General features: G+C 45.1%; 1 protein-coding gene and 1 long non-coding RNA gene across 5 annotated transcripts; both read right to left on the bottom strand.

Moving 5' to 3' along the window:
• Nucleotides 1-13,167: 13,167 nt before the first annotated feature.
• Nucleotides 13,168-14,852, bottom strand: LOC120987134. Its single transcript, XR_005775929.1, has 2 exons — nucleotides 14,673-14,852; nucleotides 13,168-13,445 (listed from the first exon to the last, which is right to left on the bottom strand). It is a non-coding gene; the product is annotated as an uncharacterized LOC120987134 (long non-coding RNA).
• Nucleotides 14,853-18,209: 3,357 nt separating this feature from the next.
• Nucleotides 18,210-61,410, bottom strand: LOC120985401. 4 transcript variants are annotated; one of them, XM_040413510.1, is made up of 3 exons: nucleotides 61,334-61,410; nucleotides 21,638-22,169; nucleotides 18,210-18,591 (listed from the first exon to the last, which is right to left on the bottom strand). In XM_040413510.1, exons 2-3 carry the CDS (start codon nucleotides 22,119-22,121, stop codon nucleotides 18,227-18,229), a joined length of 849 nt encoding a protein of 282 aa, XP_040269444.1. In that variant the 5' UTR covers nucleotides 22,122-22,169; nucleotides 61,334-61,410; the 3' UTR covers nucleotides 18,210-18,226. The 4 variants fall into 4 exon arrangements, with proteins under 4 accessions (XP_040269444.1, XP_040269441.1, XP_040269442.1 ...); XM_040413507.1 differs by lacking the exon at nucleotides 61,334-61,410 and adding an exon at nucleotides 61,186-61,319; XM_040413508.1 differs by lacking the exon at nucleotides 61,334-61,410 and adding an exon at nucleotides 61,196-61,319 and having other exon boundaries at nucleotides 21,638-22,170.
• Nucleotides 61,411-72,089: the final 10,679 nt, after the last annotated feature.

Genomic DNA, 72,089 nt, shown 5'->3' with positions numbered 1-72,089 from the left:
GCCTTACAGGGGCATGATCAATGACTGTGGTGATCACCCCATATAGACTCCCTTATCACCCCCCTGTCATTGATTACCCCCCTGTCATTGATTACCCCCCTGTAAAGCTCCATTCAGATGTCCGCATGATTTTTACGGATGCACTGATAGATGGATCGGATCCGCAAAACGCATCCGGACGTCTGAATGAAGCCTTACAGGGGCATGATCAATGACTGTGGTGATCACCCCATATAGACTCCCTGATCACCCCCCTGTCATTGATTACCCCCCTGTCATTGATTACCCCCCTGTAAAGCTCCATTCAGATGTCCGCATGATTTTTACGGATGCACTGATAGATGGATCGGATCCGCAAAACGCATCCGGACGTCTGAATGAAGCCTTACAGGGGCATGATCAATGACTGTGGTGATCACCCCATATAGACTCCCTGATCACCCCCCTGTAAAGCTCCATTCAGATGTCCGCATGATTTTTACGGATGCATTGATACATGGATCGGATCCGCAAAACGCATCCGGTCGTCTGAATGAAGCCTTACAGGGGCATGATCAATGACTGTGGTGATCACCCCCCTGTCATTGATTACCCCCCTGTAAAGCTCCATTCAGATGTCCGCATGATTTTTACGGATGCACTGATAGATGGATCCGATCCGCAAAACGCATCCGGACGTCTGAATGAAGCCTTACAGGGGCATGATCAATGACTGTGGTGATCACCCCATATAGACTCCCTGATCACCCCCCTGTCATTGATCACCCCCCTGTCATTGATTACCCCCCTGTAAAGCTCCATTCAGATGTCCGCATGATTTTTACGGATGCACTGATAGATGGATCGGATCCGCAAAACGCATCCGGACGTCTGAATGAAGCCTTACACGGGCGTGATCAATGACTGTGGTTATCACCCCATATAGACTCCCTGATCACCCCCCTGTCATTGATCACCCCCCTGTCATTGATCACCCCCCTGTCATTGATCACCCCCCCTGTCATTGATCACCCCTCTGTAAGGCTCCATTCAGATATTTTTTTGGCCCAAGTTAGCAGAATTTTTTTTTTTTTTTTCTTACAAAGTCTCATATTCCACTAACTTGTGTCAAAAAATAAAATCTCACATGAACTCACCATACCCCTCACGGAATCCAAATGCGTAAAATTTTTTAGACATTTATATTCCAGACTTCTTCTCACGCTTTAGGGCCCCTAGAATGCCAGGGCAGTATAAATACCCCACATGTGACCCCATTTCGGAAAGAAGACACCCCCAGGTATTCCGTGAGGGGCATATTGAGTCCATGAAAGATTGAAATTTTTGTCCCAAGTTAGCGGAACGGGAGACTTTGTGAGAAAAAAATTAAAAATATCAATTTCCGCTAACTTGTGCCAAAAAAAAAAAATTTCTATGAACTCGCCATGCCCCTCATTGAATACCTTGGGGTGTCTTCTTTCCAAAATGGGGTCACATGTGGGGTATTTATACTGCCCTGGCATTCTAGGGGCCCCAAAGCGTGAGAAGAAGTCTGGTATCCAAATGTCTAAAAATGCCCTCCTAAAAGGAATTTGGGCACCTTTGCGCATCTAGGCTGCAAAAAAGTGTCACACATCTGGTATCGCCGTACTCAGGAGAAGTTGGGGAATGTGTTTTGGGGTGTCATTTTACATATACCCATGCTGGGTGAGAGAAATATCTTGGTCAAATGCCAACTTTGTATAAAAAAATGGGAAAAGTTGTCTTTTGCCAAGATATTTCTCTCACCCAGCATGGGTATATGTAAAATGACACCCCAAAACACATTCCCCAACTTCTCCTGAATACGGCGATACCACATGTGTGACACTTTTTTGCAGCCTAGGTGGGCAAAGGGGCCCATATTCCAAAGAGCACCTTTAGGATTTCACAGGTCATTTACCTACTTACCACACATTAGGGCCCCTGGAAAATGCCAGGGCAGTATAACTACCCCACAAGTGACCCCATTTTGGAAAGAAGACACCCCAAGGTATTCCGTGAGGGGCATGGCGAGTTCCTAGAATTTTTTATTTTTTGTCACAAGTTAGTGGAAAATGCTTATTTTTTTTTTTTTTTTTTTTTCATACAAAGTCTCATATTCCACTAACTTGTGACAAAAAATAAAAACTTCCATGAACTCACTTTGCCCATCAGCGAATACCTTGGGGTCTCTTCTTTCCAAAATGGGGTCACTTGTGGGGTAGTTATACTGCCCTGGCATTCTAGGGGCCCAAATGTGTGGTAAGGAGTTTGAAATCAAATTCTGTAAAAAATGACCTGTGAAATCCGAAAGGTGCTCTTTTGAATATGGGCCCCTTTGCCCACCTCGGCTGCAAAAAAGTGTCACACATCTGGTATCTCCGTAATCGGGAGAAGTTGGGGAATGTGTTTTGGGGTGTCATTTTACATATACCCATGCTGGGTAAGAGAAATATCTTGGCAAAAGACAACTTTTCCCATTTTTTTATACAAAGTTGGCATTTGACCAAGATATTTATCTCACCCAGCATGGGTATATGTAAAAAGACACCCCAAAACACATTCCTCAACTTCTCCTGAATACAGAGATACCAGATGTGTGACACTTTTTTGCAGCCTAGGTGGGCAAAGGGGCCCACATTCCAAAGAGCACCTTTCGGATTTCACAGGTCATTTACCTACTTACCACACATTTGGGCCCCTAGAATGCCAGGGCAGTATAACTACCCCACAAGTGACCCCATTTTGGAAAGAAGAGACCCCAAGGTATTCGCTGATGGGCATAGTGAGTTCATGGAAGTTTTTATTTTTTGTCACAAGTTTGTGGAATATGAGACTTTGTATGAAAAAAAAAAAAAAAAAAAAAAATCATCATTTTCCACTAACTTGTGACAAAAAATAAAAAATTCTAGGAACTCGCCATGCCCCTCACGGAATACCTTGGGGTGTCTTCTTTCCAAAATGGCGTCACTTGTGGGGTAGTTATACTGCCCTGGTATTCTAGGGGCCCAAATGTGTGGTAAGGAGTTTGAAATCAAATTCAGGAAAAAATGAGGAGTGAAATCCGAAAGGTGCTCTTTGGAATATGGGCCCCTTTGCCCACCTAGGCTGCAAAAAAGTGTCACACATCTGGTATCCCCGTACTCAGGAGAAGTTGAGGAATGTGTTTTGGGGTGTCTTTTTACATATACCCATGCTGGGTGAGATAAATATCTTGGTCAAATGACAACTTTGTATAAAAAAATGGGAAAAGTTGTCTTTTGCCAAGATATTTCTCTCACCCAGCATGGGTATATATAAAATGACACCCCAAAACACATTCCCCACCTTCTCCTGAGTACGGAGATACCAGATGTGTGACACTTTTTTGCAGCCTAGGTGGGCAAAGGGGCCCATATTCCAAAGAGCACCTTTCGGATTTCACAGGTCATTTTTTACAGAATTTGATTTCAAACTCCTTACCACACATTTGGGCCCCTAGAATGCCAGGGCAGTATAACTACCCCACAAGTGACCCCATTTTGGAAAGAAGAGACCCCAAGGTATTCGCTGATGGGTATAGTGAGTTCATAGAAGTTTTTATTTTTTGTCACAAGTTAGTGGAATATGAGACTTTGTAAGGAAAAAAAAAAAAAAAAAAAAAATCATCATTTTCCGCTAACTTGTGACAAAAAATAAAAAGTTCTATGAACTCACTATGCCCATCAGCGAATACCTTAGGGTGTGTACTTTCAGAAATGGGGTCATTTGTGGGGTGTTTGTACTGTCTGGGCATTGTAGAACCTCAGGAAACATGACAGGTGCTCAGAAAGTCAGAGCTGCTTCAAAAAGCGGAAATTCACATTTTTGTACCATAGTTTGTAAACGCTATAACTTTTACCCAAACCATTTTTTTTTTACCCAAACATTTTTTTTTTATCAAAGACATGTAGAACTATAAATTTAGAGCAAAATTTCTATATGGATGTCGTTTTTTTTTGCAAAATTTTACAACTGAAAGTGAAAAATGTCATTTTTTTGCAAAAAAATCGTTAAATTTCGATTAATAACAAAAAAAGTAAAAATGTCAGCAGCAATGAAATACCACCAAATGAAAGCTCTATTAGTGAGAAGAAAAGGAGGTAAAATTCATTTGGGTGGTAAGTTGCATGACCGAGCAATAAACGGTGAAAGTAGTGTAGGTCAGAAGTGTAAAAAGTGGCCTGGTCTTTCAGGGTGTTTAAGCACTGGGGGCTGAGGTGGTTAAAAATGTTCAGCTGATTTTGACAGAGAAGGGTTAAAAAAAAAATATCAGTCTGTTTGCAGAATATCACTTCTGAGTCCTGTCAGGTGACGTGTTTAGGAGGTCAGGTGATCAGAAATAAGGCAGAGAAACGACATTCTGCAGACTGATTTTTTTAACCCTTGTCTGTCAAAAACAGCTGAACATTTTTAATAAAAGATAAATAAAAAAAAATTTTTTAGCCTAAAATGAGTAAAATGCAATCATAACAAAAATAAGTAACATTTGGTTGACAACCTCTAATTTATTATACCCAGTGGTTTACCGTTATAGCACATCATACATAGTGGTTTAATGCACTGGTTAATCCGTTGGTTTGATGCGCGAGATCCTCAGCTGAGGCTGTAAGCCATAATCATCTAAATTATAACAAATAAAGGCTTGAAATATCTCGCTTTGCATGTAATGAGTCTCATATGTTAGTTCTGAAATAAATTAACTTTGCACAATATTCAGATTTTTTCGAGTTTCACATGTATGTGTGCTAGATAAGGAACTCCCACAAGGTCCCTGAGCTCCATCGGACCTTGCAGCTCAGGGACCGACATGCTGAGATAGACAACCGACCGGTATTACTTACTCAGACCTCAGATCAGCGTCCATCCATGGCTTCCCGCTGTTATACCTGCTGCCTCTGCCTTCCGTCCAGAGAACTTCTGGATTGGACCACGCAACTCAGAAGTGACATCATACGTCTTCTGCGTGTGTGCACGCCGGCCGCGCTATCAGGGGAGAGGAGGTACTTGCAGCCCGGGAGCAGGCTCTGGATACACCAGAGCGAGTCCTCCCGACACCCCCAGCCTAGCATTAGCACAAGGCCACCGGCGGACTGGGGAGCTCACGTAATGAGCCTAAGGTAAAACAGGAGACCGTTCCTATGGATCCTCCTGAAATAAAAAAAAATAAAAAAAATAATTTTCTCTTCAACTCCTTGACGTACAGGGAGACTCTTCTCTGCACCTGGCCTCAGTAGGGACAGGAAACACTGGGGAGTGGTCGTGGGAGGGGGCAATTTAACCTCTTCTCTGTTCCTGCCCCTACAGAGGTCATGGGTCAATCTCCTTGTGATGCCGTCATGGTGATGATATGGAAAATGATAGTTAATCGTTTCTGAGACGCCCATTAAAAAGTAAGACCCAATAATGCTGCACTTCCTGTTCATTTTGCAAAAATGGTAACCAGAGAAGAATAGAAACAAGAATCGGGTAAATTTGGAGATGAAAACCTTTATTGTGCTTTATCATTTGCCTCTGTATACAAACAGTCTGAGGCCTATCACTGGGCTGCAGAAAACCCGGCCATACAGTTTTTCTTATATACAATAGATAGAATTCCTTGCTGTTCACATTCTCTACTTACAGTGGAGGAATGAGTACCTTCATTGTTTACTTCCAGAGGATGATGATGGTGGAGGCTGAAAACTGATCAGGTCAAGAGGGGTGTCTTCTAATAAGCCGTGCACCCTTGCGTCCATCACATAACCAGGACAGATATTATCCCCTCAAATTAATAGTCAAAAAAAAATCATAAGAAATTGATGCAAATTAGAAAACTGTGTAGATGAACCCAGAATACTGCTTTAATATCTGAAGGGGTTTTACAGCAGGCAGCACTCCGCTAAAATTATCAATCAGGAAGTAAGCACGAGGAAGTCCCAATCAAGCAATACTACTGTAAAAGCGCACTGTCACATTGCACATATAGTCCTATCTGCCAGCAGCAAGCTGGACTGCAGGAGGAGTTGAGCAGACATTATTTTTAATGGAAAATATGGGGGCAGATTTATTGTGCCATCATTCCAGGATTCTGGGTTGACAAAGTTGTAAAATAGTGCTTTTGTGGCTTTTTGCGCGAAAATTTTGCGACTTTTTGCATTTTTACACCACACTCCAATCTTGTTCATTGCTCTGCAGAACTCCAGTCTGTCAGCTCCTGTGCCCAGCATTTGTCTCTTCACTGCCTGCAGCTGCTCTGCAAAGCCTCCAGCCCTGAGTCTGTGCTGCTAAAGGGGTTAATTTTTCCTGAAGAATCCAGTGGGAGGGAGACACAGGGCAGACAGCAGAAGCTCGACAATGCGGGGGCGTGGCCAGCACAGTGGCATCTCGTGTACAGACACAGACTAGGCTTGTGTGCGAGATATCATCAGAGCAGGGAGAGAAGCTGACATCACAGGTCATGTGGACCTCAGTGAAATCTAAGAAAGGAGCCACTGCAGATGAAGGAAGTGCATTGTAAACCCCTTACATTTGATTAGTTAGAAACATACAAAGTACAAAAAAATTAACTCGGACAACCCCTTTAAGGATAACATAAATTTATCAAACAGCATGTGACATTCGATAAATGTGGTATAAAGTACGCAATGCAGACTCAAACAAACCTGACTTAATATAGTCTCCTCATGATAAATCTCTGACATAGACTATGACTTGTACCTGATTGGTTAAAATCTCTATTCACTCTTGCTTTAGGAGTCCAGTGGGCGTTTTAATCAGGGATTGACAGCCACCTCTGTATGCACAATTAGGGCTCATTCACACGAATGTGCGCCGCCTATTCCATGCATTGGGAGCTGCAATTTGCTGTCCCCAATGCACAGGCACCATCCGTGTGGCTGGTGCAGATGGATGCAGACCCATTCAACTTGAATGGGTCCGTGATCCGTCCGGAACACAAAAAAAAAAAATGAAATGAATGGATCAACATCCGTACACTGCAGACCTGCTGTGGGCCACAATATGGGCATCAGCCAACAACAGTCGTGTGCATGAGCCCTTATATAGGGAAGACCATTCACTGACTGTGACCAACCACTGGGCTCCTAAAGGCCAAAATGAGCAGGGATTTCCAGAAATAAATTGCAAATCTTACTAAATCTTTTCACACAAAACTGTATCAATCTGCCCAGCTCCTCCTGTTGCTTAATACTGTATAATGGCTGTAGATTGGATAGCATTTTCATGGGGACGGGTTCCCTTTCAAATTTCTAGGCCAAAAGTATCCCCAGTATTAAACATGCAAAATACTAAGGGGGGCATTTATCATTTGCAGTGGTTTTGGGGTCAGTTTTAAGTCGGTGTTTGCTTTGTGAGGTAGCGCCAAATTTCTGAAATGTTTCCCAGTAATAATATATTTGATGGAAGTGCAATGCACTGTACACCTTTGTCTGTAAAAGTACACCAGGGGCTGCCTGGCATGGAAATGCAACTTATTTGTGACCTTTTAAAATGAGACAGAGGTGCTCTAATCTGAAATCCTGTTCACTGCACTTCTAAAAGTGGCAGGGTTCACCAAATGTCACAAAAATCAGCACAAAATGTCTATTCTAGTAACTACTTCTATTATTATGTTAGGGCTCATGCAGACGAACGTGTGCTGCCGCAAATTGCAGCATGGGCACCATCCATGAGGCTGGCGCAGACGGATGCAGACCCATTCAACTTGAATGGGTCCGTGATCCATCCACATCGCAAAAAAAAATAGAACATCTATTTTCCCTGGCGCCTCCCCAACGGCACTGACAGGAGGGTATCCCCGCCCCCTGGACAGGAAACACTGGCGCTCCAGATTAAAAAGGCCTCCTCTCCTTACCTAAACCAGTGTTGTTTCCTGTCCCCGGATGCTCCGGTCACTCTAAGAAGAATTTGCACGGCCTTACTAATTTCCCCAGCCGGGAGGGCCGCTGCAGAGGTTGGAGGTTCCGGGGATGCTTGGGCGACCTTCTCCGTCCTTTGGCATAAGCCCTTCAGTGGAAGGCAGCCCCGGGCTTCTTACCCTATACCGGATTTTTGATCCGACGCTGTGGGCGTCTAAGCAGGCGGGGCCTTTTCTGCGGGCAGGAGGAAGTCCCGGAGCGTCAGGACGCGGCGACATGACGTCACGCACAACGCGGGGAGGCGCTTTAGAGCGGGAGATTTAAAATTTTTAATGGTGCCTGGCAGCATCGGTGGCGTTCTCCTCCTCCTGCATGATGTTGGCTCCCTAGGATGATGCGGCCCACAAGCCTGTGGATCCAGGAAGTGCCCTCAGCCTGGTAAGCCTCCTCTCCTGCTATGTTATGCATAGGATTGAGTCATTATGTCATCCTCATCAGAACACTATAGGGGTGTTTTGGTGGTGGAGGTAAAAGGCATTGGACAAAGGCCTCAAGCCCTCTACCTTAAGGCTGGGTTCAGACCTGAGCGTCTTTGATATGCGCGTTTAACGCGCGTTTTTGACGAGCGTTTTTTGCAATAGTAAACGCGCGTTTGTGTGATTGACTGCAATGTCCTATGGCCACAAACGCGCGTCAAAACGCCCCAAAGAAGCTCAAGTACTTGTTTGAGCGTAGGGCGTTTTTCAGCGCTGTAAAACGCTCAAGTGAGAACCAGGGCCATAGGGAAGCATTGGTTTTCATGTGTTGAGCGTTTTACAGCGCGTTTGAACGCGCTGTAAAACGCTCAAGTGTGAACCCAGCCTAAGAGTCCAGGTTTCAGCCCTGAGTGTTTTCCTGGATGTAAAACTTGCGGAAAATACTCTAATAAAACAATTTTTTAAAGGTGCAGTAAGAATTTCACCAACTGTTCGTCCAACCATTCCTCCTTGGGATTTAAACCTGGTTCTTACAGTCCTAATGGACTCTCCTTTTGAGCCTATCAAGACCATTCCCATGAAGCTTCTGTCTCTAAAAACCGCCTTTCTTTTGGCAAAAACAACTGCAAAGAGAGTAGGCGAGATTCAGGCCTTTTCTTGTCGTGCACCATTCCTGAGGATTCTGCTGGATGACCGCATAATCCTTAAGCACTGTCCAGCTTTTCTTCCAAAGGTAGTGTCTGAATTCCATTGCAATCTTTTTTTTTTTTTTTTGTTTTTTTAATAATGTTTTATTATTCTTTGATTCCAAAATGTGTTTTATTATTTTTCTTTATTTTTAAGATTTTTTTCATCAAAAAGAACATACAAATGTATCCTGGGGATATTAGAGGAGGAACAGTGGACACATTATCAAAGAGTATTCTTGGGGGAGGCTCTTTTCTTGGCTAGGAAGGCCGTAGCGCTGAGGTGGATGGCGGAAAGACTCCCTACGGTGGGCCAATGGAAGACCTTGATGAATCATGCAATGAATATGGAAAAAGTGGTATATATTCATAGAAAGTGCCCAAAGAAATTTCAGAAAGTGTGGGGGGAGTGGAGCTCTTCAACTCATTCCTTACAATCTATGCATTTGCACTCCGTGTCGGAGGACCCCACTGCGCTGGGTGTCTGAATACTAGAACGTAGATATGCAGTACCTTTTGATGCCAAGTTGTGGAAATTGCCGATAATTACCCGACGCACTATGTACCATGACTGTATTGTGTGGAGCTAGTGGCTCCCCTGCGTGGGCTGCCACTGCTCCAGAATGTGATGAACCATGCTTGTTGTTAAACTTCAATAAAACGAGTTAAAAAAAAAAAAAAAGAACATACAATGGTCAATTGACCAATTGATCAGAGGTAATAGGTATACATTGCAGATGTCACAGGTCATAGACATATCATTCAACAGGTGGAAGACGCGTAAACTCTAGTCCATGTCCATTGACTCGTGTTGCGGGAGAGCCACCATCTTGATGTATCACAATCTTGAAGTAGTCTTACCGTCTTTTTGTGCTTCACCCTCCACAGACCAAGAAAGGGGATTGCATAATCTAGATGTGAGGTGCTGCTTGCTTACTTATCTAGAAAGATCAAAGGACTTCAGGCAGTCGGATCATCTCCTCCTCCAGTTCCAGGGGCCAAGCAGCCAGGAAGCCTACTATTGCTCGGTGGATGAGAGACACCATCTCCTTGTGTTATTCCAGCAAGAACTTAGCATCTCCGCCAGGACTTAAAGCCCACTCAACTAGGGCTGTGTCAACGTCTTGGGCAGAGAACTCCGCTATATCTATGTCACGGCTGAGGATGGGGGAAATCCTCAGCCGTGTGGAGCCCGGTGATGTTACGGCTGCTTGGCCATGAAGACAGGATTAGGGAGCAGGTCACCTCCTAAAGCATCCCTAACCTGACCCTGGCTCCTAGCTACATGAGCCAACCTTGATGGTAGGAGGGCCCATGCTCCGGAACCTAAAAGTCCCTGCTAGCCCTCAAGATGACCCTCACCTAGGAGCTGAGTAAGACAAGCCCACTCCTCCTAGACACGGAGGAGCAGGAGTCTCAACGGCCAAGCTGCAGGAAAAGGGGAGACATAAACAGCTCTATGGATATGGCAGGTGAACAAAGAGTTCCACCTACCTGCCACAGCCTTGCTGACTGGATCCCTGTGTTAGCAGGGTGCAGATCACAAACGCATCCCCACACAGGGACCCAGATCCATAGCTGCACAAAATCACATATAAAACATCACACGGACATCACACATAACTAGAAATAACTTAAAGCGACATTATGGTTATGACCACAGGGGTGGCTCTTACTGGCAGGTAATAAAGACATGAGGCTGCTCTCAGCTAAGCATGGCTAAAGCAACCTGCAGGCCTGCAAAAGCAGTGAGGCTTTATAGGCCAAGAAGCCACACCCCACAGTCGGACACACCCAGTGCACACACACACTAGGAAGGAGATTAACCCTTCCAACACCAGGGAAGGGAAAACACCACTTAAAGGAGACGTGCACACAATAACATAAAAAGGAAGTGCACACATACACACAACTCAAAACCGCATGCACAACGTAGCGAGCTGCAATGGCACAGCTCAGCATGCTACGCTGCCACATACACACTGTTGCCAGCGGCAACCACAGGTGAGGCAAATACCACAGCCCTCACCTGTGATTGAACACCAAAGAAAACCGCTGACAACCGCATGCGGTTCAGGAGTCACGGTCATAGCCATGGCCGTGACAATCTATTGAACAGATTTGCAAAGCAGCTGCCTGTGCCAGCCCTATGACCTTTTCCAAGCATTACAGGCTGGATGTGGCACATAATCAGGACTTGTCCTTTGGGCGTAGAATCCTTTCTACAGTAGTCCCCCCCCTAATATGTAACTATTCTCTGTTATTCCTCCTGTCAGAGCCGTTGGGGAGGCGCCAGGGAAAAGGGTTAATTACTCTTACTAGTAATTGGTTTTTTCCAATAGCCTCCCCAACGGCACTAGGAATTCCCTCCCTTAAATTCTTTTTTGGATTTGGTAAGAATGTTATTACCAGGTTATACTGTACTAAAAGTTGAGTAATAATAATTTTTTCTTGCATCATTCTGTGTCCTCGGTTATTGACTGGTTTAGGTAAGGAGAGGAGGCCTTTTTAATCTGGAGCTCCAGTGTTGTTTCCTGTCCAGGGGGGCGGGGATACCCTCCTGTCAGTGCCGTTGGGGAGGCTATTGGAAAAACCAATTACCGGTAAGAGTAATTAACCCCTTTTTTTTGCAGTTCGGAGGCATGGACTGAAATGCCGGAGAAGCACCCGGTAGTGCTCCTGTGGCCATCCGCTCTGTATCACCCAGATTGCGGAAACATTCAAGTGAATGGGTCCGCATCCGTGATACCATACGTGCATGGCCGATCCCCGCATAGTCCGCCGGCCGCAATACGGAGCCCCAGCCGTCAACGGCCTTGTGCATGAGCCCCAACACCAATTCTGGGGTATCTTTTCATATAACTATGTTGTGCCATTCCTCTACTATTCCTACAAATAAATTGCCAGCAGTCTGCAATAGATCCAGCTGAATGTTACCAGTTGAGGGGGGTCTCCCTCCCCATCGTGACACTATCAAATCATGGGGAATGCAAGTAGTTACTGAAACAGACATGTCAAGGGAGGCCACAGGTCCTCTTTAATACACTAGGCCTTATTTTACAGTGTGCATTATTCCCTGAGTTAATGCAGTTTTTTTTAACAGGAAAAAAATAAAGAATTATATTGCATGCCACGGTTAGTGCCTTAACCTCTTAATGACCAGGTCTGAAAATGATTCAAGGTGTTATCCGGTTATATTTTTGTTCTTCTCATCCACAATTAGGATGACCCTCATTTTTTTATCCTTACTGGGCCGAGCACTGCACTTCAGGTGGAGTTCTGCAGCAAGCATTTCCCGGATCACGTGTCGTAGATTGGGCACACGACTATCCCCATTTGAGAATTACACCGGGAGCGCAGCGCTCATCCGGTAATGATAAAAAAATAAATTATAGACATCCTATTCTTGTTAGACTCACCACTATGGGCAAGATGAGATGAAAAAATATAACTGGATAATAACTGCATGTGGTGGTTTAACTCTCCTAACTTTGATTGACTACTAAAAAAAAAAATGTTTATGTTTTTTTCATGATACACAGGGCTTTTTATTAATATATTTAATGTGATTTTTTTATGTTTAAGAAAAACTGCAAAACATTTTTTTTAAAGTCATTTTTTTCAAACAATAGCTCTTTATTCTTTAAATATACAAAGTGACACAAAAATAAATCAGTTCCCTATTTTTGTAGGTTGTTTTGATATAGAATATGTACAGTTTTCCTGTGACAGTTAGCGTGGGTGCTTTTAGCATTTTATTATTTTTTTAAATATATTTTTGGCACATAATATATTCTGTCCAGTGATAATTCAAAGACCTCTGGGGGGGGGAGACACTGACTTTTTTTTTTTTTTTTGCATCTTTCCATTGTACCTGGGGCATCCAAAAATTGCCCCCTGTTGGGGCATTGTACACAGGCAGAGCTGATCTGGGTCTGCCAAGACTTAGAAGCACTGCTCTGCCCAAGAACACATGGTGATCACATGATTGCCAGGGTCCAATAGAGGCAGGGACATAGGCTATTGTTTTATTCACTGCATACCGCTTATTGAGGAGTCTAGCACCAAGCGTCATGCAGTGCTTGATCGTTTGTCAGGTTAATGACCAGACACTTTTTTGTGATGTAGCGCACACAATGGTTTAACCCCTTAGTGACCACCAATACACCTTTTTACGGCGATTACTAAGGGGCCTTAGGCTGGGTCGCCATGAGAGCCGCACTCCTGCTCTAATAGCCCAGACGGCAGGAGCATCAATATACCCCTTACATGCTGCGAGCAGTGGTGCCTGCCGTATGTAAGCAGTGATAGAGGGAACGGACTCCTTCTGTCTACCATTGGCACCCCGCAAATGCGATTTCAGGGTGCTGATGTGTGTATAGGCTGGCTGGGACCTGGTGTTGGCCCTAAGCCTGCCTTGAGTGTTCCCCAGCAAGCTGGTCAATATCAATATAGCACTGACAATAAAATGCAATGCACTATACACAAGTGTTATTTACCCAAAAATGATACCAATGGAAAGTACAAGTCGTCCTGCAAAGATCAAGCCCTCAAACAACAAAAAAATGGGTCTTGTTGGGATGTGGTGATGCAATTAGATTTTCTTTTTTTTTTTTTTTTGAGTTTTATTGCACAAAAGTAGTAAAATGTAAAAAAATTATATGTATTTGGTATCACTGTAATCGTACTGACCCAGACAATAAAGATATTATGTTATTTATACCAAAAAATAAAGGCCGCAAAACAGCTACATAGATGGAAAAATAAAAAAAAATGTAAACGCTTGGTCAGTAAGTCCTAAAATAGGCTAGTTCCTAGAGGGTTAACAGCTTTAACTGTTTTATATGTTGGGCTGCCAAAGTAATTATTGCTGCAGTTTTTAGACACTTAAGATAATTAATGATTTAGTTTTGTCTGAACGGGTAGCTATGGAGGCGATTTAGATTGGCGTTATTTTTAATTACCTTTAGGGCTCATTCAGACAGCTGTATGTTATTTTGTGGTCCTTGTGCAATCCGCATTTTTGCAGAACCATAGACTTGAATGGGGCCACGGACAAGTATTGGACATGTTCTATCTTTTTTGGGGACATACAGAAGCAGATAGCACACGGTGTGCTATCCGTGGATTTTGCAGACCCATAGAGATGAATGCGTCAAAAGGCACAGAAAATTAAAATACAGTTTACCAGCATTCCCTTCCGTAAATGGGTTTTCACATAAATAAATGTTTAGGGAACTGATGTTTGACCATCTCAGTCAGTCCCATAGACAGCTAATACAGTGTTGGTCAAGCATAGGCCCTACTTACTCAGGGACTAGTTACTAGTCTGACCGCTAGCAATCGTAAATTCATCACCTATCCTGTAGCTACATTTATTGTCTATCCTTGCTGTCACAGAGATCAGAACTCCTTCCAATTACTTCATGGTGAGCATGTGCCAATATCTAGCAGCTAATCTGAACAGGCAGTGCTGCAGTATAAAGCACAAGGGAGGTGCACAGGAAGTAGATTGTACACTAATCTCACATTCCCACTGAACAAACTAGCTGACCCACAGACACTGAGGGTAATATTGGTGGTAACAACAAAAACAACAATGTGAATAAGTTTTCATGTGCTCCAGTACTGACGGAGCACTGGCCAACATAATAGAAGAAACGTGCACAGATAATACACACAACATTCTATAATGTATATAGAATATCCATATTCCTGGTATCTTCCAAGTCTTTTAGGTATTTCTCCATCTTGTCTACTTACTATATTTCCTGAGGTAGATATATATATATATAGATATAGAGATATATATACACACACATACACATACATACACACACACACACACACACACACACACACATACATACAGTGGATATAGAAAGTCTACACACCCCTGTTAAAATGTCAGGTTTCTGTGATGTAAAAAAATGACAAAGATAAATAATTTCAGAACTTTTTCCACCTTTAATGTGACCTATAAACTGCACCACTCAATTGAAAAACAAACTGAAATTTTTAGGTGGAGGGAAGAAAACAAAAAAAACTAAAATAATGTGGTTGCATAAGTGTGCACACCCTCTTATAACTGGGGATGTAGCTGTGTTCAGAATTAAGCAATCACATTCAAAATCCTGTTAAATAGGAGTCAGCATACACCTGCCATCATTTAAAGTGTCTCTGATTAACCCCAAATAAAGTTCAGCTGCTCTAGTTGGTCTTTCCTGAAATTTTCTTAGTCGCATCCCACAGCAAAAGCCATGGTTCACAGAGAGCTTCCAAAGCATCAGAGGGATCTCATTGTTAAAGGGTATCAGTCAGGAGAAGGGTACAAAAGAATTTCCAAGGCATTAGATATACCATGGAACACAGTGAAGACAGTCATCATCAAGTGGAGAAAATATGGCACAACAGTGGCATTACCAAGAACTGGACGTCCCTCCAAAATTGATGAAAAGACGAGAAGAAAACTGGTCTGGGAGGCTACCAAGAGGCCTACAGCAACATTAAAGGAGCTGCAGGAATATCTGGCAAATACTGGCTGTGTGGTACATGTGACAACGATCTCCCGTATTCTTCATATGTCTGGGCTATGGGGTAGAGTGGCAAGACAAAAGCCTTTTCTTACGAAGAAAAACATCCACGCCAGGCTACATTTTGCAAAAACACATCTGAAGTCTCCAAAAAGCATGTGGGAAAAGGTGTTCTGGTCTGATGAAACCAAGGTTGAACTTTTTGGCCATAATTCCAAAAGATATGTTTTGCGCAAAAACAACACTGCACATCACCAAAAGAACACCATAGCCATAGTGAAGCATGGTGGTGGCAGCATCATGCCAAGGGGCTGTTTTTCTTCAGCCGGAACAGGGGCCTTAGTTATGCTAGAGGGAATTATGAACAGTTCCAAATACCAGTCAATATTGGCACAAAACTTTCAGGCTTCTGCTAGAAAGCTGAACATGAAGAGGAACTTCATCTTTCAGCATGACAATGACCCAAAGCATACATGCAAATCAACAAAGGAATGGCTTCACCAGAAGAAGATTAAAGTTTTTTAATGGCCCAGCCAGAGCCCAGACCTGAATCCGATTGAAAATCTGTGGGGTGATCTGAAGAGGGCTGTGCCCAGGAGATGCCCTCGCAATCTGACAGATTTGGAGTGTTTTTGCAAAGAAGAGTGGGCAAATCTTGCCAAGTCAAAATGTGCCATGCTGATAGACTCATACCCAAAAAGACTGAGTGCTGTAATAAAATCAAAAGGTGCTTCAACAAAGTATTAGCTTAGGGGTGTGCACACTTATGCATATAAAAGATTTCAGTTTGTTTTTCAATTGAGTTGTACAGTTTATAGGTCACATTAAATGTGGAAAAAGTTCTGAAATGATTTATCTTTGTCTCTTTTTTTTTTACATCACAGAAACCGGAAATTTTTAACAGGTGTGTGTGTGTGTGTGTGTGTGTGTAATATATATATACACACACACACACACTTTCAAAGAAGAGGCAGCACTCTCCAGGATGAAAAGTGAAATGACCGCTTTATTTCCCCTGTGCAACGTTTCAACTGCTCATTGCAGTCTTTCTCAAGCAAATATATATACACACACACACACACACACACACACACACACGTTCCGCGATCCACATACACACAGTTTTACTCCAGGTTTTCATAACAACCCAGCCATTTTTCTTCACTGCTGTAGGTCAGCTTTAGGCTAGGGCTACACATGTGTCGCACGACAATTTTTATAATGATAGTCTATGGTGTTGCACTACAACATGTGATATGCTGCGACTGCAACGCGACAGTCGCAGAAAAATCCATCTTGGATGGATTTTTTGCAACTGTCGTGTCACAGCATGTCATATGTCGCAGTGCGACACCATTGCCTATCATTATAAAAATTTTGAGACAAAATGTTGCACGACGCATGTCGTCGTGTAGCCCTAGCATTGAAGGGGCGGGCACTGTGGAGGTCACTGTCAAGGGGGCAGGCCGCTGTGGAGGTCAATTTTAAGGGGGCAGGGGCCAGTATTAAAGGGGCAACTGCTGTGGAGGTCACTGTTAAGGCAGCAGGGTACTATGAGGTCACTGTTAAGGGGGCGGGCCCCTGAGTAGGTCACTGTCAAGGGAGTGGGGTGCTGTGAAACTCACTGTTAGGCCTCTTTCACATGACCGTGTGTCCCCCATGGCCGTAGGCCGTATTGTGGCCCGCATACGGCGGGTCCGCAATACACGAGGCACCGGCCATGTGCATTCCGCATTATGGATGCGGACCCATTCACTTGAATGGGTCCACAAATCAAGAGATGCAGTGCGGAGCGGAAACACGGAATGGAAGCACTACGGAGTGCTTCTGTGGGGTTCCATTCTTCCGTCCTGCAAAAAGATAGAACGGACCCCATTTGAACCTTGAGATTCCCCTACCTTCCCGCCCTCTTTCTTGATTCTCCATTTGACAAGTGCTAGGAAATTGGTCTCTGGAATAGGTGCCTTATCCTCTAGGCCTTTGTGGCCCATGGTAAAGTGTCATGCTTTCTTCTTAGCCAGCTAATCGCATCGAGGCCCTAAGGGTAAGACTGCGTGTACACAAGACTATACATCATCATCATCATCATCCAAGTGAATGGGTCGGCGATCCGCAGCACGGGCATGGAGCCCTTATGTTCGTGGGCAAGAGGCCTTAAAGGGGCGGACTGCTGTGAAGGTAAAAAAGTTAAGGGGATGGGCTGCTGCATGTGTCGTTAAAAGATAGACAGTATCCCCCATAACAGTGACCTCTACAGCACCCCGCCCCTTAACACCGACCCCCCCCCCCCCCCCCCCCCCCACAGTGCCCCGCCACTTTAAATGAAATAGATGAAACATACCCATGCACAGCCGGGTCCTTCTGCTAGTGTATAATAAAAGGACGTATTTGTGAGCTCGGTTTGCATATTGAAGGGATCTTTTGGCCTCCTATGGTTTTTCTGAATACATGGCCGTTGCTTTTATTAAGCTTTTAGCTTATGGCTCTGCTCTTGCAATTGCGGGGTACACAATTTGTTGTACACCAAATCAAAAGTGATTGCTTTGAGGATGAAGATGTGGCACGTTGCAAAAGGTGCCCAAGAAGCATCCTGAAAACAATGTGTCATACTTTAGTCTTACACCCACTTTCTTCGAGCCTGCTCTTCACTCCAGTTACAGTTTGCTTTTTGGAACATCGGCCTCGAGACCATTAATGAAATTGTTCAGGATATCTGTGTACTCCTGTGTGTGCCTTCGAAGATGCCCTGCGTGTACCGATTTCTCCCATTTCTTGCCCTGCACCTCGATTCCTTTCTCCTTCCAGTACTGCAGGAGCTTATCCACTGTAATATGATCACTCAGTGGGTCATTTATACAGTAGAAGAACAAGGCAGGACAGGTGACTGGGTTTTCCCAAAAGGCTTCAATTCCATTTTCATAGTAATCTGCAGTATGGGATTTTAGGAGTGAGAAGTAAAGTAGCGTTACACGTACGATCAAGGACTGTAAAAGAGGAACACTGACCATGCGTGCCACACCTGCAAGAACACAAGAGGATAGGTAAGTTTTACACAGAACTGATAATATACAAAAACTGTATGCTCAAAGAACAAGATCTCAAATGCAACACAAGCAGATGGTGGCCACAGCTCTGTGTTTCTTAAGGGTATGTTCAAATGGCATGACAAATATTTTGTGCCTGAATCCATTTCCCATTGTTTTCAATGGGAAATCAGTGCCATAGTTTATACAATACGGCTAAATCTGCAGGTGGATCCAAGGAATGCAAAACTGCAGTCAGGCTCCGATTTCCTCTGCGGGTCCTGAGCCGAATACATGTCAGATTATTCTAGCTTGTATTTTTACCATCTGAACATACTGCAATAATTGAATTCTATTTTGGCCAAATCATTGAAGAGAACAGAGCCCCAAAACACAACTGGACAAGTAATGGTATGTTCACACTGAGTTTTTTTCTGTGTGGATTTTCATGCAGATTCCGCTCATAAAATGCACACAGAAAATGCATGCAATCCACCTCCCGCTGATTTCAATAGGAAAACCGCATGGTAATGTACATGGCGTTTTTTGTTTTTTTTGTTTTTTTTTCAAGCTTGCGGTTTAAAAAAGACACTACCAGGGAAAATTGAATTTTGAAGCGTATTCCGCATCTTTTTCTTCAGTGAACAAAATAAACTCAGTGTGAACGTACCCTAAGCAATCAAGACCCAAGTGATACAGTATTTTCTGGACTGTAAGACGCACTTTTTAGCAAGAAAAAAAAATCTTATAGTCCGCTGTCAGAGTGGTCCAGCAGTGCCAGACCTCCCTGACTGCTTCCTTAAATGATCCAGCAGAGTGCTCATACAGCGCTTTGCCTGATCAGTCAGAGGTGTGTGTCTGCAAGCGTCTCTCTCTCTCTCCCTGCCCAACACTGATCCAGTGCAGGCAAAACAGGAGGCTGAACCATCAATTCCACACATGGAGAGGAAGGTCCTAAGCTGTAGTAAAAGGAGATGAAAACAGATGAATTGCATCTAAATGACCTTAAATGGCGGAGCCAAATCAGGAAGAAGAGAAAGTAGTGGTGAAAAGTAGCATTTACGTAAGGGTTGTGTCTAAACTTGTGTCACAGGGTCATGTGGGGTGCGGCTTGTAGCCAGGTGCGTCTTCTAGTCCAAAAATATGGTAAACGAAAAACAGGGACATTTATCAAGAGTGGCATTCCCATGGCGCCGGTCTTCATCCCTGTGCGCTGGAGTGATAGGAGCCTAATTTATTAAAAGGTGGATGCCTCTTAATAAATTAGGCGCATCTCTGGCAATCCATGTACCAGAAAACGAAGTCTAGACCAGCTAAAGTCTGGCATAGACTTCAGCTATAACGTAGGCCAGTTTCTGGCGTGAGTTATAGAAAACCCGGAGAGCTGTGCAACCGTCCACACCATTTTCTCACCACCTTGGAAAAGTGGCAAGAAGCTTAAACAGTTGCAAATTATAAACACACATATGGTGTGCCCCATAATTTGCAACTTGTTTATGCCACAATAATGATGTAAATAGGTTGATAAATGTCCCTCACTGTATTTTTAGATGATAGGTTTGGACTGATGGGAACGTGTTCCAAAGGTCAGAAAAGTTCAACATTACTGAAACACATTTTTTTCCATTCAATAACCCTTATGTTTGCTACAGCATATTAAAGTCGCCTGTACATAAGTGCGGATGAAAGCACATTAGATCCACACAAATTTCCGTGCGTTTCTGCACCATATCCACAGTGTTTTACATGTGGATTAGATGTGGTTTTGCTACAGACCTCACCCTTCATTGGAAAAGGGTGTAATCCGCAGCTAAAACCGCAAACATAATCGAAATGCTGCAGATTTGGAAATCCGCACGGCAGGTCAATTTCTGCATACAAAAACAAATCTGCAAAGTGTACACGAGATTTGTGTAATCTCATACAATTGCTGGTACTGTAATACGCTGCAGTTTTTCTCCAAGGGAATCTGCGCAGAAAAACCACATGTATTCCGCAATGTGTGCAGGTAGCCTTAGTGAAGATTTTACGCATTTCCAGTTACTTATCAAGGGGCACTTTATCAAGACCTTTGTTACTTACGTGGTGGCATGAGATGCACTCGCCTCTTTAGGCAGGTCCAACACAAACTGAAATCTACGCCCGCCCTGAGCTTTCTGTGTACCTGTTAATTAGGGCTCCCTCACACAACCGTATGTCTTTCAGTGTTTTGCGGGACGTTTTTCCGTTTGTTTTTTTTAGTAGTGTTTCCGGTTCCATTCCGTTTTTTCCGTATGGCATATACAGTAATTACATAGAAAAAATTGGGCTGGGCATAAAATTTTCAATAGATCGTTCCGCAAAAACGGAACGGATACGGAGTACATTCCGTATGTGTTCCATTTTTTTTGCGGACCCATTGACTTGAATGGAGCCATGGAACGTGATTTGCAGGCAATAATAGGACATGTTCTATCTATTCAATGGAACGGAAAAACAGAAATACGGAAACGTAATGCATACGGAGTACATTCCATTTTTTTTTTTGCTGAACCATTGAAATGAATGATACCGTATACGGAACGCAAAAAACAGCCCATATACGGAACGCAAAAAACGTTTGTGCGAACAAGCCCTAACTGTGTATCTAATGCCACCACAAACTAAATCATGACAGGTGGGAGAAATGTCAGCCTTGATAGATTCTCACACTTGCCTTGTAAATGCGCAAAATCTTCACCAAAATATGCCGTACTGAACGCAAGGGTTATTCAGTCTTATTTCTAAATGTCTTAGGTCACGTAGGCCCTGTCCCCTCCTGACTTTATTATTTTTTTTTTTTTAAGCATGGCATAAAACATTTTGGCACCATTATTTTGACATGGGGGCTTAATAAATCTTCTCCCAATGTCAGCAAACAATCATCTGGATCCCATTTTACACAGCACACTGAGGGCCATATTGAAGAAGAAAATCAAAGTAGTATTGTGATTGATAAAAGCACCCATTTTTGCACAGAAACACTAGTTACAAACAGATTCACTTAATTTTAGGCTTATTCACCTGTTGCCATTCTTTCCAAGCTGCCAACCACAAGACTATCAAACACTTGACCATGAATCCGGTCCAGCATTTGCCGCTTCTCCTTGGAAGAGCCCACCAACATCTGTGCAAATGTGTAGCCTCCTATGGACATTGCATGAAGGTAAAGTTTACGGGAGCAAAGATCCTTCTCGTCCATCAGGAGATTAAGCAGACGTCCTGCATGTTCCAGACCTATCTTGGGCCACAAAAAGTGTGATAGTGAGCTCTCTGCCACTAACACATCAAAGCCCAGTTTAAAGTACAGCTGGATATATTTTTCAAAGGATTGAGCATTTGAGCCTAGCCAAGGAAGGAACAGTAACAGTGGACGAGGAGATTGACAGTTTTCAGATGCTGCTGGGTTGGAGTACAGGGAGACAGAGTTGGAATACTTTTTCACATGTTGAGGCGATGAGGTGGCCACAGCTTGTTTCTGAAGGACAGATCCAGAGGTTTCTTTCATAGTAAGGTCACCAGGTAACGTGCTTGCTTGATACTGGAGAAAACGACCCTGTAAAAAAAGTACAACCGCCAACATTAAGAGTTGTCAAGCTTTGTGGACTTTTTTGGCATGTAACAGTAGTGACGTGCTTCTTGGGGAAATGTCACAGCTGAGGCCATTCATTGGCTGCAGTGGCTTATATGTACATGAACATCTGTCCAGAAAGTTACAGGACGGGGACCCAGTGGAAAGTGAGGAACAGGTGAGTATTATTTCTTTTCAATAGGTACAACAAGCTTGAAAGTTAAAGAGGACCTTTCACCACTCCTGACATGCCTGGTTTAATAGCTTCATGCATTTCCCATGTAATAAATATTCTGGAGCATCTGTTCTTATGGCTCTGTGTTGTACCATTCCTTTATTTCTATTAGAAGTTATACAGCAAGTCTGCAGTAAGGGTACAGAGGGGTGGTAACTAGTTGGGGGTGTGTACGTACATAGTCTCACTCTATCCCCCCCCCCCCTAACTGGTTACCACCCCTCTGTACCCTTACTGCAGACTGCTGCCAATGAATTCATAACTTCTAGTAGAAATAATAAAGGAATTTTCTACAGTCATATAGATAGCTATGAAAGCAGGACCCATCCCTCAGTACACAAGCCCTTTCACCTGTCCAGCTGTGTGTAAATCAGACACAATATAGAATTAGGGACGGCCACACAGTCAGCTTTCCTGAGGCAGTTTTCAAAAGCCAAAATCAGGAGTGAATCATGAAAGGAGAGAAAGTATACAGGACAGATAGGACTTCTCCTCCGTTTTGAATTCTCTCCTAGTCATGGCTTCTAAAGCTGCATCAGGAAACCTGACCGTGTGCCGATCCCCTTAGGCCAGATTCAGACCAGAGTAGTATTTTACATAACGTACAGCACACAGACCCACTACTGTCAATGGTTCAAATCACATGTTTGTTTTCAGCACAGACCACTGGTCTCGCAACATGCACTATTGAAAGTCGCACCATGCAACTGAGTACAGTAAAACAGATAGGAACTGACTATCATGGATCTCAATGATGCAGTCAGTTCAAGTCAGGGGAGCTGCGGTCGGTCCGGAAGATGTGGCCATCACACGGCCTATGTTTCCCAGATTGAGCACGGAATTAGCCCTTACTGTATAACCAAATTATGTACAGTCCTGATCAAAAGTTTAAGACCACTTGAAAAATTGCAAAAAATCATATTTAGCATGGCTGGATCTTAACAAGGTTCCAAGTAGAGCTTCAACATGCAACAAGAAGAAATGAGAGTGAGACAAAACATTTTTTGAGCATTCAATTTAATAAAAACAACGAATAAACTGAAACAGGCTGTTTTTCAGCTGATCAAAATTTTAGGACCACATGCCTTTAAAAGGCCAAATCTGTGCAAAGATGTGGATTCATGGTCATTTTCTGTCAGGTAGTCACACGTTGTGATGGCAAAGGCAAAAAAACTCCCTTTTTGAACGTGGTCGGGTTGTTGAACTGCATAAGCAGGGTCTCTCACAGCGCGCCATCGCTGCTGAGGTGGGACGCAGTAAGACAGTCATTTGAAATTTCTTAAATGATCCTGAGGGTTATGGAACAAAAAAGTAAAGTGGAAGACCCAAATAAATTTCCTCAGCACTGAGCCGGAGGATCCAATTGGCTGTCCGTCAAGACACTGGACAATCCTCAACCCAAATTAAGGTCCTTACTGGTGCTGACTGCAGCCCCATAACCATCAGACGGCATCTGAGACTGAAGAGCTTCAAAAACAAAAAACGTCTTCAAAGACCCCGTCTCCTTGAACGCCACAGAACTGCTCGTTTGGACTTTGCAAGAGAGCAGCAAACATGGGACATTCAAAAGTGGAAGAAAGTTTTATTCTCTGATGAGAAAAAATTAAACCTTGATGGTCCTGATGGTTTCCAACGTTACTGTCATGACAAGCAGATCCCACCTGAGATGTTTTCTACGCGCCACAGTGGAGGGGTCGCCATAATGGTCTGGGGTGCTTTTTCCTTCAGTGGAACAATGGAGCTTCAGGAAGTGCAGGGGCGTCAAACGGCCGCTGGCTATGTCCAGATATTGCAGAGAGCATTCCTCATGACTGAGGGCCCTCGTCTGTGTGGTAACGACTTGATTTTTCAACAGGACAACACTACAGTACACAATGCCCGCAGGACAAGGGACGTCTTCCAGGAGAATAACATCACTCTTTCGGCCCATCCTGTGTGTTCCCCTGATCTAAATCCAATTGAGAACCTTTGGGGATGGATGGCAAGGGAAGTTTACAAAAATGGACAACAGTTCCAGACAGTAGATGGCCTTAGTGCGGCTGTCTTCACCACTTGGAGAAATGTTCCCACTCACCTCATGGAAACGCTTGCATCAAGCATGCCGAAACAATATATATATTTTTTTAACAAATCTCTTTTTATTAAGAGAATCATAATATCAGACCATCACATATGAGATATAAGCAGGGATAATACATACATTAGAAGCAAGACAGGAATTATCCGACATTTTTCAGATAACCGAAACATCAGATTGAACATAGATACATGTTTCTGTGTGAACACGGAAATAAAGAAAATAAAGAAAATAAAGAAAAAGGCAGAAAACAAAAAATTCAACGGTTCGGTTGTTTCTATAGGTAATATTGCAGTTATAAGTCTTCATGTGTGTGCCCAGCTCCGGATGCCCTCCTCGTCCAGATATGCGGAATACTGAATATGGATAAAATACTCTCTCTCTACACCAAAGTCTAACATTATTTCGCCCTAAACTCTCTCCAAGGAGCCCACAATTCAAGGAATCTATTATGTGTCTTGTTGGCCCAACCTACCAATTCCTGCATCAAAAATATTTGGTCTATTTTTGTGTACAACTCCTCCAAGGAAGGAGATGTAGGCCGAAGCCAATTTAGTGGGATTAATAGTCTAGCTGGTTGTACTTATAAAATCGGTAGGTCCGATAAAGCTGGTCGCCAGGTGTCGGAAGGCAGCCATAATAACACTGATGTAGGGGATAGCTTAATTGAAGTTTTACATATTACATTCACCTGGCGTTCTACCAGCTCCCAGAATGATTGAATATTTGGGCAAGACCATAGAATATGACCTAAAAGGAATCCCTCGCCCCCCCCCCACATCGCCAACACAGATCATTTATTGAAAGTCCCATTCTGAAAAGCTTGAACGGGTCATTATACCAGCGAGTCATAGTTTTGAATGAGTGTTCCTGTATTGTGATGCATTTAGAAAACCCATGGGATCTTTGGTATATCTGAGTTAGTTCATAGGGGGAGAAAGAGCGGTCTAAGTCAGATTCCCAAGCTCTGATAAAAGCTGGGGTGCTAGCAGGCCTCTTGGTCAATAACCATTTATACAAAAACGAGATACTACGCCTAGGGCAGTTTCTCATTAGACGAGAGTTGTTCAAACCAAGTAGGGACAGGGGGTCCATCATATCTGGCTATTAATTCTTGGCAAGCATTCTTAAGCACATTAAGTGCCAAGAAGTTTTACACTCCCACTAAGTCTGAACAGAACAGGGTTATGTCCCTCTCTGTCTTTAATCTGGCAAGGAGGAATGCCAATAGGGTGTTTTTGAGTATTCTCCAGAATTGTGGAATGATTGGCGTATCAGCTTTTAACAGGAAGGGAATAGCCATAGCTGGTAAATTGTAGGGTGGAGTCGAGAAGAGTTCCATATGACCCATGAGGTTTTTAACTGTTCTAAAAAGGCTCGAGGTTAACCCCATTGGTTTAGCATCCGGTAAATCTAGTCCCCATAGGCCCGCTAATTGTTTTTCTGACAACATCGCAAGCTCAATATCTGCTCCCAAGGGTCTGTAGGCCGGTACACCAAGAAGTATCCATCTCTTTAGTTGTATGGCTTTATGGTAAGAAGCTAAGTCTGGAAGTCCGAACCCTCCATGTGAACGGGGACTGATTAGTCTATCGTAAGCTACCCTGGGTTTCTTACTCCTCCAGAGGAATGCCGTAAACAATTGACGGACACGCCTGAAGAAAGATTGCGGTACACTAATCGGTATCATTTGTAGCAGATAAAGCAATTTTGGAACTATATACGTTTGTAGGACATTCTTGCGACCAATCCAAGAGACCCATGGGAGCGTTAACGAGTGCAGTTGGGTTTGCATTTTCCTGGGTTTGCATGGAGAGCGGCGCCCAGGGATCCCCCTGCACTTACTATTATCCCTGGGCGCCGCTCCGTTCTCTGGTTATAGGCTCCGGTAAAGTCATAGTTAGGCTCCACCCATTTGAGCCTGCCATGGTCTCCTTCTCCTATGCTGTAGCGCTGGCCAATCGCAGCGCTCAGCTCTTAGCCATGCTATAAGCTGAGCGCTGCGATTGGCCAGCGCTACAACATAGGAGAAAGACGCCGGCAGGCTCAAATGGGTGGAGCCTAACTATGACTTTACCGGAGCCTATAACCAGAGAACAGAGCGGCGCCCGGGGATAATAGTAAGTGCAGGGGGATCCCTGGGCGCCGCTCTCCATGTATGTATATTCAGTTTACATACTTGATTCTGATGAAAGGTCCTCTTTAAGAGGGATAAATAGTTAGTGTTATATAGTTTTGAGGGGTCGCTAGTGATTTCCACGCCCAATTAAATGGGTATGACGTTTTGAGAGTCTTCAGCGCGGCAATTGGTAGTGATATTCCCATCGCTACCGATTTAGAGTAATTTATTTTGAAGTTAGATAATTCTCCCAAGGTGGAAAAAAGATCAAGAATCATAGGAAAGGCTTGTCTGGGGTTTGTGACTAGCAGCATTAAGTCGTCAGCAAATGCAGCGCATTTATGTTCAATAGGCCCAACCTGCAGACCTCTAATCAATGAATTGTCGCGGAACGCTTGTAATAGCGTTTCCATAACCATTATGAACAGTGACGGGGACAATGGACAACCTTGACGGGTGCCATTGGTGATAGGGAACTTATTTGACAGCGTGCCATTGACTCGTACTCTGGCACTGGGTGCGCTATAAAGAGACATTATCGCTTGTATGAACTCAGAGGGAACTCCAAACCTTTTCGGCATCAGTACTCAACATCACAAGAGGCTGTGAGTTAAGTTTAGACCACAGGATGGCGTTAATGATACGACAAGATTGGAAGTGACCCTCTCTGCCCATCACGAAGCCAGCCTGCTCTTTATTAATAATCTTAGGTATCAAAGAGGACAACCTGGAGGCTAGAAGTGTGGCCCAAATCTTTATATCCAAATTTAACAGCGATATCGGCCTATAATTACCACACTCTTTTTCGTCTTTACCTTCTTTATGAATGATTGTGATCGCGGCCTCTACAGCCTGGTTAGGGAGAGGTTCACCCCTCGCCAGCACCTGACATCACTTAGTCAACTGGGGCAAAAGCAATGGGAGAAACTTCTTATAGTACCCTATCGGTAGACCATCAGGGCCTGGTGCTTTGCCCACAGGCATTCCCTCCATCACCTTTTTTACTCCCTCTTCTGAAAAAGGTTCCGTCAAACTGAGGCCATCATCCCTGCTTAGGACTGGAAGTTTCAGAGCAGTTAGGAAATTATCTATGCGGTGTAATCTTTCAGCCCCTGAGAGGTTGTTCCTGAAGAGGTCCCAAGATTGTATAGCTTTTTATAAAAAGAGCAAAATTCTGCCGCTATTTCAGAGGTGTTGGAGACATATCCACCTCCTAAGGATTTAATGGAGGAGATTAATTGCGCATCCCTTCTCTGTTTGATTTGGTGGGACATAAGTTTGCCTCCCTTATTTCCGTGTAAGTATTGTTTAAATTTGGCATACTGATACGCTTTTGCACACTTAACGTTAAGCAGTTCTTTCAACTGCCTCCTTAAGGATTTGAGCTCATCTTGAGCATGGGTAAGTCTGGACTGTTTCTGAATAGACTCAATGTTTGCTATTTGGCTTAACAGCGAGTTCAGTTTTTTTTGTCTTTCTTTTTTAACTTTAGCACCTAAGGCAATGAGTTCTCCACGGATAAAGGCTTTATGAGCTTGCCATATAATTGTCTGGGACGTATCGTTTACCGTGTTATCGTGGAAATCGTGGGACAATTTGATGGACAATTCAGAAATGTGAGTGTCCGCATCAAGTAGAGTTTCGTTTAGGCGCCACGACCATTCCCTCACAGGGAGGTTGGCGAATGAAAGTGTAGTCGTAACGGGGGCGTGGTCCGAAACTGTGATGGAATCTATTTGCAACTGGCGTAACATGCCAATGTGTGAATTGGAGAGAAAAATATAGTCAAGTCTTTGAAATGATTTATGTACCGAGGAGTAAAACGTAAAATCCTTATCTAAGGCATGTAAAGCTTTCCATGTGTCTGTCAGTTGCAAGTTTCTCAGTAAACCATTAATACCGCCTAGCGTTTTCTGTGACGCAGTAGAATTGCCTAGGGACGTGTCTAAATTTGAGTACAGGGAAACGTTAATGTCGCCCCCAATAATCCGCATACCTTCAGCAAAGTCCTGGAACTTTAGTAGGGTCTTGCGTAACCATCTATGTTGTCTGGCGTTGGGCGCATAGAGGCCTGCTATTGAGACCAGAAGACCTCCCATTTTACCCTTTACAAATAGAAATCTGCCCTCGGGGTCGTCTTGTATCAGGGTAAGTTCAAATGGGACATTTTTGCTAATGGCAATACTAACTCCCCTAGAGGCTGACGAGTGAGTACAGTGAAACCAAGTAGGGAATTGCGGATTTGAAATAAGGGGAATTTTCCCCTTTTTGATGTGTGTTTCCTGTAATAGACAAATGTCACTACCAAGTTTTTTCAGGAGCGTATAAATCTGGGACCTCTTCTGTGGTGAGTTAAACCCTCTGACATTGAAGGTAGTAACTTTTAGTTCTGCCATTTAATATCGGTAACCAGACCTAGAGCAGATAGCCGACAGTACACCGCATAGACATAGTACATACCAAATGCAGACCCGTCGAGCCAAGTCCCATGCAGGGCGTGCACACAGTGAGGTGACACCTGGGTATCAAATGGGGCGCGTCTGAGGAGGCTTGGAATACAAGACAGGGAAACAAATAAGCTGAGTACATAAAAATTGGGGAACATGCTGAATACGCAATGGCGGGTAAATACGCTGAGTACATAAATAAAAAAGCTGGGTACATAATAATTGGAGATCATGCTGAATACACAATAGCGGGCAAATACGCTGAGTACATGAATAAAGAAGCCGAGTACATAATCAATGGGGAGTATGCCGAGTACACATTAGCGGGCAAATGCGCTGAGTACATGGACAAAGAAGTAGAGTGCACTAGTGCAAGTAGAAAAGCTGGGTACATAATTTTGAGGAACTAAGCTGAGTACATCTGTGTGCATGGGGGAGCCAGTTTCACTTGAGCATGTGGCTATGCTGAATACATAAGTTGGAGGCGAACGCTGAATGCATGTAATGGGACAGGTAGATCAAATATGAAACACCAGGTAAGTATGTTGGCTGCAGTCAGGAGAACAAGTAGTGGGAATACACAATAAGGGCTTTCTGTTAAGGTAAGGAGTGGCAAACTGGCCATCTGGTTATTATTATTACGAAGTCTGGGCACTGACCAAGAAATAGACATGGTAGGTAACTGACAATGAGCATAGTGGACAATCACCGAGGGGGCATCCAGGCTGAGCACACGACCACCTACCGAACCGCAATGAGCACAAATAAAATCATAACAGAAACTACATAAAACCGTAAGCATATGAAAGTAAAAGCATATGGCTGAGGTTATACATCAAGGCTGCAAGGCGGTGGGATAACTGAATGACCGGAGGAACATCCTAACCCAAAACCTCCCTCCCCCACTTCAAAGGGTTAACTGAGACCTTGCCTGGTACACAAGTCCAGGACCGGTGTTAATAACTGGAATGCACAATTTGAGCGTTATAACAATACATAAACTCTGTAAATGGAGATATCTAAATCTCCTGAAGGCATGGTATAGCGATAAACAATCCCAGAGGGGATAACATGGAAGTGCCACTGAAAGCAGCTAGCAGGTGAAGAACTCCCGATTAAATCTACTGGATAAGAAAGTTAGTCACAGGAACTCCATGGGTTAACGTGGGTTCTTCAACCCGGCATCTTTCTGCTGTTAGATGATCTCTGCCGGGACACTGCCGCCCAAGGGTCTGAGGACGGTAATTGAGGCAGACGAGAGGTAGAGATATCAATCAGCAACCAGGAATCTATTTCCAGCGGAGCGATTTCCAGGATTTTCCATGCGGCTCGCAAGTACTGGGGTGACCTAACTGAACATCTTCTGCTGTTTTTTGCAAATGTGATCCCTAAAGGGAATAGCCACTTATACATTACTTTCTGGTTTCTCAGATGATCCGTGAGCGGCTTCAAGACTCTGCGCTTGGCCAATGTAGAGGAGGCTAAGTCTTGGTAAAGAGATATGGGTGAGTCCTTATAGGATAACTTTTTCCTTGCGGCTTGAAGGATCGCAGCTGTGTCCCTGTAGCTTAAGAGGCCACATATGACATCCCTCGGGGGGTCCTCGTTTTTAGGCACAGGGCGTAAGGAGCGATGGATCCCTTCTACAATAATGGCGGATGCCCTTTCATCTCCCAGCAGGCTTGCAAATAGGGCTAAGGCAGTCCCCTCTAAGGTTTCATGTGTCACAGACTCTGGAAGTCCCTTCATACGTATATTCTTTCTCCTGCTTCTATTTTCCTGGTCCTCAATCATGAGGAAAGCATTATTTAGGGTAGTAATTTGCTCTTTTGAGATATCTGATAGAGCTGTGCTGTGAGCTATAACTTGCTCTTGGCGGGACTCTAGCAGCTCAACTTGGGATCCCAGGGCCCGCATGTCATGGTGCAAGTCTCTTACCTCCTGTAACAGAGGAGCCAGGGCCTGTGACAGCGACTCTGTGAGGAAGGACTTAGTGATGTGTTCAGCATCATTCTGTGGATTGTCCTCCGCTGGGCACTCTGCATAGTCCAGATCTTCCTCGGCCTCTCTGTCAGACTCCCGCTCCTTGTGCCTGGGCGCCATCTTGGTTAGGCGTGCAGGAGACTGCATGGATCGTTTATGAACAAATTTGGGGAATCTCTGCCGAATCTCTGCCGATCTTCCCCATTTTGGTTTATCAGCGGGTGTGCAAAAGCTGCAAAGTGGGGTTAATGGAGGAGAGAGCTCTCACTCACAGCTCCGTCCTGCACAGCGGTTAGGCTTCCCCCCCTCCCCGAAACGAATTTTTGAAGTGATAAACAATAACGGTGGAGCTACTCATTACTGAGTTCATGTTTGGAAGTTGGATTCTGTTTTGGGGGGTTTTAGTTTTTTTTTTGGAGGTGTGGTCCTAAACTTTTGATCAGCTGAAAAACAGCCTGTTTCAGTTTATTCGTTGTTTTCATTAAATTGAATGCTCAAAAAATGTTTTGTCTCACTCCCATTTCTTCTTGTTGCATGTTGAAGCTCCACTTAGAACCTTCTTAAAGAGGACCTTTCACTAGATTAAAACATCTAAACTAACTATACAGCCATGTAGAGCGGCGCCCAGGGATCCCCCTGCACTTACTGCCTGAGTCATAGCCTGAGAGAAAAAAAAACCTCTCAGGCTATGAGCTGAGCGCTGCGATTGGCCAGCGCTACAGCCTGGGAGAAAGAGACCCCGGCAGGTTCCCCTGGGTGGAGCCTAACTATGAAGATACCGGAGGCTATACCGGGAGAACGGAGCGGCGCCCAGGTATAACAGTAAGTGCAGGGGGATCCCTGGGCGCCGCTCTCCATGTCTGTATAGTTAGTTTAGATTTATTTTTTCATCTAGTGAAAGGTCCTCTTTAAGATCCAGCCATGCTAAATATGATTTTTGCCATTTTTCAAGTGGTCTTAAACTTTTAATCAGGACTGTATTAGAGGTAACATAGTGGCTTAGCACTGGGGTCCAGGATTCAAATCTGTCCCAGGACCATTACTGTGGTTTCCCTCCAGGTATTACAGTTAAAGGGGATGTGTCACTTCAGCAAATGGCATTTATCATGTGGAGAAAGTTAACCCCTTCACGACTGCAATACGGCTATTTAAGTGGCGGTCGGGACTTTAAAGATAGCGCCCGCTCCTGAGCAGAGTGAATGCCATAGCCGCCAGGTGCCTGCTGCTAATGCCGATCATGGAAAAGTAAATCCTCAGATGCATATAAAATGTTGAAAACCCAGAAGTGCGCGCTTCCAGGTGTGCTCCGGTTCCCCCTGGCGGGGATCGGGTTAGCCAGTGTGTTAGCAGCAGCTCCTGTCCTCCTGTGTGACAGGAGGCTGCTGCTTAGTAATGTCTATGGAGCCCGGCCTGTAGCAGGGCTTCATAGAAATACTGTAAAATCCTCATAGACTTCAATGCTAATGCATTGGAGTCTATAAGAAAAGCAATCCAATGATTGCTTGTTATAGCTCCCTAATTAACCCCTTAACGATCAGCGCCGTATATGTATGGCGCAACCGGATGTGATTTAATGCCCAGCGCCGTACATATACGGTGCACTAATCCTGCACCAGCCCGATCAGCAGCAGGGGTCCGGCAGTCACTGATAGCCGGACCCCTGCGCTATGCGCCGGCATCAGTGAAATCACTGATGCAGCGCATTAACCCTTGCACTGCTGCGGTCAGCGCTGACCACGGCACGTGCGGGCTTCAGACTTGTGCGGGGTGTCCATCATGTCCCCGCGCTGCTTTGACGGGGACCCAATGGCAGGGAAGGCAGCCTGATGCCTTCCTTAGGCATTGTGGCTGCCTTCCGGGAGAGCCTGTGAGACCCAGCCCCCTGGATCTCACAGGCAAGCAGGCTGAAGTGTATTAGGCCGCTTTCACACAGGCGAGAATTCCATGCGGGTGCAATGCGTGAGGTGAACTCATTGCACCCGCACTGAATCTAGACCTATTCACTTCAGTGGGGCTGTTCAGATGAGCGATGATTTTCACGAATCACTTGTGCGTTGTGATTGCGGATGCGGTGCGATTTTCACACATAGGTTGCTAGGAGATGATAGGGATGAGCAAGTCAATTTACTGTATTATTTTCCCTTATAACATCATTAGAAGGGAAAATAATAGCATTCTTAACCCCTTTAGGACACAGCCTTATTTCACCTTAAGGACCAGGCCATGTTTTGCAAATCTGACCAGTGTCACTTTAAGTGCTGATAACTTTAAAACGCTTTGACATATCCAGGCCATTCTGAGATTGTTTTTTCGTCACATATTGTACTTCATGACACTGGTAAAATGAAGTTAAAAAAAATCATTTTTATTTAAAAAAAATACCAAATTTACCAAAAAAATATTTAAAAAATTGCAAATTTACAAGTTTCAATTTCTCTACTTCTATAATACATAGTAATACCTCCAAAAATAGTTATGACTTTACATTCCCCATATGTCTACTTCATGTTTGGATCATTTTGGGAATGTTACAAGGCTTAGAAGCAAATCTTTAAAAATTTTCTGAAATTTTCAAAAACCCCATTTTTAGGGACCAGTTCAGGTCTGAAGTCACTTTGCGAGGCTTACATAATAGAAACCACCCAAAAAATGACCCCATTCTAGAAACTACACCCCTCAACGTATTCAAAACTGATTTTACAAACTTTGTTAACCCTTTAGGTGTTCCACAAGAATTTATGGAAAATAGAGATACAATTTCAAAATTTCACTTTTTTGGCAGATTTTCCATTTTAATAATTTTTTTCCAGTTACAAAGCAAGGGTTAACAGCCAAACCAAACTCAATATTTATGGCTCAGATTCTATAGTTTACAGAAACACCCCATATGTGGTCGTAAACTACTGTACGGGCACACGGCAGGGCGCAGAAGGAAAGGAATGCCATACGGTTTTTGGAAGGCAGGTTTTGCTGGACTGTTTTTTTTGACACCATGTCCCATTTGAAGCCCCCCTGATGCACCCCTAGAGTAGAAACTCCAAAAAAGTTACCCCATTTTAGAAACTACGGGATAGCGTGGAAGTTTTGTTGGTACTAGTTTAGGGTACATATGATTTTTGGTTGCTCTATATTACACTTTTTGTGAGGCAAGGTAAAAAGAAATAGCTGTTTTGGCACCGTTTTTATTTTTTGTTATTTACAACATTCATCTGACAGGTTAGATCATGTGGTATTTTTATAGACCAGGTTGTCACGGACGCGGCGATACCTAATATGTATACTTTTTATTTATTTATTTAAGTTTTACACAATGATTTCATTTTTGAAGCCCAAAAAATCATGTTTTAGTGTTTCCATAGTCTGAGAGCCATAATTTTTTCAGTTTTCGGGCGATTACCTTGGGTAGGGTATGATTTTTGCGGGATGAGATGACGGTTTTAGTGGCACTGTTTTAGGGTGCGTGTGACTTTTTGATCGCTTGCTATTACACGTTATGTGATGTAAGGTGACAATTTTTTTTTTATTTAGCACAGTTTTTATTTTTTTACGGTGTTCATCTGATGGGTTAGGTCATGTGATATTTTTATAGAGCCAGTCGAAACGGACGCGGCGATACCCAATATGTATACTTTTTTAAAATTTATGTAAGTTTTACACAATAACAGCTTTTTTTCAAACAAAAAAATGATGTTTTAGTGTCTCCATATTCTGAGCCATAGCTTTTTTTATTTTTTGGGCGATTGTCTCAGGTAGGGGCTAATTTTTTGCAGGATGAGGCGACGGTTAGATTGGTACTATTTTGGTGGGCAAACTCCTTTTTGATCGCTTGTTGTTGTACTTTTTGTGATGTAAGGTGACAAAAAAATTGTTTATTTAGCACAGTTTTTATTTTTTACGGTGTTCATCTGAGGGGTTAGGTCATGTGATATGTTTATAGAGCCGGTCGATACGGACGCAGCGATACCTAATATGTATACTCCCCCCCCCCCCCCCCCTATTTTTTACCTATTTTTTACCTATTTTTTTAACTTTATTTGGGGAAATACTTCAATTACTCTTACCAGTAATATGTTTTCCATGAGCCCATGATGAGATCCTCCCACTTCTGGACAGGAAACAGGAACTTCCCAGATCTTTAAATTGGTCCATTGCCTTCCACCACTCAGTATTTGACAAGATTCCTGGGACCAGCAATGCACCTATATATAGTAAAACTAATAACACAAGCAAAAAAAGTAAACCAGAAAAAAAAAACACTGTGCCAAATATATGCCAGAGATTATATATATATATATATATATATATATATATATATATATATATATATATATATATATACATATACACACATATACACACACACACACACACACACACATACACTCTCCTTTTTTTCTTTTTCTATTTAGGGAGGGAATTATGTAGGTGCTGTCATGGGCTCATGGAAAACATATTACCGGTAAGAGTAATTGAAGTATTTCCATTACGCCCCATGACAGCACCTGTGAGAGACTAGACTAGATAACTATTAGGAAGGGGCTACAGCCTGCAGCAACTTTCTCCCAAAAGACATATCCTGCACAGATGAAAGGTCTAACCTATAGTGCTTGTAAAACGTAGAGGGGGAACTCCACGTTGCTGCCCTACAGATTTGTTCAATGGTAGCGCACCCTTTTTCTGCCCAGGAAGAGGCTACTGCCCTGGTGGAATGGGCTGAAAAATCTGAAGGGACCTGACAATCTGATTATGAATATGCCAGACCTATCGCTCTCTTGATCCATCTGGCTAAAGTACGGCTTGTAACTTTCGAGCCCCTGTTCTGACCCTGAAACTGAACAAAGAGTTGCTGGGGTTTTCTAAAGCCCTTCGTAGACTCTAAATATGCAGAGACACACCTTCTGACGTCTAAAAGTATGAAAGGATTTTTCCCCTCTGTTCTTTGGGTCCTGACAAAAGGAAGGGAGAACTATTTCCTGAGATTTATGGAATACCGACACTACTTTGGGCAGGAATGCAGGATCCGGTTTGAAAACAATTCTATCCTCCAGAATCTGAGTATATGGTGGGGAAGAGGACAAAGCGGATAGTTCTCCTACTCGTCTGGCGGATGTAATGGCCACTAAAAATACAGTCTTATAGGACAGCATCTTTAAGGGGATGTCCCCAAGAGGCTCAAACGGGGCCTTGGTTAGAGCAGAAAGAACCAGGTTAAGGTCCCATGGGGCTGATTTAGATTTAACTATAGGACATAGTCTAGAGCAGTGGTGGCGAACCTATGGCACGGGTGCCAGAGGTGGCACTCAGAGCCCTCCCTGTGGGCACCCACGCCCTGGAAAAAGTCTAATATGCCTTAGAATGTTCCTGCCATTCATCAGCGCAGGGCGCACTATGAACAGCACAGGCAGCGCACTGAATGTAGCTATTATAGCTAAGTGATAAAGTACATGGAAGATAAACTATATTGGACTGTAGTATTCAGGGTAAATTGCCGTGTTGGCACCTTGTGATAAATAAGTGGGTTTTGGGTTGCAGTTTGGGCACTCGGTCTCTAAAAGGTTCGCCATCACTGGTCTAGAGGATCCCTTAATTAACCTTTTGACCCAAGGAGGAGTAGCCAATCTAAAGTCAAATAGGGCACTCAGTGCCGAGACCTGGACATTGAGAGTGCTGGGTTTAAGCTTTTTGTTAAGGCCTTCCTATAAAAAATTTAAAAATTAACGGGATGTTGGGTGAGCTCAAGTCTAGGCCTGGCCCTGCAAACTGAAGGAAGGTCTTCCATACCTTTAGATAGTTTTCAGAGGTGACTTTTTTCCTACTAGCTAGGAGAGTCCCAATGACTTGTTCTGATAGGCCTCTAGACCTGAAGAATGTCCTCTCAAAATCCAGGCTGTCAGGTGGAGGTTCTTGACTTCCCGATGATGTAGAGGGCCCTGATATAATAGGTCCTGTCTCTCTGGAAGTATCCAGGGATCGGCTATTGATAGTCTCCTCAACCAAGCAAACCAGACTCTTCTTGGCCAAAACGGTGCTATTAGTATCACTGTTGCCTGCTCCCCCCTGATCTTCTGGATCACTCTGGGCAACAGGCTGATGGGAGGGAAAGCATAGACTAGGCCCTTCCCCCCCATGTCTGTGAGAGTGCATCTGTGCCTATCGACTGATCCTCCCTGCTCAGAGAAAATAAACTTTTGCACTTTTTGTTCTCCACCGAGGCAAATAGATCTATCGTGGGAGATCCCCATAGGGCCTCTATTTGGTGAAATACTTCCTGATTCAGACACCAATTCGCCTGACTGAATCTGTGTCTGCTGAGAAAGTCCGCCTGGTGATTCTCTGAGCCTTTCAAATGAACCGCTGAGAGAGAAAGAGCTTTCCCCTGAATTAGCAAGAAGATCCGGGATGCTAGCTGCATTAGTGGAGGAGATCTTGTTCCCCCTTGCTTGTTTATATAAGCTACCACCGAGGAGTTGTCGGATAGGATCCTGCCATGTTTTTGAGGCAAAGATGGGAGACTTTCCTTTAATGCGCACAGGACTGCTCTTAACTCCCTGGCATTTTGGGACTGAGCACTCTGGGTTTTTGACCAAGGGCATTGGAAAAACCCCAAAACTGAATGGGCCCCCCATCCCCAAGGGCTTGCGTCTGTGGTTATTATTAAGGGGTCGTGTCTCAACCACTGACCCCAGGACTAGGGACTACAATCTTGCGATCCAGGGATAGCACCCTCCCGTCCCATTTGGACAAAATGTGCCATTGAAGTATTCTGGACCTGAATTGGGCCCACCTCACAGCAGGAATGCAAGCCGTCATCAGACCCAGAATAGACATTGCTTTTCTTAGGGAAACTTCCTTGGTTTTGCTGAAAGACCTGATTTTCTGCTGAATAACTTTCTTCTTGTCTGCCGGAAGATAAGATTTCTGTGTCTGAGAATCTAATAGGATGCCTAAGAAAACGCATTTGGAGGTTGGAATCAGGGATGATTTGTCCCAATTTATTAACCAGGCCAGGCTCATCAGGATCCCCAGGACCTTCTGTATTTGAGATCTCAACAGCTCTGGGGACTGCCCTACCAAGAGAAGGTCGTCCAGGTATGAGATTATAATGATGTCTGACCTTCTTATTTCTGCCATTAGCTTTGTGAAGAGCCTCGGCGCTTGTGATATCCCAAAAGGAAGTGCTCTGAACTGCAAATGAACGATTGATTCTCCCATCTTCACTGCTACCCTCAGGTATCTCTGAGACAAAGGATGAATGGGCACGTGATAGTAGGCATCTTTTATATCTATTGAGGCCATCACGCAGTTGGGGAACAGCTGGAGGACCGTGGAGGAGATGGATTCCATCCTGAATTTCTGGTAGGACAAATATTGGTTGAGACTCTTCAAATTTATTATCAGCCTGAACGTACCGTTGGGCTTGGGAACCAGAAATAGGGTTGAATAAAAACCCTCTCCTTGTTCGTTCTTTGGGACTGGAACAAGGACTGCCTTTTCCAGGAGGTTGTTTATTTCCTCCGTAAGTGCCGCCTGTTTTGGAGAATTTTGGTTTAAGGAAGTAATTTTGAATGTCCTGGGTGGTAGCCTTTTGAAGTCCAGGCGGTAGCCTTTCTCTATAATACCCCTTACCCAGGCGCTTGCGGTAATATTTCGCCAGGCTGGAGAAAACAAAGAAAGACGACCACCTACTTGGGGTCTGGCGTCATTGTTGAGTGGAACTTGAAGTTTGAGGTCTGGATTTAAAACAGCACACTTTTTGATTTATCGGATCTCCATTCCCTTCTTTTCTTCTGATCCCCGAAACCTTTCCTTCTCTCATTACTCCGAAATGGCTTCCCCTGTCTAGGAAAGGACGGTGCTGGAAATCCTTTTTTCTTATCAGATGCCTTATCTAAAATATCATCTAAGGCCGACCCAAACAAAAAATCTCCTTGGCAAGGGAGGGCACAAAGCTTAGACTTTGAAGCCACATCACCCTTCCACCCCTTCAGCCACAAGGACCTTCTGGCTGAATTGGACAGAGCGGCCGCTATAGCGGAAAGCCTCAATGCATCAGCGGAGGCATCAGAGATAAAGTCCACTGCACTGGACATAGTTGGTATAGCCTCCAGAAGCTGATCCCTAGGAGTCTTGTTCTCTATATGAGACTCTAATTCCTCCAACCAGGGCTTTAATGACCTTGCCACCGAAGTAGTCGCTATATTTGGTTTAAAGGCAGAAGTGGATGCCTCCCAATTCTTCCTTAAGTATGCATCAGACTTTTTGTACATGGGATCTTTAAGGGACCCTAAATCCTCAAACGGGAGAGCTGATTTTTTATTTATCTTAGCTACGGGAGCGTCTACCCTCGGTACCTCCTGCCAAGCTGATACTTCTTGATCGTCAAAGGGGTACTTTCTCTTGACCGCTCTAGGGATAAAGAATTTTTTATCGGGTTTCTCCCATTCACGTTTAATCAGGTCTTTGATACAATCCTGAATGGGGAACACCCTAGACTTTTTAGGCTTTAGGCTCTCAAACATAAGTTCTGGCCTAGACCAGATCTAACCGCCTTTAATAGTAGATCCGTATCTTCCGCTCTGAATAACGGCTTCCCTGTCAAATCCTCAGAGGAGGAATCTGAGTCTGCAATAGCGCCCTCCTCAGAGTCCATAGTATCCTCCACTATCGTCTGAGCCCTCTTATGTCTGGATGAGCTAGGCAGGGATTTTTTAAGATCTTCCACAGAAGAACGGACTTCATTTTTAACTAAGTCTTGGATACTTTGTAATAAAGATGGCGACTCCTCTGCCACTAACTTATCCAGACAAGGTTGGCAACATGTTTTGGGGTAAGACGGGTCCAATTTTCGCTTGCAAATTCCACACTCCTTAGCTCTTGTTTTGTGGGTAGCTTTTCTTGGGGCTTCTTTAACCTGTATTTAATAAAACAGCCTAATCAGTCTAAACCTGACCATAATAATAACTCCCCAAAGGGAGATGGTGGGGGTTAACCCCTCTTACCCCCAGGTGTACCATGCTGGATTCGGAAAGCTGCTCCTGTCTGTCAGTGCGCGGTTGTACTTCCCCTTCTTCCTGTATGATGATGCTGCTTCAAGGGGGCAAATGGAGGGCTGTAAGTGCCGCCTGCCGTCCGGTCGGTATCAGCTTGCTGCTGCTCTCTCCACGCTGGCTCTCTCCACGCTGGCTGGCCGGCGTTCCCTTTTTCAAATGGGCCGCGCAGTGCCCGCCATGTTAAGCTCCTCCCCTTCCGGCCGGTGGAACGCACGAGTCACTTCCGGTGCGACGCGCACGCCCAGACTCGGCCTGCCTCAATGAGAGGAGAAGATCCACCTCCCCCCTCACGCTGCAACTTCGCCGGCTAGGCAGGGCCACGAGGCAGCTACAGGCATCCCCCCATGGCTCCGAAGAAGGGAAGAAAAGACGCCGGGCTTCTCGGTGGCTCCTAGTGGAGACTTACACAGACAGGTACCTCCACTTTTTTTTTTTTCATTTTATTTTTTGTCCCACTTTGGGACTTGAACTTTTGGGGGTCTAATCCCTTTACAATGCATTCCAATACTTCTGTATTGGAATGCATTGGCTGTATGAGTAATACTGTGTGTATTACTCATACAGCTTCCGGCCCCCTGGATCTCACAGGCACGTCACCGGAAGGCAGCGTGATGCCTTCCTTAGGTATCGCGCTGCCTTCCGTGCCATCGGGTCCCCCCTACAGCCCCATGGGGACCCGATGGCACCGCCGCCCGCCGCCACCGCAATAGGTAAAAGTCGCAAACCGCAGGTCTGAATTGACCTGCGGTTTGCGGCGATCGCCGACATAGGGGGGTCACGAGACCCCCCCGCGCATTTAGCCGAGGTGCCTGCTCAATGATTTGAGCAGGCACCAGCTTCCGATCACCGCCCGCCGTGCGGCGGTGATCAGAAATACACAGGGCGTACAGGTACGCCCTGTGTCCTTAAGTACCAGGACATAAAGGCATACCTGTACGCCCTGTGTCCTGAAAAGGTTAATCCAGAATGCTTACTAAAATGTGGATTGAGGAGTTTAAAAAAAAAAACTAAATAAAATGTAACTTACCTCATCCGCTTGTTCGCGCAATCGGTATCTTCTTTTTTCTTCTTCTTTCAGGACCTGCCAAAGGACCTTTGATTACGTCATCAAAAGTTCCTTTGACAGGTCCTGAAAGAAGAAGAAAAAAGAAGATACCAGTCGCACGAACAAGCGGATGAGGGGAGTTAAATTTTTATTAATTTTTTTAACCCCTCATGCCACATTGTAGTAAGCATTCTGTATTAAGAATGCTATTATTTTCCCTTATAACCATGTTATAAGGGAAAATAATAAAATCTACAGAACACCTAAGCCAAACCCGAACTTCAGTGAAGAAGTCCGAGTTCGGGTCTGGGTATCACAATCAGTTATTTCTCACACGCATACAAAACGCATTGCACTCGCGCAAAAAAAAAAATAGCAACGCAATTAAAACTGATTTTCCCTGATCGCAGACGCAACACATCTGGACACTCTCGTCTGCAAGGGGCCTTACATTGAGTAATACACTTACAGTAAAGGAGATCAGACCCGCAGAAGTTGTGGGGGGGGGGGGGGGGTGGGGAAGAAGAAAAGAAGTGAAAAAAGAAAGTTTTACAAAAAAAAAAAAGTTATTATTTTTTTAAATAGGTTAAAAAAGAAAAGTAGACATATTGGGTATCACCGCGTCCGTATCGGCAAGCTCTATAAAAAAATCACATGACCTAATCCCTCAGGTGAACACAGTCAAAAAAATAAAATAAAAACTGTGCTACATCACTGAAAGTGCAACACCAAGCGATCAAAAAGGCGTATGCCCCCCAAAATAGCACCAATCTAACAGTCACCTCATCCCGCAAAAAATTTGCCCCTACCTAAGACAAATCGGCCAAAAAACTATGACTCTCAGTCTCAGACTATGGAGACACTAAAACATGATTAATATTTTTTTTTGTTTCAAAAATTTATTGTGTTAAATGTAAAAAAAAAAAAAAAAAGTTTACATATTAGGTATCACCACGTCCGTAACAACCTGCTCTATAAAAATACCACATGACCTAACCCCTCAGATGAACACTGTAAAAAAAAAAAAAAAAAAAAAAAAGGGTGTCAAAAACATCACAAAAAGTGCAATAGCAAGCGATCAAAAAGTCCTATGCACCCCAAAATACTGCCAGTCATCATATTCCGCAAAAATGATATCCTACCTAAGACAATCGACAAAAAATAAAAAAATAATAAGGCTCTCAGACTATGGAGACACTAAAACATGATTTTTTGGGGTTTCAAAAATTATATCATTGTGTAAAACGTACATAAATAAAAAAAAATGTATACATATTATTAGGTATCGCCGCGTCCGTAAGAACCTGCTGTATAAAAATATCACATGACCTAACCCCTCATGTGAACACTGTAAAAAAAAAAAAAAGTTTGTCAAAAAAGGCATTTTTTTGTCACCTTACATCAAAAGACGCGTAATACCAAGCAATCAAAAAGTCATATACACCCTAAAATAGTACCAGTCATCTCATACTGAAAAAAATTAGCCCCTACCAAAAAAAGAAAAAATATATGGCTTTCAGAATATGGATACAAAAAAAATTTTTTTTTCAAAAATGCTTTATTATGTAAAACTGAAACAAACAACCAAAAAAGTTGTCATATTTGGTATTGTTGCGTCCGTAACAATCTGCTCTATAAAAATAGCACGATATAACCTGTCAGATGAACATTGTAAATAACAAAAAATAAAAACTATGCCAAAACAGCTATTTTTTGTTACCTTGCCTCACAAAAAGTGTAATGTAGAGCAACCAAAAATCATGTGTACCCTAAAATAGTACCAACAAAACTGCCACCTTATCCAGTAGTTTCTAAAATGGGGTCACTTTTTTGGAGTTTCTACTCTAGGGGTGCATCAGGGGGGCTTCAAATGTGACATGGCAACTTAAAATTATCCCAGTGAAATCTGCCTTCCAAAAATCATATGGCGATCCTTTCCTTCTGCGCCATGCCATGTGCCCGTACAGCAGTTTACGACCACATATTTTCTGTAAACTACACAATCAGGGCAATAAATATTGAGTTTTGTTTGGCTGTTAACCCTTGCTTTGTTAGCGGGGAAAAAAATGAATTAAAATGGAAAATCTGCCAAAAAAGTGAAATTCTGAAATTTCATCTTCATTTTCCATTAATTCTTGTGGAACACCTAAAGGGTTAACAAAGTTTGTAAAATCGGTTTTAAATACTTTGAGGGGTGTAGTTTCTAAAATTGGGCCATTTTTGGGTGGTTTCTATTATGTAAGCCTCAAAGTGACTTCAGACCTGAACTGGTCCTTAAAAAGTGGGTTTTGGAAATTTTCTAAAGAATTTCAAGATTTGCTTCTAAACTTCTAAGCCTTCTAACGTCCCCAAAAAATAAAATGGCATTCACAAAATGATCCACACATGAAGTAGACATATGAAGAATGTAAATTAATAACTATTTTTGGAGTTATTACTATTATAAAAGTAGAGAAATTAAAATGTTAAAATGAGACTTTAGCCAATATATTCTGTTCAAGAACATATCGGAGCCTGCGCACCCTGTCAAGGTATCTCAGTTGGCGCAGGACCTACTGCTAAACCTACCTATAGTGTGTGAACACTGTCTGATAGGTGCTAAGGTCCGACTCACAGACAAGCTACCACAAACCTCCAAAGTGAGATCACAAATACAATGGAAGGTGGGAGAAGGCTGTGAGCCCCACCTATAATAGGCTAGTGTGACACAGGCTACCAGGTGTACCAGAAGGCTACCAAAGATGTGTAGGATGTTGTTGTGGCACATTTGGTCCGCTGCCGGCATCCTCCATTGTATGCATTATTTGCTGGGGATTGCCGTTTGCAGCGAATCACATGTGGAGGTTTTGCTCCCCCGGTCATAAATACGCTACAATATTTGGGGTTCTGAGCACTTCCACCCATTTAGGAAACTTTATTCAGTGATTTAGTTTTGTTATATGTACGTGCTGGTTTTCATCTTTGGTAACATTCTAGTGCACCTGGTAGCCTGCGTCACATGAGCCTGTTAAAGGTGGGACTGACAGCCTCCTCCCTCTTCCTATTGTATTAGGGAGCTTACTATGGAGGTATCTAGAAGCTTGGCTGCGAGTCGGACCTTAGCACCTATCAGACAGTGTTTACACACTATAGGTAGGTTTAGCGGTAGGTCCCGTACCAACAGAGATACCTTGACGGGGTGCGTGGGCTCAGATATGTTCTTGAACTGAATAGATTGGCTAAAGTCTCATTTTAACATCTAGCGTGAGGGTTTAGCCTTGTACACTGCTCAAAAAAATAAAGGGAACACAAAAATAACACATCCTGGATCTGAATTAATTAAATATTCTTCTGAAATACATTGTTCTTTACATAGTTGATTGTGCTGACAACAAAATCACACAAAAATAAAAAAAATGGAAATCAAATTTCAGACCTCCATGGAGGTCTGGATTTGGAGTCACACTCAAAATTAAAGTGGAAAAACACACTACAGGCTGATCCAACTTTGATGTAATGTCCTTAAAACAAGTCAAAATGAGGCTCAGTAGTGTGTGAGGCCTCCACGTGCCTGTATGACCTCCCTACAACGCCTGTGCATGCTCCTGATGAGGTGGCGGACGGTCTCCTGAGGCATCTCCTCCCAGACCTGGACTAAAGCATCTGCCAACTCCTGGACAGTCTGTGGTGCAACGTGACGTTGGTGGATAGAGCGAGACATGATGTCCCAGATGTGCTCAATTGGATTCATGTCTGGGGAATGGGCGGGCCAGTCCATAGCATCAATGCCTTAGTCTTGCAGGAACTGCTGACACACTCCAGCCACATGAGGTCTAGCTGTGCGGCCCTCCAAAGAAATGCCACCCCACACCATTACTGACCCAATGCCAAACCGGTCATGCTGGAGGATGTTGCAGGCAGCAGAACGTTCTCCACGGCGTCTCAAGACTCTGTCACGTCTGTCACATGTGCTCAGTGTGAACCTGCTTTCATCTGTGAAGAGCACAGGGTGGCAGTGGCGAATTTGCCAATCTTGGTGTTCTCTGGCAAATGCCAAACGTCCTGCACGGTGTTGGGCTGTAAGCACAACCCCCACCTGTGGAAGTCGGGCCCTCATATCACCCTCATGGAGTCTGTTTCTGACCGTTTGAGCAGACACATGCACATTTGTGGCCTGCTGGAGGTCATTTTGCAGGGCTCTGGCAGTGCTCCTCCTGTTCCTCCTTGCACAAAGGCGGAGGTAGCGGTCCTGCTACTGGGTTGTTGCCCTCCTACGGCCTCCTCCACGTCTCCTGATGTACTGGCCTGTCTCCTGGTAGCGCCTCCATGCTCTGGACACTACGCTGACAGACACAGCAAACCTTCTTGCCACAGCTCGCATTGATGTGCCATCCTGGATAAGCTGCACTACCTGAGCCACTTGTGTGGGTTGTAGACTCCGTCTCATGCTACCACTAGAGTGAAAGCACCGCCAGCATTCAAAAGTGACCAAAACATCAGCCAGGAAGCATAGGAACTGAGAAGTGGTCTGTGGTCACCACCTGCAGAACCACTCCTTTATTTAGGGTGTCTTGCTAATTGCCTATAATTTCCACCTGTTGTCTATCCCATTTGCACAACAGCATGTGAAATTGATTGTCACTCAGTGTTGCTTCCTAAGTGGACAGTTTGATTTCACAGAAGTGTGATTGACTTGGAGTTACATTGTGTTGTTTAAGTGTTCCCTTTATTTTTTTGAGCAGTGTATTTTCATTTGCATATATTGTAGTGCACCTTTTCAGTGATTACTTTGAGAGAGCTGGGAGTAAAAAATGAAAACACTGAAAATCAGCCACTCATGAAAGGATTAATATAAGCCACTTGCTAATGTATTGCGATTGTCCATATTGCCTCCTTTGCTGGCTGGATTTATTTTCCCATCCCATTATACATTGCTTGTTTCCATGGTTACGACCACCCTGCAATCCATCAGTGGTGGTCGTGTTTGCACACAATAGGAAAAGTCACCAGCCTCTCTGGTGGCCGGGACTGTAGGAGTGCACATAGGCCAGCACTTTTTCCTATAGTGTGCAGGCACAGCCACCGCTGCTGGATGGCAGACTGCGCTGCTTGATACACCTCCTCCCTTCTTGGTACGGGTTATAAAAGGCACGGGGAAGGATCTGCAAGGGGTATACCCGAGGATCCCTCCTCTCTCCAACACTCCTGTGGGTAATTAAAGGTCGCAACAATAGTGAAGCCCAGACTGCCACCGTCATGTGCAAAGATTTATTGTACTTACAACAGTATCTCTGATAACACGCATAAAAGTATGGTATGCACACTTCGGTATTGCCCGACCCGGGTTTCGCTGTCACGCTTCGTCAGGAGCGAACATCTTAGCATCAGAAACCAATCTTAAATACCATTAAAAGGCACACCCTTTCCCTGTGTCACCACTCAGGGTCACACCTACTTTGTTACAATATAAAAATACAATTCAAAAATACATCAAAATTTATCATAAAAAAAGTGTATAAATAATTTCAATAAAAGTCAACAGATTCACAGTATCAAAATACATAAAACAACTAAAACCATCTTTCTAGTACTCGCTCCTAATAGATCTAAACTCACCTTTTTCAATACCCCTCCACACTTCTATGTCAGGCCGGCCCCTTCTAGCTGGTCACAGCGGCTCTGCTCAATCACCTCATTCATTCTATCACATGACTCGACTAGTCAGACCTTCAATCCACCTCTCATCCTATCCCAGTTAGGAAGAACTCCTCCCATTACAGGTCCTACCTGGTTACAGGTAAGATAAGTGGAGATGTACAATACCCCTCCACACTTCTATCTCAGGCCGGCCAATTCTAGCTGGTCACAGCGGCTCTGCTCAATCACCTCACTAATTCTGTCACATAACTAGTCAGCGCCGGACTACTTCGTCAGACCCTCAATCCACCTCTCATCCTATCACAGTAAGGCCTCATGCACACGGCCGTGTTCCGCGGCCGAGAGTGGTCCGTGATAACACGGCCTGGATTCCTGTTGAGAGCAGGAGCGCACAACGTCATTGGTTGCTATGACACCGTGCGCTTTATGCCGCCGCTGCACTACAGTAATACACTTGTATAGTGTATTACTGTAGTGCAGCGGCGGCATGAAGCGCAGGGCATCATAGAAACCAATGACGTTGTGCGCTCCTGCTCTCAACAGGAATCCAGGCCGTGTTACCACGGACCGCTCTCGGACGCGGAACACGGCCGTGTGCATGAGGCCTTAGGAAGAACTCCTCCCATCACAGGTCTTACCTGGTCACAGGTAAGAGAAGGACGTACAATAGACCGGACTATACGATGCAAGGTTTTAAGTCGGACTCTATGTTCAGTCCGTGAGGTTGTAAAGTGCCCAAATTGTACATCCATTCCACCAGTTTTTTGTTGATTTTGGCACAGAAGTCCCCCCCCCCCCACCCCCACGCCAGTGTGTTTTAACTAGTTCTACACCAGTGAACCTTAATCCTTTGGGATTCTTTTGATGACATTTATTGAAATGTAGGGGTACACAGGGCTGTCGAGTCGGTAGATAAATGGTCCGACTCAGACTCTGACTCTCAAATCTGTCACTCAAAGAAATAAGGTGCCCAAGGGGATGTCAAGGGATGCAAGGTGCCGGCCGCACCCACCGCCGTCTTTCCAGACTTCTGCACCGCCTCCTAATCCTCTGTGCCGCCTCTCGCTCTCCCTCCATCCTCCCTCCTCCCTCCTCCTGCTGTAAGATCTCGCATGTGCGCACAGGGCTCTGCCTGATGCGCCCGTGCAGACTTCTCGATTTGGCTTCTTAAAGCGAAGTGCGCATGCGCCGGCACTTCGCTCAACCCAGGTATGACCTGCACTCTGGCGCCAGCCTCTAAGAGCCCTGTGCGCACGTGCGATATCTTACAGCAGGAGGAGGGGGGAGGGAGAGCGAGAGGCGGCACAGAGGATTAGGAGGCGGTGCAGAAGTCTGGAAAGGCAGCGCCTGCTCCGCCCCCACTTTATGAATGAAGCAGGCACCAGGCCCCGCTGCCATTACAGAAACAGATGCCGGCCCCATTCACTACACCGGGACACTGTTATGGGAGGGGGGGGGAATCTGTGGATGACACATAAGATAAGATGCTATATATGTGTCATCCACAGATGCCCCCACAATGATCGCCCATAACAGTGCCATCCACAGATGCCCCCATAACAGTACCATCCACAGATGCCCCCATAACAGTGCCATCCACAGATGCCCCCATAACAGTGCCATCCACAGATGCCCCCATAACAGTGCCATCCACAGACCACTATTAGTTCAAAACCCACCAAAAGCACACCTTTTGGTTCAAAATATTTTTTTTCTTATTTTCCTCCCCAAAAACCTAGGTGCGTCTTACAGGGCGAAAAATACAGTAATTATTTATAACGTTTTGTGAATTGGGACATTTAAACTTGTTTTTTTTTTATTTTATTCCAATTTAAATCTAGTAGGAGTCGGAGTCGGTTCATTTTTTGCCGACTCCAGGTACCCAAAATTGCCTCTGACTCCTCGACTCCGACTCCACAGCCCTGGGGGTACACTATGGGTCTCCAGGCCTTTGTTTATTTTGCGAATATGCTCCTGTACCCTTATCTTTAATTTTCTGGTGGTCCTCCCTACGTACTGGAAGCCACATGGGCATTCCAGCACATAAATCACTCCTATGGGTGATACTCCCCTTGATTTTAAAGTGCTGTTTATTTTTTCTGGAATTAATGGACTGAACATTCCCCCCCCCCCCCCCCCCCCCCCCCTTATCTGACTTCTCTCTATTTTTGCAGGGAAGACAAAAACCGCACCAGGAGAACTTTTTTGTTTTTTGCTTATCTATTGATTTGCATTTGGCACTATGTACCAGGTGTTGCCGTAGGTTAGCGGCTTTTTTGAAAAGAGAACTTCCCCTAGAACGGGGTCATTTTTGAGAATACCCCAATTTTTGCGGATCGCATTATTTATTTTTTTCCTTCATTAGTGTTGGACTGGGTAATAAAACTGAATCTATAGTCTATGGTCCTATCTTTTTTCGCACCACTCTTTTCCTTTCCACTTCCCTCAATCTTTTCTATACACCTAGCCAGATCTTTGTCCGTAAATCCCTCCTCCAAAAACCTCTCTTTAATATTGGTACTCTGTTCTTGAAACACTTTTTTCATCGGTACAGTTCTGATAGATTCTCTTGAACTGCCCTTTAGGGATATTTCTAAGCCAGGGGTTATGATGGCAACTTGACATATTGATATAAGCATTTCCATCAGTGACTTTAAAAAACGTCTTTGTTCACTTGAATGGAGCTTAGCCCCGCCCACGCTAGTTGATACTAGTCGTGACGTCAGTGGGCCAGCGGTAAACAGTGAGAAGGCGGCGCTACTGGAGCGCCGCTGCCTTTTCAAACAGCTGATCGGCGGGGGTCCCGGGTGTTGGACCCCCGCCGATCAGAAGCTGATGATCTATCCAGAGGATAGATCATCAGTTAAAACAAAGTGCAGAACCCCTTTAAGACCTCTCCCCAAAACCCCTTTCTCCTGTTCAGACACCATGTGCGTACTGAGATTGAAAATCCCTTTTACTTCTCCCTGTTCTTTTTTCGGTTTGGGCTGATGCTCGCCCCTCCCTCTGCATCCTCTAAATGTGTTCCTTTTTTTGTGGGGTATTTGATCTTTCTTGGGTTTTTGTTCTTTCTACTACATTTTCCCTTTGAACTCCCTTTGTGCTCTGATGGGGACAATTGTGTTTCTCCTGGGTCCCTTCCCTTTGCACACTGGCCTGTGGGGGGTCCTCTATCTGATCCCTTTGAAAGGCAAATTGTTCAGATGATTCATAATTTGGTTCTGTTTGGTGGTAATTGTGTCCCCTGTGTTCGTACTGAGGTAGTCTGGGGGGGGGGGGGGGGGGGTCTCTCAAATCCATTCCCCCTACCTGGTTGATTGGAATAACCATCCCCATAATATCTGCCATACTGATTATACGGTCTATCTCCATAATTCCCACCCTGGGGGTTGTAGGGTCTATAAGAATTATTAAAATGATGGTTAAAAGGTCGATCATAATCGTTCCCACCATGATGGTTCGGTGGTCGAGCCGCATAATTTGATGGTGCAGTCCTTGCATTCACCGTGCTTCCATATTTACTACCTCGATTGCCATGGGTTAATCCCTGGTCAGTAGTGCCCGTGCTTCTATTATCTATACCCAGGGATTGAGGGTGTTGTTTTTTCTTTCTATTTATAAACCGCCTTATTTTTATATTCCTCACAAACTTTAAAATACTTTTTCTGCTTTTTGCCTTTTACTTCTTTTTCTACCTTTACAATATTTGCCTGGCATTTCCCAGACAAGACCATATACTCAGACTGCTCTTTGTAAGGCTACATGCACACGACCGTATGTGTTTTGCGGTCCGCAAATTGCGGATCCGCAAAAAAAAGGATGACTTTCCGTATGGCATCCGTTTTTTTTGCAGATCCGTTTTTTTTGCGGATCCATTGTAATAATGCCTATCCTTGTCCGCAAACTAGAAAAAAATAGGACATGCACTATTTTTTTTGCGGAGCAACGGAACGGACATACTGATGCGGACAGCACACGGTGTGCTGTCCGCGTTTTTTGCTGTACCATTGAAATGAATGGGTCCGCATCCTATCCGCAAAAAAAACGGAACGGGCACGGAAACAAAATACGGTCATGTGCATGAGGCCTAAGGCTTCAGAACTTTATGCAGACGTTCAATATTTGCATTTATTTTCTCCAACTTCTCTTTGCGTCTGCATATTATAAAATCAACTACTCTCAGACCACAGTCATCCATCAATTTCTCCCATTCTCTCAGATCCTCCTCCTCCTCCTCAGAGTTAAGTGGCAGCTGCCATCTCAAGCCTTCAGAAATTTTCCTTTCGGCAAAGTATCTTTCGAGGGACCCTGAGTGGTGACACAGGGAAAGGTTGTGCCTTTTAATGGTATTTAAGATTGGTTTCTGATGCTAAGATGTTCGCTCCTGACGAAGCGTGACAGCGAAACCCGGGTCGGGCGATACCGAAGTGTGCATACCATTGTTTTATGCGTGTTATCAGAGATACTGTTGTACAATAAATCTTTGCACGTGACGGTGGCAGTCTGGGCTTCACTATTGTTGAGACCTTTAATTACCCACAGGAGTGTTGGAGAGAGGAGGGATCCTCGGGTATACCCCTTGCAGATCTTTCCCTGTGGCTTTTATAACCCGTACCAAGAAGGGAGGAGGTGTATCAGGCAGCGCGGTTTTCCACTTTCTTGATTTACTTGCTTCTGTGATCTTCCCACATCGCACTGAAAACCTGCAGCGCAAGATAACAGATACAGATACGTATACTAGTGACTTTTTTACTGTGAGCTGCTGGATGGCAGGGTCATTGTAACCCCTGTCAATGTGCAGTGTATTATGTGAAGGAAAAACGAATAAAGCCAGCAAAGGAGACAATATGGACAATCACAATACATTAGTGCCTTGTAGTAACTTTATCTACATGATAAATTCCATTTGCTGAAGTGAGAGACCTCTTTAACTCCCCAAAACACTCTAAGGCCTCATGCACACAACCGTTGTTGTGTTCCGTTCCGCAAAATGGGGTTCCATTGTTCCGTGATCCGTTTCCGTTTGTCTTCCTTTATTTTTGGAGGATCACCAGACATGAAGGAAAGTAAAAAAAAAAAAAAAAAAAAGTCAAGTTTGCCATGCAAATGATAGGAAAAAAACGGACGTGGATGACAATCTTGTGTGCCTCCGCGTTTTTTCACGGTCCCATTTGACTTGAATGGGTCCGCAAACCGTTTTCAGTGAAAAAAATAGGACAGGTTATATTTTTTGACGGACTTGAACCACGGATCACGGACGCGGATAACAAACGGTGCATTAGCCGAGTTTTCAACAGACCCATTGAAAGTCATGGGTCCGCAGAAAATCACGGAAAACGGAACAACGGACACGGAACACAACAACAGTCGTGTGCATGAGGCCTAAAGCAGGGATGGCCAACCTGCGGCTCTCCAGCTGTTGCAAAACTACAACTCCCAGCATGCCCAGACAGCTATCAGCCTACAGCAGGGCATGCTGGGAATTGTAGTTTTACAAGAGCTGGAGAGCCGCAGGTTGGCCAGCCCTGCTCTTAAGGGTGAGTTAGGGTAACTAGATTGCGAGCAGGGAACAAGGAGCGATGGCAATCTGTTTCACACTATGGATTATGATGGTGCTATATGATATAAGTGGATGGGAGTGTTCATGTTCTATCCACTATCTTGAGACCAGAAGCCTTTCCCTACAAAACACACATTTCTGTCACCGATTGACGTTCGGCAAAGCCAGTCTTTCTGTTACACAGTTTTAATACATGGCACCTAGTAGTAAAAAGAAAAGTAAAAATACTACTCCACACTTTATGTAGTCTCTATGTATGGGACGTAAAGGGTTGCTCAAATACTGCTTCCTACTCCTGTTACTCTCCTCCATTATTAGGAATGGCGTATTTTAGGGTCAGTATTACAGCCCCACCGCCGATCTCATGACATGAACATCACAGGCATAAGCTGCACGCGTGGCCCTCAAAACCTGCAGTTGTATGGGGAACTGCAGCCAATACGCCTTCGGTCACAGATGGTCTTACCTTGCCAGTTACATTTGAGGACATTTTGGAGTTGTCACAGCTGTTTGATACCTCAGGTATGTCCTCCACTCCAGCTCTCCTGTAATGATCTCACCAGCAGACACCCCCCCCCCCCACCCCATGGTTTACTGTGGGTCAAAAGGTATGAGCCTGCGCTACCTGTCCTCAGTACACAAGAAAAGTTCCTAGAAAGTTTAATCTGCTCTGCAAGTCTGAGGGCAGATAAGAAGAGGGAACTGCTTACTCCGCATACTTCACTTACCCTGACCATTTGAAATCTAGTCATTTGGCCAAAGCTGGTCAGCCCGGTTTCACTACGTTTTTTGCTGTTATTTTTGTCCAGAGGTTATCTTGAGGCCACTTTCCCACGGTCAGTATTTTCCAGTGGTATATGTAAGCTAAAATCAGGAGTTGGAACCTACACAGAAGAGACACACTTCTCTCAGGGATACTTCTTCTCTGTAGGTTCTCCTCCAGGTTTTGGGTTACAGATACTGATGAAAAAACCTAAACCAAAAGCTGACCGTGTGATTTTTTTTGCGGATCCATTGTAACAATGCTTAACCTCTTGCCGTCACACTAACGCCGAAAGGCGCGAGTGCGGCGGCTCTCTCAGGTCACACTAACGCCAATAGGAGTCATCTCGTGAGACCCGAGATTTCGCGTGAACGCGCGCGCATGCCTTCACAGCGGCGCGCTGCTCGGAAGTTATACTACAGCCTGCCAGCGATGATCATTCGCTGGCAGGCTGTAGATGTTAAAATAAATCGCATCAGAAAGGTATATTAGACACTGTTTTGTTAACAGCGTCTGATATACCTGCTACCTGGTCCTCTGGTGGTCCCTTTTGCTTGGATCGACCACCAGAGGACACAGGCAGCTCTGTAAGTAGCACCAATCACCACACTACACTACACCCCCCCCCTGTCACTTAATAACCCCTTATTAACCCCTGATCACCCCATATAGACTCCCTGATCACCCCCTGTCATTGATCACCCCCCTGTAAGGCTCCATTCAGACGTCCGTATATGTTTTGCGGATCCGCTAAACACGGACACGGCAATGTGCTTTCCGCATTTTGCGGATCCGCACATTGCCAGAACTATATAGAAAATGCCTTTTCTTGTCCGCAATTGCGGACAAGAATAGGACACGTTCTATAGCAGGGCTTGACAAATTTCCTTGGAATCTAGGAGCCAGCTAAAAAAGTTAGGAGCCAGGCGGAGCCGCGTCAAAGCCCCTAGTAGGTGCCCCCATAGTGCCCCCCCACTTCTCCATAGAGCCCCCCCAATAATGCTGTATACCATGTTACATATACCGCCACTCCGTCCCCGGACCCTATTGACTATAATGGGGACGGGGGTGGAGCTCCGGCGCAGCATGGCAGTTCGCGGTGAGAGGCCGCCGGACTAAAAAGTTGGACATGCAGTACTTTTACCATGCACTGCCGTGCTGCGCCAGAGCTCTGCCCCCATTATAGTCAATGGGGACAGAGCTGCGGTCCGGCGAAACAGCGGAAGGACGGATCCGACAGGGTGAACAGCCTGCCAGATCCATCCTGCCGCAAGTGTGAAAGTAGCCTTAATTCTATAGCTACTGAATGAGACAGAAGAAGGGATGCCTTTAACATATATATCTCCTTGAGAAGCCAATTTGATCCTAAAGGGTTAATTCAAACTGTAATCTAAACTCTGTCCTGTCACTTCTCTTATCTCTGCTCAGGTCCCTTAATCTTATCACTGCTGCAAAAGCATCAGCCACAGTCTCAGTGTAAACTGTTCTAGTGACTGACTGTTCTTTTAACTCAAAGAATCGAATGAGTCACTAACTAAGTCGGATCTTTAGATTCTTTTAACCTGAGACTCATTCGATTCTTACTTAGACTCCCTGCACTTGTGTCAGTGACTCGGACTCAGAGCTGCTAGTGCTTGCCTTGCCTCTCCTCAGCTCTGATTGGTTGGTGGGCGGGGAGAGGAGGGGCGGGCAGAAGCAGCTTCCACTCTAGGATCAGATTACACTCCTCCTCCCGAGCCCCTCCCCTCCCTGCTGCCAGCGTCTCTGCTATTGTGTGCTGTGACGGAGCTGTTTCAAACGGTGCTGCCTCCATCGCCCGGGCACCTTTGAAAACGGGCTGACAAATACCCAAGCACCAGGACTAAATTCCTGGTCGCCATGGCGACCTGGCGTCTGGGATTTGTCGAGCCCTGTTCTATAGGTTCTACAAAAAACAGTGTTCGCCCGATCAGGCCTGATCTTGTGCGCACACTTGCATTCAGTCCGCCCCACCGCAGTGATAGAAATTTATTTTTTTCTGATCACTCCAAAAACACCGTAAAATCGCTGCGGCGCTATAAAACGATCACTTTTGAGGGGCATGTCAAGTTCACAGAAGATTATTTTTTTTTTGCTCAAGTTAGCGGAAATTGATTTTTTATTTATTTATTTTTCTTACAAAGTCTCATATTCCACTAAGGCTACTTTCACACTAGCGTTGTTTTAATCCGGCGTTCAATTCCGACACCGGAACTGCCCGCCGGATCCGGAAAAACGTGTGAAAACGGATTACATTTAAATCCTGATCAGGATTTTGATCACAATGAAAAAATGCATTGGAAAAAACGGATCCGCCATTTATGGACTTTAACTTTTTTTTCACATTTTTCGGGCTTAACATGCAAAAGCCGGATCCGTTTTGACTGAACACACAGTGCCAGATCCGGCGTTAATGCAAGTCAATGGGAAAAAGGCCTGATCAGGCGTTCAGTCAAAGTGTTCAGGCTTTTTGGCCGGAGGTAAAAATACTGCATGCTACGTTTTTCTGAAAAGCCTGATCAGTCAAAAAGACTGAACTGAAGACATCCTGATGCATCCTGAAGGACTGACTCTCCATTCAGAATGCATGGGGATAAAACTGATCAGTTCTTTTCCGGATTTGAGCCCCTAGGACGGAACTCAGCGCCGGAAAAGAAAAACGCTAGTGTGAAAGTAGCCTAACTTGTGACAAAAAATAAAATCTTACATGAACTCACCATACCCCTCACGGAATCCAAATGCGTAAAAATGCCCTGTGAAATCCTAAAGGTATTCATTGGAATTTGGGCCCCTTTGCGCATCTTGGCTGCAAAAAAGTGTCACACATGTGTGTTTTGGGGTGTATTTTTACATATACCCATGCTGGGTGAGAGAAATATCTCTGTAAATTGACAACTTTGTATAAAAAAAAAAATGAAAAAAGTTGTCGTTTACAGAGATACTTCTCACACACAGGATGGGTATATGTAAAAATACACCCCAAAACACATTGCCCTACTTCTCCTGAGTACAGCGATACCACATGTGACACTTTTTTGCAGCCTAGGTGCGCAAAGGGGCCCAAATTCCAATGAGTACCTTTTAGGATTTCACAGGGCATTTTTAGACATTTGGATTCCAGACTTCTTCTCACGCTTTAAGGCCCCTAAAATGCCAGGGCAGTATAAATACCCCACATGTGACCCCATTTTGGAAAGAAGACACCCCAAGGTATTCCGTGAGGGGCACGGCGAGTTCATGTAAAATTTTACTTTTGGTCACAAGTTAGTGGAATATGAGACTATGTAAGAAAAAAAAAAAAAAAAAAAAAAAAAAAAAAGAATAATTTTCATATAACTTGTGCCAAAAAAAAAAAAAAAAATCTATGAACTCGCCATGCCCCTCACGGAATACCTTGGGGTGTCTTCTTTCCAAAATGGGGTCACTTGTGGGGTATTTATACTGCCCTGGCATTTTAGGGGCCCTAAAGCGTGAGAAGAAGTCTGGAATCCAAATGTCTAAAAATGCCCTCCTAAAAAGGTACTCATTGGAATTTGGGCCCCTTTGCGCACCTAGGCTGCAAAAAAATTTCACACATGTGGTATCTCCGTACTCAGGAGAAGTAGGGCAATGTGTTTTGAGGTGTATTTTTACATATACCCATACTGTGTGTGAGAAACGACAACTTTTTCCATTTTTTTTTATACAAAGTTGTCAATTTACAGAGATATATCTATCTCTCACCCAGCATGGGTATATGTAAAAATACACCCCAAAATACATTGCACTACTTCTTCTGAGTACGGCGATACCACATGTGTGACACTTTTTTGCAGCCTAGGTGTGTAAAGGGGCCGAAAGTCCAACGAGTACCTTTAGGCTTTACAGGGTTGCTCACAATTTAGCCCCGCCCAAAATGCCAGAACAGTAAACACACCCCTCAAATGACCCCATTTCGGAAAGTAGACACCCCAAGGTATTCACTGAGGGGCATAGTGAGTCCGTGGGAGATTTTTATTTTTTTTGCCAGAAGTTAGCAGAAATGGAAACTTTATTTATTTATTTTTTTCCTCAGAAAGTGTCATTTTCCGCTAACTTGTGAAAAATAATTAAATCATACATGAACTCACCATGCCCCTCCGCGAATACTTTGTGGTGTCTTCTTTCTAAAATGGGGTCATTTGGGAGGTAGTTATACTATCCTGGCATTCTAGCACCTCAAGAAACATGACAGGTGCTCAGAAAGTCAGAGCTGCTTCAAAATGCGGAAATTTACATTTTTGTACCATAGTTTGTAAACGCTATAAACTTTGCGCAAGCCAACAAATATACACTTATTGGATTTTTTTTTTAATCAAAGACATGTAGCACAATAAATTCTGACACAAACTTGTATAGAAATGTAATTATATTTGAACAATTTTAACAGAAAAAGTAAAAAATACACTTTTTTTTTGAGAATTGCGGTCTATTTTGATTAATATCAGAAAAACTAAATCTCAGCAGCGATCAAATACCACCAAAAGAAAGCTGTATTTGTGAGAAGAAAAGGAGGTAAAATTCATTTGGGTGCCAAGTTGCATGACCGAGCAATAAACCGTTAAAGTTGTGCCGATTTGTAAAAAAGGGCCTGGTCACTAGGGGGGTATAAACCTGTGGTCCTTAAGTGGTTAAAATGGACAAGAATAGGACATGTTCTATTTTTCTTGTGGGGCTACGGAACGGACATACTGATGCGGACAGCACACGGTGTGCTGTCCGCATGTTTTGCGGACCCGTTAAAATGAATTGGTCTGCATCCTATCCGCAAAAAAAACGGAACGGACAGGGAAACAACGTTCGTGTGCATGTAGCCTTACGCTGCAGATTTTGTTTTTCCCTATGTGGGAACATACTATCAAAGTGACGAAAAACTGCAGCACTAGATGGCATATACTGTATTCACAGGCATCCATTGCTGGGCTATAGATTTTAGGGCACGGCTACACTGGTCCCATAACTGCCATTGTAGCCAGGATTTCTTGCGACGAGAGAGGCGATTTGATTTGTTTTTATGGGATCACCGCTACTCAGCGTACCTGGCGGCGACTGCTGTTGCTCGACCAATGTTCTTGTGAAGCCGTACCCTAAGACCGTATGGCTTTTTCATTATTTTGCGATCCGCAAAAAATATGGATGACGTCCGTGTGCATTCTGCGGAACGGAACAGCTGGCCCCTGATAGAACAGTACTATCCTTGTCCGTTATGCGGACAATAATAGGACATGTTCTATCTTTGAACGGAACGGAAAAAAAGGATTGAAATGAATGGTTCGTATACGGTACGTGTGCAAGAGGCCTAAGTCACAGTGAAATATGTAAATGATTGAAGGGGCCGGCCAAGTTGTAAAGTTAAAGGTGTTTTCCAAGATTTTACTACTGATGACCTATCCTCAGGATAGGTCATCAGTATCTGATCGGTGGGGGTCCTACACCCGGGACCCCCGACGATCAGCTGTTTGAGAAGGCAGTGTAATACAGTGCCAGGTCCCGCCCCGTTCTATCGCAGTGTAATACAGTGCCAGATCCCACGCCGTTCTATCGCAGTGTAATACAGTGCCAGATCCCACGCCGTTCTATCGCAGTGTAATACAGTGCCAGATCCCGCGCCGTTCTATCGCAGTGTAATACAGTGCCAGATCCCGCGCCGTTCTATCGCAGTGTAATACAGTGCCAGGTCCCGCCCCGTTCTATCGCAGTGTAATACAGTGCCAGCTCCCGCCCCGTTCTATCACAGTGTAATACAGTGCCAGATCCCACGCCGTTCTATCGCAGTGTAATACAGTGCCAGATCCCACGCCGTTCTATCGCAGTGTAATACAGTGCCAGATCCCACGCCGTTCTATCGCAGTGTAATACAGTGCCAGGTCCCACGCCGTTCTATCGCAGTGTAATACAGTGCCAGGTCCCACGCCGTTCTATCGCAGTGTAATACAGTGCCAGATCCCACGCCGTCCTATCGCAGTGTAATACAGTGCCAGATCCCACGCCGTTCTATCACAGTGTAATACAGTGCCAGATCCCACGCCGTCCTATCGCAGTGTAATACAGTGCCAGATCCCACGCCGTCCTATCGCAGTGTAATACAGTGCCAGATCCCACGCCGTCCTATCGCAGTGTAATACAGTGCCAGGTCCCACGCCGTTCTATCGCAGTGTAATACAGTGCCAGATCCCACGCCGTTCTATCGCAGTGTAATACAGTGCCAGATCCCACGCCGTTCTATCGCAGTGTAATACAGTGCCAGATCCCACGCCGTTCTATCGCAGTGTAATACAGTGCCAGGTCCCACGCCGTTCTATCGCAGTGTAATACAGTGCCAGATCCCACGCCGTTCTATCACAGTGTAATACAGTGCCAGATCCCACGCCGTCCTATCGCAGTGTAATACAGTGCCAGGTCCCACGCCGTTCTATCACAGTGTAATACAGTGCCAGATCCCACGCCGTTCTATCGCAGTGTAATACAGTGCCAGATCCCACGCCGTTCTATCGCAGTGTAATACAGTGCCAGATCCCACGCCGTTCTATCACAGTGTAATACAGTGCCAGATCCCACGCCGTCCTATCGCAGTGTAATACAGTGCCAGGTCCCACGCCGTTCTATCACAGTGTAATACAGTGCCAGATCCCACGCCGTTCTATCGCAGTGTAATACAGTGCCAGGTCCCACGCCGTTCTATCGCAGTGTAATACAGTGCCAGGTCCCACGCCGTTCTATCGCAGTGTAATACAGTGCCAGATCCCACGCCGTTCTATCGCAGTGTAATACAGTGCCAGATCCCGCCCCGTTCTATCGCAGTGTAATACAGTGCCAGATCCCACGCCGTTCTATCACAGTGTAATACAGTGCCAGATCCCACGCCGTTCTATCGCAGTGTAATACAGTGCCAGATCCCACGCCGTTCTATCGCAGTGTAATACAGTGCCAGATCACACAAATGTCATGTACTCTTTGCTATTTTTTCAGCACAGAAATTGAGCTGCTGTGTGCATTTTGAAATCCGCAGCATGTCACCTGCGAAATTTATTCAGTGCAAACAGTGAGATCTGCATAAAAACCTGCAAGCACGATGGCTCAGTGGTTAGCAGTAAGCACTGGTACCTTGCAGCGCTGGGTCCTAGGTTTGAATCTGACCAAGGACAACATCCGCATGGAGTTTGTGTGGGTTTCCTCCGGGTACCCCGGTTTCCTCCCACACTCCACGGAGTGATGCTAATGTCTGTAAAGCGCTGCAGAATATAGTGGCGCTATAGAAGTGCATGAAATAATCAATACAATTGCTGTGCCCTTTCACATGAAAACCATAGCAAATAAAAAAATAAAAACAACTGTTAGGCAAGAGGTGCCAGGACTCAGACCAGGGGCGTAGCTATAGGGGGTGCAGAGGTAGCAGTCACTACCGGGCCCAGGAGCCTGAGGGGCCCAAAGACCCTTGTGGCACATAAGAAGACACTGGCATTATAGAAAGTGCATCCTGGTCAAGTTACACCTCTGGCTGGAGGGAAGGGGTTAGGTCAAGAATTTGACATGGGGGGGGTCGCCGTTTCAATCTTTGCCTCAGGGAGCCCGAAGGCTATGTGCTCCCCTGCTCCTGGCCCCAAAGTACTGAGGGAAGGGGGGCCCAAGCTGAACTCTTGCTGATGTGATAATGATGAGCTATGTGGAGGATAAACCATCAGTATCTTTACCTGGATACCCCCTTTAACCGCCATACCATCTTCTGACATGTCTCCATGCCAGTTTTGCGCACACTGGTGGAGAGTCACACATAGCAGATTTTCAGCAAAAATGTCAGCTTAGTTATTTCTGCAGCAAACACACGGTGTTCTTCAACCGGTATTTAGATCAATCCGCCACAGACTGCTGCTGTACCCAATTATAGTGCAGCTCTCATTTCTTATATAGCGCTTGAAAATAAAAGCTGTGCTGTGATTGGCTGCTATGGCACGATGCTCCAGTCTATACCTGCCTGTGTGGAACTTGCTTCCACTGCCTCCTCAAAACAAAGGCGGCAGCGCACTCTCCTTCCGACCATAACCCACTCACCGTCCACGGCGTCCAGAAGTAGGAGGTGGTGAAGTGAATAGTGCGGCGCAGCGCACACATCATACTGCCCAGTATCGTCGTCATCATCACCCGCAACCCGGTCACTAATGGCAAGCAGTTCTTCAGTAAGAGAGCGTCTGCAAATTACCTTCCTCCTACAACTGGGGCGACAGCTGCCCTGTCAGGCGTGATTGAAGGAGGAGGACGGGAGCTAGTACAAGTGTTAGTCACCATACTGCTTATGGTCACATGGCTGCGCTCTGCCTATTACTGTGGGGAGTCCTGACAATACAGCAGAGGTTAGTCCGGCTGTCCCCGGGCCACTGACGGGTCTGCTGGTGTGATCCTAGTACTGGCTGCAGTGCACCATTAGGACTCATTGTTGGCAGACGCTCCCTTGTGATTTGAGGATATGCGCTATGCTTTGTGAGACCTTTAACCTTTGCAGTGCCGTGTGCCTGCAACAGAGGGGGTTTTAAGAAGAAAAAAAAAACACAATTCATCCTAATATAAGAAATAGCAATTGCATGGTATAATGAAATGAAAGAGATTTGACCTCCACAACACTTTCATAACTTAAAGGGATTCTGTCACCAGGTTTGACCCCTCTCAGCTAAACATATGCTGATGTTCAGGGCGTCTTCACGATTCCTAATGTGGGCTTATAAATGTCATCTGTGGTCTTATTTAGCTAAAAAACAGCAATTACTAACCTGTCAGTCAAACAAATAAGGTGCCCAAGGGGATGTTAATGGATGCAAGGTGCCCGCCGCACCCACCGCCGTTCGTGCCCAGCGCCGCCTTTCCGGACTTCTGCGCCGCCTCCTAATCCTCTGTGCCGCCTCTCGCTCTCCCTCCCCCCTCCTCCTGCTGTAAGATCTCGCGCATACAGGGGTTGAGCGAAGTGCCGGCGCATGCGCACTTCGCTGTAAGAAGCCAAATGGAGAAGTCTGCACGGGCGCATCAGGCAGAGCCCTGTGCGCAAGCGCAAGATCTTACAGCAGGAGGAGGGGGGAGGGAGGGAGAGCGAGAGGCGGCACAGAGGATTAGGAGGCGGCGCAGAAGTCCGGAAAGGCGGCGCTGGGCACGAACGGCGGTGGGTGCGGCGGGCACCTTGCATCCATTAACATCCCCTTGGGCACCTTATTTGTTTGACTGACAGGTTAGTAATTGCTGTTTTTTAGCTAAATAAGACCACAGATGACATTTATAAGCCCACATTAGGAATCGTGAAGACGCCCTGAACACCAGCATATGTTTAGCAGACAGGGGTCAAACCTGGTGACAGAATCCCTTTAACTGACCTCCACAGCACAGCACCCTCATAACTGACCTCCACAGCACATCGCCCTTATAACTGACCCACACAGCACCCTCATAAGTGACCTCCACAGCACAGCACCCTCATAACTGACCCCCACAGCACACAGCACCCTCATAAGTGACCTCCACAGCACAGCACCCTCATAACTGACCTTCACAGCACATCGCCCTTATAACTGACCCACACAGCACCCTCATAAGTGACCTCCACAGCACAGCACCCTCATAACTGGCCCTCATAACTGACCCCCACAGCACACAACACCCTCATAAGTGACCTCCACAGCACAGCACCCTCATAAGTGACATCCACAGTGCCCTCATAAGTGACCTCCACAGCACAGCACCCTCATAAGTGACATTCACAGCGCCCTCATAAGTGACCTCCACAGCACCCTCATAAGTGACATCCACAGCACCCTCATAAGTGACATCCACAGCGCCCTCATAAGTGACCTCCACAGCACAGCACCCTCATAAGTGACCTCCACAGCACAGCACCCTCATAAGTGACCTCCACAGCACAGCGCCCTTATAACTGACCCCCACAGCACACAGCGCTTTCATAACTGACCCTCACACGCAGTGATGGTCAGTTCGCCAGCGAACACATACGGGCTGCCATCTTTAGTAAGGTAGACTCACCCGTCCGGCGATGCACAGGTAAGCCCGATGAAGGCCCCCTGCGGCTGTTCTCGGAACTGCCTGCTCCCGGTGACCGCATTTGATTTCATACCGGCTCACTGCACAGGTAAGGGCTTACCTGTGCATCGCCGGACGGGTGAGTCAACCTTACTGTGTTTGCTGGCGAGCACTGCGAACTGACCATCACTGCTCACAGGCACACAGCGCCCTAAGTGACCCTCACAGGCGCACAGCGCCCTCATAACTGACCCCCACAGCGCTTTCATAACTGAACTCACAGCGCCCTCATAACTGACCCCCACAGCGCTTTCATAACTGAACTCACAGCGCCCTCATAACTGACCCTCACAGGTGCACAGCGCCCTCATAAGTGACCTCCACTGAACACAGCACCCTCATAACTGACCCCTTACAGTGCCCTCATAACTGACCCCCACAGGTGCACAGTGCCCTCATAAGTGACCTCCACAGCGCACAGCGCCCTCATAAGTGACCTCTACAACACAGCACCCTCATAAGTGACCTCCACAACACAGCACCCTCATAAGTAACCTCCACAGCACAGTGCCCTCATAACTGACCCTCACAGGTGCACAGCACCCTCATAACTGACCCGCACAGCTCAAAACTGACCCCCACAGGTGCACAGCGCCTTCATAAGTGACCTCCACAGTACACAGCACCCTCATAAGTGACCTCTACAACACAGCACCCTCATAAGTGTCCTCCACAGCACAGTACCCTCATATGTGACCTCCACAGCACACAGCGCCCTCATAACTGACCCTCACAGGCACACAGCACCCTCATAAGTGACCTCCCCAACACAGCACCCTCATAAGTGACCTCCACAGCACAGCGCTCTCATAAGTGACCTCCACAGCACCCTCATAAGTGACCTCCACAGCACACAGTCCCCTCATAAGTGACCTCCACAGCACACAGAGCCCTCATAAGTGACCTCCACAGCACCCTCATAAGTGGGGGTCTCATAAGTGACCTCCACAGCACACAGTGACCTCCCCACACCCTCATAAGTGACCTCTACAACACAGCACCCTCATAAGTGACCTCCACAGCACAGCACCCTCATAAGTGACCTCTACAGCACAGCACCCTCATAAGTGACCTCTACAGCACAGCACCCTCATAAGTGACCTCCACCAGCACACAGCGCCCTCAGAAGTGACCTCCACAGCACCCTCATAAGTGACCCCCACAGCACCCTCACAAGTGACCCCCACAGCACCCTCATAATTGACATCCACAGCACCCTCATAACTGGCCTTACAGCACCCTTATAACTGACCCCCACAGCACACAGCGCTTTCATAACTGACCCTCTCAGGCAGTGATGGTCAGTTCGCCAGCGAACACATGCGGGCTGCCATCTTTAGTAAGGTAGTGAGCACTGCGAACTGACCATCACTGCTCACAGGCACACAGCGCCCTAAGTGACCCTCACAGGCGCACAGCGCCCTCATAACTGGCCCCACAGCACACAGTGCTTTCATAACTGACCCTCACAGCGCCCTCATAACTGACCCCCAAAGGTGCACAGTTCCCTCATAAGTGACCTCCACAGCACCCTCATAAGTGACCTCCACAGCACCCTCATAAGTGACCTCCACAACACAGCGCCCTCATAAGTGACATCCACAGCACCCTCATAAGTGACCTCCACAACACAGCGCCCTCATAAGTTACCTCCACAGTACAGTGCTCTCATAAGTGACCTCCACAACACAGCGCCCCTTCGCCTGTGACTGACAGCCGGCTGTTCGGCAAAGGCAGCCGAACTCTCGTGCATAATCGCTGTCAGTCACAGCAAGGGGGCATGGTTACCGTGACTTGAAGCAAGAAGGCCGCTGCCTCCGTGACCTCAAGCCTTACTAGAGAAGCGCGACGGCAGGGGATAAAATAACGTTTTCTGAGCTTTTGCTTCATCTGCCTTCAGGAAGAAAACGATCGTCGGAAACACGCTGCTGACTACTCTCAGGTACTGCTGGCGGCTTGGGATGGTAACCACCTCAGCTCCCCTAGCTTAAACCCCCTTAATGACCAGACCACTTTTTACAATTCTGCACTACACTACTTTCACGGTTTATTGCTCGGTCATACAACTTACCACCCAAATGAATTTTACCTCCTTTTCTTCTCACTAATAGAGCTTTCATTTGGTGGTATTTCATTGCTGCTGACATTTTTACTTTTTTTGTTATTAATCGAAATTGACCAAAATTTTTGCAAAAAAATATCATTTTTCACTTTCAGTTGTAAAATTTTTAAAATAAAACTACATTTCTATATAAATTTTTCTCTAAATTTATTGTTCTACATGTCTTTGATAAAAAAAATGCAATAAGTGTATATTTATTGGTTTGCGCAAAAGTTATAGCGTTTACAAACTATGGTACAAAAATGTACCATGTAAACATTTTGAAGCAGCTGAACTGGTTTTTAGATGCCATGTCCCATTTGAAGCCCCCCTGATGCCCCCCTACAGTAGAAACTCCAAAAAGTTACCACATTTTGGAAACTACAGGATAAGGTGCCAGTTTTATTGGTACTATTTTGGGGTACATATGATTTTTAATTGCTCTATATTACATTTTTTGTGAGGCAAGGTAACCAAAAAATTTATGTTTTGGCACCGTTTTTATTTTTTATTTTTACAGCGTTTACCTGAGGGATTAGGTCATGTGACTTTTTTATATAGCAGATCGTTACGGATGTGGCAATACCTAATATGTCTACTTTTTCTTATTTAATTAAGTTTTACACAATAATAGCATTTTTGAAACTGAAATAATGATATTTTAGTGTATCCATAGTCTGAGAGTCATAGCTTTTTTATTTTTTGACCGATTCTCTTAGGTAGGGTCTCATTTTTTGCGGGATGAGGTGACGGTCTGATTGGTACGCCTTTTTGATCACTTGCTGTTGCAATTTTTGTGATGTAATGTGACAAAAATTGCTTTTTTTTTTACAGTTTAAAAAATATATAGTTTTTTACGGTGTTCACCTGAGGGGTTAGGTCATGTGATATTTTTATAGATCTGGTTGTTATGGATGTGGCGATACCTAATATGTTAATTATTTTATGTATTTCACTTTAGCACAATAATAGCAGCTTTGAAACAAAAAAAATGATGTTTTAGTGTCTCTATGTTCTGAGAGCTATACAGGGAGTGCAGAATTATTAGGCAAGTTGTATTTTTGAGGATTAATTTTATTATTGAACAACAACCATGTTCTCAATGAACCCCAAAAACTCATTAATATCAAAGCTGAATATTTTTGGAAGTAGTTTTTAGTTTGTTTTTAGTTTTAGCTATTTTAGGGGGATATCTGTGTGTGCAGGTGACTATTACTGTGCATAATTATTAGGCAACTTAACAAAAAACAAATATATACCCATTTCAATTATTTATTTTTACCAGTGAAACCAATATAACATCTCAACATTCACAAATATACATTTCTGACATTCAAAAACAAAACAAAAACAAATCAGTGACCAATATAGCCACCTTTCTTTGCAAGGACACTCAAAAGCCTGCCATCCATGGATTCTGTCAGTGTTTTGATCTGTTCACCATCAACATTGCGTGCAGCAGCAACCACAGCCTCCCAGACACTGTTCAGAGAGGTGTACTGTTTTCCCTCCTTGTAAATCTCACATTTGATGATGGACCACAGGTTCTCAATGGGGTTCAGATCAGGTGAACAAGGAGGCCATGTCATTAGATTTTCTTCTTTTATACCCTTTCTTGCCAGCCACGCTGTGGAGTACTTGGACGCGTGTGATGGAGCATTGTCCTGCATGAAAATCATGTTTTTCTTGAAGGATGCAGACTTCTTCCTGTACCACTGCTTGAAGAAGGTGTCTTCCAGAAACTGGCAGTAGGACTGGGAGTTGAGCTTGACTCCATCCTCAACCCGAAAAGGCCCCACAAGCTCATCTTTGATGATACCAGCCCAAACCAGTACTCCACCTCCACCTTGCTGGCGTCTGAGTCGGACTGGAGCTCTCTGCCCTTTACCAATCCAGCCACGGCCCATCAAGACTCACTCTCATTTCATCAGTCCATAAAACCTTAGAAAAATCAGTCTTGAGATATTTCTTGGCCCAGTCTTGACGTTTCAGCTTGTGTGTCTTGTTCAGTGGTGGTCGTCTTTCAGCCTTTCTTACCTTGGCCATGTCTCTGAGTATTGCACACCTTGTGCTTTTGGGCACTCCAGTGATGTTGCAGCTCTGAAATATGGCCAAACTGGTGGCAAATGCCATCTTGGCAGCTGCACGCTTGACTTTTCTCAGTTCATGGGCAGTTATTTTGCGCCTTGGTTTTTCCACACGCTTCTTGCGACCCTGTTGACTATTTTGAATGAAACGCTTGATTGTTCGATGATCACGCTTTAGAAGCGTGCTGCATCCCTCTGCAAGATATCTCACTATTTTTTACTTTTCTGAGCCTGTCAAGTCCTTCTTTTGACCCATTTTGCCAAAGGAAAGGAAGTTGCCTAATAATTATGCACACCTGATATAGGGTGTTGATGTCATTAGACCACACCCCTTCTCATTACAGAGATGCACATCACCTAATATGCTTAATTGGTAGTAGGCTTTCGAGCCTATACAGCTTGGAGTAAGACAACATGCATAAAGAGGATGATGTGGTCAAAATACTAATTTGCCTAATAATTCTGCACTCCCTGTAATTTATTTATTTTTTTGGGCGATCGTCTTAGGTAGGGGCTGATTTTTTGCGGGATGAGGTGACGGTTTTATTGATACAATTTTGTGGGACATACGCCTTTTTGATCACACTTTTTGTGATGTAAGGTGACAAAAATGGCATTTTTTTATACAGTTTTTCTTTTTTTATGGTGTTTATCGGACAGGGTTGATCATGTGATATATTTATAAAGCCGGTCATTACGGACGCGTGGGTTTTTGGTTTTTTTCTGTTTTTTATTATAAAATAAGGGGAAAGGGGTGTTTTTTTTCTTTTCTACTTTATTAATTTTTTTAAAAACACTTTTTTTTACTTCTTTTTTCTTTACTTTATTTATGATGTTTACTTTTGGGGGTCTGATCCCCTCTGCAATATATTACAATACATCTTGTATTGTAATGCATTGCCTGTTAGTGTATGACACTGAGTCATACACTAACAGGTTGCCTAGGAGACCGGGCCTGAGGCTGGATCTCCTCGGCACCCGTAGAAGGCAGTTCCCGATGCCGTGCAAGGCATCGGGCAGCCTCTGCACGGCCTCGGGCTGCCTTGTGACGCATCGGGTCCCCGCCACAGCAGCGCAGGGACTCGATGCGATCACTCACCCGACACAAACCCCTTCTATGTCGCGGTCAGCGCGGACCGCAGCATAGAAGGGGTTAATCCGCCGGCATCGGCTTTTTCAGCGATGCCGGCGGATACAGCAGGGGCCCGGCTACCACGGACTGCCGGACCCCTGCAGTGATCACGCACACCGCTCTGGTGCAGTGGTTCCCATGACGTAGTAGTACGTCATAGGTCGGGAAGGGGTTAAAGGACATCTGTCAGCAGATTTGGAGCTATGAAACTGGCTGACCTGTTACATGTGCACTTGCCAGCTGAAGGCATCTGTGTTGGTCCCATGTTCATATGTGTCCACATTGCTGAGAAAAATTATGGGGACTTTTAGACATTTTAGACGCTGGTCTTAATAAAGACCTGCACTGGCGGCACATGCAGCGCCACTTCTAAATGTAAGACAGCTTCCTAGCCGTCTTCCATTTAGACCATTTTCTGCGCCTAAACCATGTGTAGAAAATAGTAAATGAGAATGGCATACTTGCCCTTCCCTGCCCACGCCCACATCGTAACTTTGCGCCGTAATCTGTGCCAGAAATGCACCTAATATAGGATTGTGTCTGTTTAATAAATGACCCCCTATGTTTTAGTATATGCAAATGAGCCTCTAGGAGCAATGGGGTTGTTGCTGTTACACCTAGAGGCTCTGCATTCTTTGCAACCCCGCACCCTCTCCACTTTAATTGACAGGGCCAAGCAGTAAAATTGTCATCACTCCTGCCTGGTTCTGTCAATCAAAGTGGAGAGGATGCGGCAGCTGCAGAGAGAGCAGAGTCTCTAGGTGTAATGGCAACGCCCCATTGCTCTATGAGGTTAATTTGCATATTGTGACACAGTGAGGGGTTGTGTCTGGCAAGGCAGGTATTTTCCTACCAGGATGTGTGGCTAGGCTGGTTTCCAGCTAAGTGAGGTCAAATACCGGACTAGAGTTTAAGTGCCGGTCCGGGTTTTGGCAGCACCTGGCTGTCCTTAGATAGGCAGCTGGGCTCAGCAGAGATGTCTCTGTTTTTGGGGATCTGAGGCTTTGTGCCATACTGGAGGGCTGAGAGCCGCAGGCTGGGGAAACAGGCCCCCTAAAGCCTGCTGTGGAGGCAGAACTGCCAGCAAGGTGACTTATGTTATATGAACTTTCCATTGTGTGTGAACAACAAGACTGCAAAGGTATGTGCTGTTTTGTGCAACTGCCTCAAGTGTGAATAAACACTGATGTTTTGAGTTAAGAACTTGTATTTTGCCTCTGTACTGCGCCCGCTTACCCTATCTACCAAAGCGAAACCCCACAATTGGTGGAGGATGCGGGCAAGAGCAGTGAGGCTGGCGTGAACGCCAATATTTTTGGTTTCTGCATTTTTCAGCCACGGTTGTATGTCGTACATTAAACCAGCTGTATAACAACCAGTGCCCCACGACAAAATCGAGGCTGTTGTGAAGGCCCTCATGGAGGCTAATCTGCAGCAGCAAAAGACCAACCTGCAGCAACACGAGGCTAATAAGCAGTAGCAGGAGACTAACCAGTTGCTGCTACAACACGTGATGGCTTTGCAGACAGCAGGAGCAACCATGAGCGTCCACGATGCCCAGAAAGCAGTCCATGCAGCGATTCCTAAGATGACCCCCACAGACGACATCGAAACCTACCTGTCGATGTACGAGAAAGTGGCCATGAGGGAAAAGCTACCCTGCGACCAGTGGGCTGAGGTCGTCGCTCCATTCCTGGCATCTGATTCCCAGCGAGTGTATTTCGACTTGCCGGACGATCAAGCGGCCGACTACCAACAAGTAAAGGGTGAGATTTTGGCAAGACTGGGGGTGAATGTGTTGGTCCGGGCCCAGCGGGTACATCAGTGGGGGTTTAAGCCGGTTAAGCCAGTATTATGACGTACTCCACTTCTTGCAAAAGTGGCTACAGCCTGATGTGCTGAGTCCTATGGCTATGCTGGATAGACTATTGGCTGATATGTTCTGGAGGGCTCTGCCACCCCCTCTCCAGCACTGAATCGGCCAGGTGTCTCCTGGCAATGCCCTAGAGATGGTGGACCTGGTGGAGCACTATGAGGCTACTAAGACAGTTACAGGGGGTTATTTTGGGAGGGGGCAGTCCAACCACGTAAATCTCCATCCCAGACCCGGCGACTTGCACCAACCAAACCCACAAGGGGTGTACCCTCTAAGAAGCTGGCTCCGATAGTCTGCTGGCGGTGTCAGGATCCGGGCCATGTAAGAGCTTACTGTCCCCATCAGGTGGAACCCATGGATACTAACTATGGCTACCTTCAGTCGCTATATGACAGGAAGCTGTGTGCAGCAGGTACCCTAAAAACTATAAATCACCTGTGTCAGGTGGCGGTAGGAGACACTCCAGCGGAGGCTCTTCTGGACTCAGGCAGTCTGGTGTCCCTAGTAAGGGCTCCCCTGGTACAGTCAGCGGAGTATACTGGCCGGTAAGTCGCGGTCATGTGCATCCACGGAGACTTAAAAGACTATCCCACTGCCCTGGTGTCTCTAACCACAGGGGCTGGCAGATGGACTTACGAAGTGGCAGTTGCCCCAAATCTACACTACGAACTTATAATAGGGAGAGACTTCCCGGGCATCCCGGCACTGTGGCCTGCTATGAGAGTGACTGATACCCATGAGACAGGGCTAACCCTAGCAGAGTGGCCCGGCTCAGGTGGGAGACCAGAACCCTGGGAACCTGAGACTGAAGGGCCAGCGGTAGGGTTGTCTCCCCCTCTTGGTGGAAGAGGGGGAGACAACCCCGGTAAGTGTGATGGTGGGAGACGTGGAGGACTTGCCGCTAGGGTCCTGAATTGGTAGACCTCAATGTCTCCGGGGATAATCTTGGTACCGCCCAACGTCGGGACCCAACCCTATCCCGCGCCTGGAAAAATGTGTTAATAGTAGATGGTGAACCACAACAACCTGGGGCAGAGTCAGTGTTTTCCTGTTTTGTGGTTCATCAAGATATGTTGTATCGGGTAAACCATCTACGGGGTGAGCCTATTGAACAGTTGGTTGTCCCCAAGGCTTATCGCAAGCTTGTGTTAGATCTAGCCCACCAAAACATTCTCGGGGGTCACCTGGGGATGCAGAAAACTCAGGATCGTATTCTACAGCGCTTGTATTGGCCCAGCATATTAAAAGAAGTGGAAGAGTTTTGTAAGTGGTTGGCACTGGTACCTTGCAGCGCTGGGGTCCTAGGTTCGAATCCGAGGACAACATCTGCATGGAGTTTGTATGTTCTCGCCGTGGTTGCGTGGGTTTCCTCCAGGTACTCCGGTTTCCTCCCACTGTTCAAAAACATACTGATAGGGAACTTAGATTGTGAGCCCCATTGGGGACAGTTGGAGGCTAATGTCTGTAAAGCGCTGCGGAATATAGTAGCGCTTTATAAGTGCATAAAATAAATAAGTCTTGCCCGACCTACCAAATAACTAGCCGCCAGCCACATTTCCGTAGTCCCCTAGTTCCTCTTCCAATTATCGAAGTACCGTTTGACCGAATAGCTATGGACCTCATAGGACCAGTACCGAAGTCCACCAGAGGGCATCAACACATCTTAGTCATTCTAGACTACGC

The sequence above is a fragment of the Bufo bufo genome, chromosome 1, assembly GCF_905171765.1.
Source record: "Bufo bufo chromosome 1, aBufBuf1.1, whole genome shotgun sequence".
NCBI lineage: Eukaryota > Metazoa > Chordata > Amphibia > Anura > Bufonidae > Bufo > Bufo bufo.
The sequence above is the reverse complement of the archived record's forward strand: the minus strand, read 5'-3'. Positions and strand labels throughout refer to the sequence as shown.

Coding starts and splice junctions, on each gene's coding strand:
- LOC120985401 (XM_040413507.1), bottom strand. CDS start 61,272: ATGATGACGACGATACTGGGCAGTATGATGTGTGCGCTGCGCCGCACT. Junction 22,170..61,185: donor ACTTCTGGACGCCGTGGACG/GTGAGTGGGTTA, acceptor CTTTTTTTACAG/GGTCGTTTTCTCCAGTATCA. Junction 18,592..21,637: donor CTTGGAAAGAATGGCAACAG/GTGAATAAGCCT, acceptor GTGTTCTTGCAG/GTGTGGCACGCATGGTCAGT.